At 43.8% G+C, this 72,089-nt stretch overlaps 2 protein-coding genes across 3 annotated transcripts; one reads left to right on the forward strand and one right to left on the reverse strand.

Moving 5' to 3' along the window:
* The first annotated feature begins 4,779 nt into the window (after nt 1–4,779).
* EMILIN3 (elastin microfibril interfacer 3) lies at nt 4,780–17,016 on the forward strand. The gene is made up of 4 exons (XM_088480572.1): nt 4,780–5,569; nt 6,160–6,282; nt 7,335–7,597; nt 10,801–17,016. The coding sequence occupies exons 1-4, from the start codon at nt 5,364–5,366 to the stop codon at nt 12,591–12,593; spliced, it is 2,385 nt and encodes a 794-aa protein (XP_088336698.1). The 5' UTR covers nt 4,780–5,363; the 3' UTR covers nt 12,594–17,016.
* On the reverse strand, nt 16,219–49,501 carry LPIN3 (lipin 3). Of its 2 annotated transcripts, XM_088480573.1 has the most exons (20): nt 49,394–49,501; nt 42,287–42,481; nt 41,374–41,469; nt 39,009–39,232; nt 30,472–30,579; nt 30,170–30,272; nt 29,915–30,071; nt 29,573–29,657; nt 29,260–29,399; nt 28,974–29,067; nt 28,674–28,743; nt 28,503–28,595; nt 27,935–27,990; nt 27,723–27,819; nt 24,040–24,188; nt 20,872–20,958; nt 20,312–20,464; nt 19,998–20,109; nt 18,926–19,029; nt 16,219–17,333 (listed from the first exon to the last, which is right to left on the reverse strand). In XM_088480573.1, the coding sequence occupies exons 2-20, from the start codon at nt 42,476–42,478 to the stop codon at nt 17,180–17,182; spliced, it is 2,274 nt and encodes a 757-aa protein (XP_088336699.1). In that variant the 5' UTR covers nt 42,479–42,481; nt 49,394–49,501; the 3' UTR covers nt 16,219–17,179. The 2 variants fall into 2 exon arrangements, with proteins under 2 accessions (XP_088336699.1, XP_088336700.1); XM_088480574.1 differs by lacking the exons at nt 27,723–27,819; nt 27,935–27,990.
* Between the last annotated feature and the right edge of the window lie 22,588 nt (nt 49,502–72,089).

Consider the following 72,089-nt stretch of genomic DNA (forward strand, 5'->3'; position numbering starts at 1 on the left):
GATTTATTATACCTTTTGCAGTGAAATCTATTAAATATCCCTGAAAATAAATATTATTATAGAGGGAACAAATAATCATTAGACTTGTGCAGCAAGTCCATGTGGGTGGAATATTTATTCAAACTGTGGGTGGAATATTTATTCAAACTCTTCAAGTAGTTATTATACAAATTGTTATATTAACAAACTATAGCACAATCTATGGGGGTGTAAAATTGATGATACTTCATATACTATACCCAAACAAAAATAAGTGACTATTATTATTAATATTCTAAATATTTGGATACAATTGATTTATCATAATATTGAAGCGCATGAAGACAATAATTAAATATATTAAAATAAGGCACAAATAAAACAGTGAACCAGTTTTTAAAACACATTATTTTTCTAAGCACTGTGGACCTCATTCAGTCGGTCGTAAGCGGCCGCTCGGTCATACGCCTAACGATCGAGAATCAGAAAAAAAAACAATCACACGGCCGGGCGATCGCAACCAAAGGGACGCCCATACATGAACAAAGCACCTCCTCTAGCTAGCGAGTGATAGCAGTTAGCGATCGAGTCAATCGTTGTCAGTCGCTGTATGTTAATTTTCTTCTGATGGTTGCGGCCGCTTGTGTTGGGTGCAAATTACACCAAAAATTAACAAAAAATGCATAGAATAAGCCATCGCCATGAAATTTATTTATTCTTATTATTCGCTAATGCTAACGCAACTGAATCAATTACAAGCCAATTAGCAGTGTTATTAGCTTCAACAATCGATTATTAGCTGCTTGCATTGTGTGGCACAAAATAGAAACATCAAACATAACATCAGTCACATTCGATAGTATCGATTGTACTCTGGGGCTTGAGAGAGCACATACCCAACCTCAAGCTGTACGATCAGCCAGGCCTCTAACCTGCTCGCAGAGTGACGTTTTACTACTTCCGGCCTTCTATGTCGGTCGTAGCAGTAAATTTACGTACGCCCCTGAAACGTCCTGCAAACGGTGGGGAACGCCTGCATTTTTAGACCACCACCCCCGTCAACACCCACAAACGGCCTTTCATGTCAATCAACTCTCGGAAGCCACTTCCTGCTCATAAGCCGTACGATCGACAGCATTTTGGATCGCAAGGTCTCGTACGCACATGCGCACAACTAACCGTACGCATGCGTGGTTTGGAAACATCAGATGCGTACGACCGAGCGGCCGCTTACAACTGACTCTGAATGAGGTCCTGTGTCTATTTTATTTTTATTTCGATTATTTCTCATATGCGATATATACTTTTGAATTTAATGTTTTAGCAAATATTCTAATAAAAGTTAAGTTTTAGGTAAATTTAATTCCTCTTGTTTCCTGAGTGCATCAATTAAAAGACTTCTTTCTCCTTCTTCCCCATTCTCTTCTATGAGGTACGGATCAAGGATTTACCAGATCTCAATAATTTCCTAGTAATGTCTATTGTTTTAGTCTATTGATCTGAAGGGGAGTCATAGAGGTCAATTCAATTAGGTGCAAGGGGGGTGATTTGTTGTTGTAACAGTGTTGAAATGCTGCCAACAGACCTGCAAGCCACCCCTCACGAGTTGATCTTGCCCTGGACCCATGGATATTTGTACAGAGCCCTATGGGGCTGTAAACAAAAATCTGTGAGTCCAGTGGTACTGTAAGTGCGGCATATAGCCGCACTTACTTGCAGACATGACTATTTGCGCCTAATTGAATTAACCCCTTAGATTGTAGTAGATTGCCCTGGGTTTCCAGACCTTACAAAATGTTTTAGAATTACTATTGCTGCATGCAATTTATTCTGTTTGTTCAATACTGCCTGGAAGAATGGTGGTGTAGACTGTTTCCAGTCAAAAGTAATGTTTATTATGAATTATTTTATTCTGATGGCGCAAGGCTGAGGATAAAATGTTTTGGAGAGAGAGGGAAAAGGGAAGTCCTTCCTTCCATCATACATGGAGGAAGGAGGCAGGCCTTACCTATTACTTCCATCTTAGGTCTCAAGCGCTCGGATAAAACTTGTGTAATCTAGTGGATACCACCTGTACAGGAGTTTATATACATTTTCCCTTGTGGGGAAATGTAATTAGAAGGTATTTACAATTTTACAAAACTGTATCATTAGAATCACATGGAACTCCTAGCTGTTTTGTTCCTTGTCACTGCCCATTCCTGACCATGCAGTGCCTCTGCCAATTCTGCCTCCTTTAGCTCTTAGAGACCTTTTTTTTTGCAGATCCCAAATTTGTCATCACATTACAAAAAATAATATCCCAAAGCTGTGTCTCCTCCCTCAATCCCAGAACTGAAAACACCCCTCACCCCTTAATAAATCAGACCTTAGATCTAAGGGGCAACCCAAACATACTACATTCTCACCCTCCCATCAGTCCATTCCAATCTTTCACTGCAGCCTGCTGAACTCTGATTGGTGAACAGCTCAAGCCATCTGCTTATCAGTGTGTGGAGACATCCCATAACTTTGGTGGATGACAAGAACCATCCACCAATCAACATTTAGCTGCTTGACATGGCCGGACATTGTGCGTGTAAGTGACCGGTGCCTGGGAGATAGAAAACGCAGCCCAACTGCTCTGATTATTGTGTTTATAACACTATTGGAACATCCGGGAAGATTCTTATGCTGGGTACACACTTCAGCGGGCAACCGGCCGTCGCACCGACCAAGTGGCTGATTTGGTAAATTATACACACTTACCAATCAACCACTTAATATGTTTGGCCAGATAACACAACTGACCAGGCATTTAAATTTGCCCATCCAGTTGTGAAGTCCATGTTGGCGATTCCTGCAGGCCAGTGTTACGGGGGGCGGTGGGTCGCCCGTACACATAGCCAGACAAACCAATATATCTGGATGATAAATCTGCATCGGCTGTTCTGCAGGGCATGGCGTGATAATGCTGTGAACATATCGGTTGTACACATTCACCGACTCACTTGGGATACATCAACAAGTGTGTACCCAGCTGCATGTTTCTTGGACACCAGCATGTGAATGCAGCATGAGGCTGCACCCAGCCAGGGGCCTGAAGAACTGAATATATATGGGCCCAGGCCCACACTGCTAGGCCTCCTACTTGGGTGGCATGTTTCAGTTAGGCCAGGGGTCTTCAAACTTGGCCCTCCAGATGCTGTGGAACTACACATCCCAGCATGCACTGCACATAGTTTTAGCATGCTGTTATATCAAAAAGGTGGCAGTGCATGCCGGGATGTGTAGTTCCACAGCAGCTGGAGGGCCAAGTTTGAAGACCCCTGAGTTAGGCTATGCTTTTTACAATAGTTTACTTTGATTTTACCCTTTATTACCCCCCGTACCCACAGCCCTGGGGTTTCGGGAAAGGTGGGACCCCTTTTTTGGGGGGTCCCCACCTTCTCTGAGATCCCTGGCTTGGCCTGACCAGCTTGGGGTGATAATGCTTTGGCCCTGGAAACCCGGTAATAGGGTCTCCTGGCTGTGGCATTACACCCAGGTTGGTTTGGGTCCGGTGCTGGTTTTAAATATAGGGGGACCCCAATGCAATTTCCCCCCCCCCCTATATTTAAAACCATGACTGGCCCTGCAGCTTGTTGCTGATACCTAAATTACGGTGGAGCCCTACTCATTTTGATCCCGGTCATTTTAGGAAGCAGGACTTGCTGACAAGTCCGGGGCTGGTTATGCTTTTGGGGGGGGACACTATGTAATTTTTTAAAATTATATTTAACTCATTTTTTACAAGTACAAGACAACAGCCTTCGGGAAACAGTCGGGAAGCTGGCGGACGCAATGCCGACCACCGGCTTCCTGACTACTGAATCCCGGCAAGGGTTAAATGACAGGCGTTGAAATCTGACGCCTGTCATTTTACCTACACCAGGAGACCGTGCAGCCAGCAGTAAATCATACTGATTCCGCAGCCTTCATATATTTCTCTGATATGTGCAGGCTGCTTGTTCGGGTGAGTTTGGCAGAGAGAAAACACTGCAATATCGGGTGAGTAATCTCATCTAAACTCGCAACTAGAGGAAGAAATCTCGATCTACTTCGCGATTCGAAAACTCACTTTCAGCTAAACTTACTTCTTAGTAAATTTGCGAGTTGAAAAACAGAAAACTCACCCGAGTTACAGCGAAGTAAAAGTGTTTTTTAAAAAAAACCTTGACCAAATTCGATTCCTAGTAAATTTACCCCGTTATCACAAAAGAGCATTTACACTGCTGTTTTTATAATTACCCTCAAAGATGAAAAACTCAATAATGACTTATAAATAGCTTTTGTAAATCCATCTCCCTATGAATTTATATATGTAGATCTGTTAAGGTACTATTACCACATATTCTTAAAGTGTTACATATAAAAACCCAGTACAGGGTACATATTTAGCTGCTGTTGCGTATAATACTTTATTGTCTGCAACACAAGTTCCTGCACAGCATAAATCTTCTACATGTGTCAGGATGAGGTGGCAGCCCTAGTGGATGTGACTAAATTGTTTAACATTTCAAGCAAGAGTGTGGAATTTTGCAGTGTACATGCTAGCTGTGCAGCCTTCCTGTATTTGCAGTGTGGGACATACAGTGCCAGCCTTTAGTCTCATGTTGCTGCTGGCAGAGGTAACACTGCTCCAGGAAAGGGGTAGGGGGGTATATTATTCTAATCCCACAGTCTCCTCCTCTCACTCCACCCTAGTCACCCCCTCCCCTCCAACAGGTCCGGGGTATAGAGGGAGCTGTGAGGAGCTGACAGGGACGGGGGAGAGGGGAACAGTGGAAAAGACAGAAAGTCAGAGAGTGGATAAAAGCTGAGGCACTGAGGCTGGACAGGAATAAAGAGAACTATCTATTAAACAGGAGCAGAAAAAGATGTGATGTACTTTGTAAGGGCGAACAGAAAGGAGAGAAGGCAAAATACATAATTTTGAAAGTAATAGTGCTAATAAATTATCACAGGAGGAAGTGAGGAATAGAAAAGAGAGAAGATTGGAAGCAGCGTCTGGATGAGCCAGCCACCTTATCTCGTCCCACTCAGTGATACACTGACAGGAGAACGTGACAGAAGAGAACAGTTCTCAGATGCTGGGGTGCTGACTTGCTGCCAGTCTTCTTGTCTGTGCCTAGGACAAAGCCTGTGTGTTGCTGCGCTGTGTGCACCTGGAAGTGGCTGCACAGGTTGGCAGAAGCTACTCGGGAAGCATCAGACAGAAGAGTCTGCGAGAAGTCCCCTCTAATTGTCAGATATCCCTGGAATGTGCGACGGAGTAAAGAGACCCCTATAGAAAGGACACGATATATCGTCACTGGTCCCGACTGTCACCTATATCTACAGCCTCATATACTACTCAGTGACCAATGTGCGGACTCTCACTGTGTGGCAGAATGCAGGACAGGCTGCTCAGGACCTTGCTTTTATTTTCCCTCTCTGCATTGCTATGTGGGATACTCAGCCTAGTGGATGCCAAGGGGACATACTACTCACCCCCTGCCACAGGAAGGTTCATTCACAGCTTGTATACCTCTCATCCCCAGGCCTATGGCAAACCCATCAGCAAGCACAGGTAAGTGTTACAGAGAGCAATACACTATCATGTTTTATCTGCAGACAGATGTACTTGCTGGTAGGTGTAGTTACACAGCCGAGGAGGTTCGCCTATGTGTGCTGCTTGCAGTAGCAATTTTACACTTCAGCAAATTTGTAGCATTATCTTGATTACTTAGGTCACAGCATGTATTTTGTAAGATTGCGGATTTATATCACTGAAACATGTTATTAATTAGTGTAACAATATGTAACATCATTATACAGAACTTAAATAACTACCCTTTGACTGGGAGTCCTTGTTCCTACTTGTTTCTGGCACTCTGCCTGGTATAATGTAGCAAAATGGTATCCCAGTGCCCAGCACACTACATGGGTTTCTACTTTATTAATATAGATACAGCCTCTAAAGAAACTGTGTTTAGTAATTAACAACATCCTTCTTGTGATAGATAGATGTGTATATATAGAAATATATATACACCGTATATATATTTATATATATATATATATATGTGCGCACACAGGTTTTCACTGGGTGTTCAACTAATGTATACTCTCTGCCTTTCCCCATCTTGCTGTCCTCTCCACCACCTCTTTCTCCTGCAGGAATTACTGTGTGTATGTTGTTGAGAAGAATGTGACCTGCACACAGCAGGATGGCACGGAACCATATATCAAGGCTGAGTATCTCAAGTGCAGCTGGGGACCCAAATGCCCAGGAACAGTTGTGTAAGTGCAGAAGAACAAGCAACTTGCATATATATATATACATATATATATACACACACATGTATATATAGGATTCCATTCAGAGTAGGAATGCATGTCTGTATTGCAGATGGATCATGCGATTTTCAGCATTTCTCCACTCCATTTACAGACAAATGGACATAACTGAGTGGTAAAAGGGCATTTGCACATATGCTGATTTGAGTGGGGGGTCATGGGCATAGAGGCGGAATTACAATATATGTAAATTTGGAATGGATCTCCTGCACCAGGTATAGGACTGGTACAAGTGTGAGCTGATAATGATGACAAGCAGATCCCTATGGGTGGTGTCGCTGCATGGATGCGTAGAACGCTGCATACACATGAGATCTGCACTTTCTGCATGCAGTTGAAGTACGGCCAGCTTTCTTGTAACTGAGGCAGCCCCATAGTGTTTAGTGTTTGTTAGTCTGCAGAATATGGCATTATCAATATAATGTGTCATAATTGGGATCATTTAATAACAGTGGTAGTTGCAGTATGTAGTAAACCATAGCTACTATACTGTTTTCTAAAATGCACTAGTAAAATGTCAGTATGATCTGGTAGTTGTGGTCACAGCACGTGTGCACATTATGCCAAGCTAATAAATAATACACGTGTGCATATTTATTCTTCGTTCTTAAAATTATTTTGTATCTTGTGGTTTTTTTTAAATGCAAATGTAAAGCATTTTGTGTCATAATTATTGCAAACAGAAGACACATCTTCTTACCTAAGAATTGCTAAGAATTAGAAATAAGCGGTTCGGTTCTACTCGGTTCTTTGAGCCACATTTCCGCAAGTTTGGATTTATTGTATTGGCTATCCAAAACAGGCGAGAGCCGGATATCCAATAAGATGCCATTTTTCAGATCTGAAAGTAACATAGTAGAACCGAACTGCTCATCTCTACGAAGAACAGGTAGCAGTCCTGTAAAGCTTGTTACCACTGAACTTGATAGACCCTGAAGATCCATGGACCCTGCAGTCATGTTCCGGTCTCATTATTTGTCTTTATCTCATTTTAGGTACAGAACACTCTACCGACCCAAGTACAAGATTGGATACAAGGTAGTGACAGAATTGCAGTGGCGCTGCTGTCCTGGACTTTCCGGGGACTCCTGCCAAGATGGACCTGCTGTCCAGCCAGGTTACTTTCCACCTCACATGGGACCCAAAGCTTCTCTAGGGCAGAAGCTTTTCCCTCCACCAAAGACTCCCCCTACCCATCCAAAACTGCAAACAGAGACTCTCCCTGACCCTCCTGTATCACCCAAGAAAAATGGCTTTGGTAAGAAAAATTGCCATTCTCATACATATGGTCAAGTTTTACACCAGAATTTGCCAGCTTTTACCATGTATTGCCGTTATACAGTTTATGAGCTTACTAAGTGCTTTGCTTGCCATTTGCCAACAATTATTCACACATTTATTAGTTGTTTCCCATTGAATTAATCTCTACTACATAAAATGTCACTAATTATTCCAAGCAGTGGTTCAACCCCTTTCCTGAAATGCACAGAGAAGTGTTTACTCCCCATGACAAGACTCACTGACTCAATTCTCTCCAATCCAGTAAAACATGAAGGTAAAAGATCAGGGAACACAGATAAAATAACCCATTTATAATAATAATAATCTATTATCCACAGTGGAGGATAAGTATGAGTCTGAGGCCTCTACAGTACTAAATAACAGGAACTGTGAAACATACATGTGTGTATTGCTTCAGTCGCATTTCCGTACCTGGAGAGGAAGAGCGTCCATTTTACCTTCATTCTCATCTTCTATTTCATGATATATTGGATAATGTTCCCTCTATTGTGGATCATGAGGCTGTCAGAAGTCATGGAGGAGTTCTGTGACCGTAAAATATACACAAGGCCACAGGTGACTTCTACTATTCATTATAACTAAAGTAGGGGATTACATTATTCAATTTATTATAATAGTATATAGTAATGAATAATAATCCACTGTCATTGACAGCCACATGTTATTTAATATTTAGACATTAATGTTACAAATGCGTAAAAACACACAACAAAACTGTCACAAATACATAGAGATGCTGATAGTACATACATGGATACACACATACTATATACAGAAGATATTTATGAGATGTGGGTTAGGAGATTGCACTTTTAGCACTGTTCAGCCTTGCCCTGCTGGGAGGTAATCATTAATATAGGAGTTGTATCTTTGCACATTCTCAAGGTAGAACATGACAAAGATAAGTGTATGGTTATAGTGGTATCTTATAAGATCACCGCAATTCATTGTAATTCAGCTTTGTACCATCCCATTGTAGATATGAAGCACATAATACAGCTGTCTGCATGGGAATCCAGGCCATTTTTATCAATTACATGTCAATAGACAGCTCCCCTTGTTATTTTGAATCATTTCACTGCAGGCTAGTGTCACATTCTTAAACAGTTTTTTACCCACAGAGCAGCAGAAAAGCTGATATGTTTAAATTAGGGATGTGCAGGCTCGGATAGGTTCGAGTTTGCACGTGGAGTTCGGATTTTTCCCTCCAAAAAAACGGAACTCAGAACGAGGCAAAACGTCATCTTACATGGACGAACATCATCATTCCTGGACAAAAGACCAGGAATGATGATGTTCGTCCATGTAAGATGACGTTTTGCCTCGTTCTGAGTTCCGTTTTTTTGGAGGGAAAAATCCGAACTCCACGTGCAAACTCGAACCTATCCGAGCCTGCACATCCCTAGTTTAAATGTGATATTTTCAGAACAGACTTAGACATTTAATAATAATTATTTTCAAATTATTAACTAGGAAACATGCGCTTAATGAAAATGGATGTAGATCCCTCCTATAGCTTTATGATCAGATAAGTCATTACCCAATTATCTAAAGTAGCAATGACATAAACTGATGCAACTACATGGAAGAATACTATGATAATAACTTTCATGTATCATCAAAGTATAAATGTTCTATTTCTGTTTTTTTCCTGTGTCTTTAGTTATAATAATTAAAACTACTATAGAAAAATGAATAGTAGGTTATACTTCCCTAAACACCAACATGCTCACATAAACCAAGGGGCTGAATGAAATAGAGTAAGGTTTAATTTATGAGCATATTATCATTAAAACATCTATACAATTTTCCAGGCTGTACGGTGCTATACTCTGTATACTATATATTTTCACCAGTCAAAGTGGGATAACACACGGTGCATGGATTGGCCAATTTGGTAGACGATGAACTCATCAGCACAAGTATGGCCTGTTTTACTTTGATGCTCTACTGAAACATATTGGTTTAACCATAAAGTGAAAGCAAGAGAGAATTGTCTTTTGACATTTTCTTAAATACACATATACATTATTCAATTGAAGAAGTGCTTCCCATATTTTTCCACTGGTGATCCCAACAATGGGACATTTGTTATTCTAATAAACATATGTGTAGTATATTTTTAAAATTGTTGGCTATGACAAAGTTTTTTTTCATTTTCTGTTACTATATTTATTATAGTATATATTATACTGTACATGTTTTAATTTTTATCCAATTTGTCTGTAGTAACCTTAACAGAGCTTCTAACAGATCTAGATGTATACAATTGTTGAAGATGTTATCCAATATTGTTCCATTAGCACATTTTGCAGCAATAATAACCACATCAGCTGGCACATTCAGTGTGGAGGGATGTTCGCTCGTTTCCATTTCAAAAACTATGAATGAGACCATTTTTGCATTTCAGCAGAGAAGCACATTTCTGAGTATTTACTCCCTGGGTACACCCTGACCAAAACCTCCCATGCACAAAATTGCCACCCAGACCTATGTGCTGCCCATAAAATAGGCACATTGTATCTAATTTCACAAATGAGCTATTTAAAAATGAATTTTATATATGTAACAATGGCACCAAAAGAAATGGATATCTGTTATAGAAAAAACAACATATAATTCACTTGTACACTGTATCAAATATAAAAGCTATTGTCTAATCTAAGCAAAACATAGTAAATAATTGTCTGGTTAAAGAATAAACTCATACCTCTGGTCATAATGTGTTATGTAACATCCTATTTACTTCATGTTGACTTGTATGTACTGTATTAAATGCATCACAACCCCTCATCTTCAATCACAGTCAAATCTAGCATTCCCAAATCTTCAAAGTAAAGGTACCTCTGCACACTCACATTACCTATACACAATAGCATTACCTAATCAGCTACAAATTGATAAACATCTGATTGGGATTGCTGTGATTTTGTGGTGTATTGATTGCTGTGTTGCCAGGGATGGCTGGTAATCCCAGTCTTAGAGGGCAGTTTCTGACAGTGTATACGTTGATTGTCTGACAGTGCTAAGAATGCTCTGTATGGTCAGATGCATATATGGGCAAATCTGATATAGATTTGGTTGCTTGGCAATCATTCCAAATACTTATATTTACTGCTCTACTGACTCTAGCACTAACACATTTGCTCTTTCTTACAGGAAGAAAACTGTCACCCATGTTTGGAGAACGTTTAGATCGCGTGGAAGAAGAGGTCAGACGGCTATCTCAGTCCTATGACAGCTTACACGGTGTGGTAAGCGGTCTGGGAGACTCTCTGCGCCTTGCAATCCAAGAGGATACCAGCAAGATGATTGGTTCATTAGTAAGCGGCCCAGGTTCTTCTTCACAGTCCTCTGTGGGATTTGGAGTAATCCCAGATGCTTTGGCTGAGGCACCACATGTTACCGGTGACTTGTCTGGGAAAGTGGCTGAGGTGAGTGAGATCCTACGGTCAAAAACAGAGCTTCTGGAGGAGGTAAATGGGATGGTGATGGGCCATGAAGCACAACTCCAGCACTTACTGGAGGCTGCAAGACCTTCTCCACTTACCTCCACTGAAATCCTAGAGCAGTATTTAGAGGGAAAACTCGCTGAGTCCCAGGCAAAACTGCTCGATGGAATAGAGGCACGACTGCAGAAGATCCAAGGGAATTGTGATGTCAAAGTTCAGGCAGTGCAGAAGCAATGCCAAGATGTTGAGCAGACAGCAAGTCAAAGAATGCAGCAGGAAATGGATGGACGTGAGGTCACAATGCGGAGAGAAATGTCCATGTTAGGTGCCAAAGTGCAGGGATTAAGTGCACCTGAAGGCTGCTGTGGGCGTTTGGAGGACCTCAGTAGACGTGTAGAAGAACTGGAACGTAGTATGCGTCAGTTAACTGAGGAGCACCACACCCTAAGCCAGAGGGTGGATGTAGAACTGACCCGGCTTATTTTGGAACCTCAGTTTGGAGTGAGGTTGGATGAAGTGGAGGGCAGACTAAACCTCACTGAGGAAGGTGTTAGGAGATGTTGCCAGGATGGAGGAGAAACAGGCCACTTGTTAGCTGAGCTGGATGGTGTAAGAGCCTCTGTAGATGACAAGGTTAGAGTCTTGGAAGAGAGGCTGTTAACAGCTGTGGGAGAGCTCACCAATGCCTCAGCTCCACTGGCTTTGGATGGAGCAGTGATGCCATTGTTGGATGCACATTTGTCTGTGTTTCGAAGAGAGGGCCTTGAGAACTTGGAAGGCATGCAGAGCCGACTTGCCGCTGTAGAGGAGTTGTGTGCTGCTGGATGTTCCGCACCTGGTGGAGAATCTCTAATAGAATTTCACACTGAGCTTTCAAAGTGTCAAACACAGAACCAGGATGTTCAAAACCAAATAGGGTACCTTAACAATACTATTTTGGGCATGAAGAAGCAATTTGAAAGGCAAAAGGAGGAAGCAATGCAAGGTGAGATTACTCTACTTCAAGTTAACCTGAGGAGCGTTGGACGTTCCCTGCATGGTTTGGAGGAGACTGTAACTAGATTTACTGATACAGTGGTCCAAGTCAACTCGAGTGCAGAGGAGCTCGGGAGTCGGCTGACTGACGAACTGGTTTCTGTCCAAGGCCAGGTAGCTGGACAGGGTTCTGAAATCCGCTCTAGCCGCTCACAGCTACTAGGCTTGCGTGGGGACATGGAAAGGATGAAAGCACGTCTCACAGGACAAATGGGAAGTTGTCAAATTTTGTCTCGTGAACTTCAAAAAGAGATGGCTGGGTTTGAGCATAGGGTAACCCAGATGGAAGGGGCTTGTGGGGCTCAGGAAACAGGTATACTGGGCTACTTGGCGCAAGTCAACAGCACACTAACTTCCCATGAGCATGGACTGGAAACTCTTAGACATGAGCTGAGTAGAATCAACGAAAAGGCACCGAGATTGGCATTACCTCCCACCCACCAAGACAGTCCTGAAGGAAAATAACTAGTGAATGGAAGTGTGAAAAACTTCCTAAAAAACAGTGGGCATTCCATAATCTGGAAAGCAAAATGCCCAAGTGGCAATACAGGAGTGGACCTAACAAAAAAAAACTTTAGTCCTCTGTTTTGGGGCAGCTAAGTCACTTTGGGAGGATATATTCATTATGTCACCTTGTCAGTATGAGATAATGTGGCAATCCCGGGATTAATATGGTGCTAGGGCATTATTAATATACAAAAGACTGGATTTGTGATAACTTTCAATCTCTTCCTGTATGCCACCTGTGATGCGTGGTTGACACCTGTCTCATCTCCGTACCTATCTGAAGCTAGCCTTATTCTTTAATGCACTATTGACCCTGCTGTTAAACCCCAGTTTATGTGCTATTGTGACTAGTGAGAGGACCTGTGTACAATGCAAACTAGCAACAAAATGCTACAGTATATCTATAATTGCAAGTGAAAATTAATAGTACAGGGTTAATAATTAGCAAACTCAAAATGTCAAACCCCTAATTCCTCATATTTACAGATAAATGTGACTAGTGAGGCTTGCACTGGTGTATGAGTCTGCATCCCTAATACATTGCACCTGAGTAAGGATACCACGCATCAACAGCACTGACAGCTGTGACACAAAATAATTTAATAATCGAAAGTAAAAAAAAAACAGTTCTCACATTTGATCAGATTGACCTACACTTATATTATGCAGATTACACCCTTCAGCTAATTGTTTGCGATGTGCAGGGAATAACTATTCAATTAATTAGCCTTTTTCCTACGTGGTAAACCAATTAACGTGCGCTAACCCATAAATCCACAAAAAAATGCATAGTCGTCATACAGTAGGGCACATACTTATTGACTAGCTGCATTGTTCCATTGTGCACACACTCCTCCTACTGGATGTTTTAGGAACTACATGTCCATGTTAACTCTTTCAGTACAGCAACTGTTTATTCTTTTTCCATGAAAAGACCACTAACGTTAAAGAGCTAATTACCTTATAAATGAATCTGCATATAACATTGGCAAATATGTAGATGATCATGTTTTTCAGACAACGTATATGCCAACCTATTGGATAACTGCTTTCTACTATGTAAAATACTAAAAGGGGCCTAGATGACAATTACACTAGTGTGCCGCATATACAATTGTGTTTTAAACGTTATACCACTGGAGCTAATTTTTTGCATTTTACTAGCATTTTTAACACACATTAAATCAACATAAACAGGGGTGACAGTATAAGCCATTGTGTCTGGTGTCACTGTACCCACTACCGCTTTTACTAGCATTTACATAATTGCAGATGTGCTACGTTTGCTTTTCGGAACTTGTGTTTGCCATAGGTAAATGCTATGTGGAACTCCAAGTGAGCTGAAACTGTGTTAGCAAATATCTGTGAAATATGAGTGCAGTCTCTTAATTCCAAGATACTCTGAATATCGCATTTCAACAGTTTGAAATGCACAATAATTATTCTGGACAGTTGTACATGAAGCATACATTGCAAATCTGCCTTTCCTGACTAAATTTCCTTTTTAATTGTACAACTGATTTATTGCTGTTGGATAAACTGTTAAATATTTAAATTTAATTCTCTCCCTTTTTACTTAGTAGCAATATCTGTATTTATGCAATCTCACTGCCTTTCAACTCCTTTCAAATATCTGCATTAAGCATTAACTGTTTTAGATCTATCCAGAGAGAACACCCCATTTGCAGATGTCAAGGTCTAGAGCTGGAAAATATGAACTGCAGTATTTACTTTCACAATTTATGTGTTCATCTGCCTATAGATCATGACATGACATATGAAGTTTATGGCTACAGTAGCATGCAGCCATCTATTACAACACTATAAGCCCCTTAGAGCCTCGTGGGTTTGTATGAAATGACAGCTTAGCTTACCAACATGTAGAGTTGTGAGTAAGCTGTGATTCTCCAGTTGCTATTAGCTACAAATCTCAGCGGGTTCAGTATATTAGGTTGACAGTGAACATTTCGACATTCATTATGTCGACATGCGAATGTCAACATGGTGATTATACCAACAATCTATTTCTGCTGTATCCTAACCCTTACAATAACAAAAACCCTGACCCCTAAATCTAACCATAACACTAATGTCGACATTTTCCTTTTGTTGACATTTTGACCAGGCCGACATTTTCCAAGTGCCAACATTTATGATGTTGACATTTAAACCAAGTTGACATCATAACATTCAGTGACCATCAACTAGATGACTGCATGTATATAATGTATTGGAGTTTGGAGCACATACCAGGAGTTCTACCTTTCCCGGAACACAACGTGTGACAGTGATGTACTTTCTAGTATCATGCTAGTTTCTTTTCCATTGATAAGCCATCCTAATATAGTGAGCACTCACAATTAACCTAGATAGGTATTATATCCAGCCTGAGCCAGGCTTAAACAACAGCACTGCCACACCAGCGGGGTTAATAGTAGACACTAGCAGGTAACAAAAGCACATATCTGCAACCCTTGTTTTAATTTGTATAAAAAAGATAAGTTCCACTTGTAGAACATGTGAAGTATCACAGACAGGATTAAGTGCTAAGATCACTCACTTGACCTATGTGCTTTTATTATCTCCTTGTCTAGATTGTGTTCTAGTGCCACTTACAAAGTGAATGCTCACCAGGAACATAATGGGGATATTTCTGAAAACTGTTGCCCATAGTAACCGATCAGTGTATGTCACTCTTTCTGGTGTTTCCAATAGTCACCTAATCATGTACTGTAACTTGTGTCTGAGCTGGTGATACATGCACCACAGGAGTACCTCAGGCTGACACAGCTTAACCAGGTTAAACTTACTTCCAAATAACTATTCGCTTCATAATTAGAGAATAAAATATGAATAGATAAAATAAATGGGAACATTTATAAATCAATTAGGGAGAACTTGATTAAAAAAAAGTACAGTACATATTTGGTAAAATGAAGAAACACTTGCAAATAATAACCAGACACACACTAGCCTCTTGCTGTGCTGAAGAGTTTGTTGCCATTTCCAAATTGAGCTATTGCACCCACATTCCTGAAACATGATCTTGTTGGTTTGCTTCTATCAGAAATTTGTTTTTGTTTTTCTATCAAAATAACTTTTTGTTATTACGTCATGTGGCTTAAACTGCAGTCATATATTATGAGTAAAGTAAAAGTCCTAAACCTCCATGACAGGTATAATATTATTTCAATAAAAACAGCTGTTTATGAAAAATTACTTTTGGAAGATATATTTAAAATAAACCGTGTATATAAGCTTAGCTTATCGGAGCTTGACCCCACTAGCTATCGCCATCTTTAGCTGACGTTAGTTATTGTCATTGTAGTCTATGAGCTACATTTTTGAAGAGGAATTGGGCTGCTTCAGTTGCTCAGACAAGTCCGAAACTAAGTGATTATGTAAGCGATCACTTTCATTTTTAGCCACTGGAACAGGCTCTTTTTGGAGCCCATATCCCAGTGTCTGACTAATGATAAATAGCCCTGAAAGTACATTCCAAATCACCAGGATATGCTGGCACCTGGCAGTAAGGATACTTTTTGGGGTTGGACACAATTGTTCATCAATAGGCCCCTATATATTTTCACCTTCCTGTATTCAGGGCATCTTATCCCTACACACAGTGGAAGCAGACATGTTGTCTGCTCAGCCAATATTAATGAGCACACAGCCTATAAGAACACTAATAACCTGTGACATCATCACTGAGAAATGAGCCACCATTGGCTAACTACTTTGTTTAGGTGATGGGTGCACTTTAGAATAAAACTGAAGACTTTCAGGCAAAAAGCTCTGAAGGAATAGAGACTGGAATTTTTATCAATGATCATTATTTCTGTCAAACATCCAAGTGTCACCTAGCTGTATACATGATGGCAAGGACGGCCCCTGTTATTTTGCTCCACTGACTCCTAAATCAGAGCCATGATTACTAGCACCCTCAAGGGTTGCTGACAGGACATTATGGCGCTGGCATTCTCTGGTTGTCAGCAGCTCATAACACCCCTAATGTAAACATTTCCTCTAAGTTACATTCCAAGTAGCTGCCTCCACAAATAGTTCATAACCTCAAGGAAGGCGAATAGCTACAACATTCATTTGACGGCATTATTCCGGTGTGTATCTGAGGGTTTGTGGGGTTTTTATTAAGATGTATAATATTATTTTTCAGAACAATCTAAAGAAAACAGTAAAATAAGAGACATTTCAGGCTTTTTTGTATTTTAGTTGTTACTGGTTCTGATTATTATAAGGTTTTATTATTATTATTATTATTGTTATTATTATAAGGTTTTATGGATTTCCATTGAAATATGTTGTGGGATTGGAGTGAGGAGAAAGTCATTTATTGGTGATGTAATAAAGCTCTCTGAATCTGTGTAGGAGTCTTGTGTCCATGTTTGCTGTGAATGACTTGCTGAGATGAGATGTATGTGTCATTATGTCTGTGGATTCAGTAGAGGGAACTGGTGCAGTGTGTCTTCTGATGTCTTTATTCAGCTGTTGGATACACATAGAAATGGGAATGTGGAGTCTAGTCTTTAGGAAATGAGTGCAAGTTCTTCTTCACCAAGATTGGTCAGTGGATCCCTCCAAAAGGAGAAGTCACTAAACTCCTGAGAGATCAGAGCTGAGACCGAGTGAGATGATGGAGGAGGGAACATGAAATTCACCAAATCACTCAGAGCAGAGTACCTGAAGTGAGAGGGAAATATGGTAAGCAGGGCAGGGAAAGGGGATTATAAAGACATATTGGTTAAATAAGGTGAGCCTCATATATAATGCTGGGTACACACTACACTATGTGTGGTGATGTGGTCGGCATCCTGTCACACACAATGCACCAGAATCCCGGCACTGGAATCCCAACAGGATGTAGAATCCTAGTGGCTGCGATCCCAACGGTGAGTACTAGGGTTAGGCATTAGGGGAAGGAATAGGCAGCAAGAGGGGAGGGTTAGTGTTAGGCTGCGGGAGGGGAGGGTTAGAGTTAGGCTGCGGCAGGGGAGGTTTAGGCTGCGGGAGGAGAGGGTTAGGCTGTGGGAGGGGAGGGTTAGGCTGCTGGACAGGTGGGTTAGGGTTAGGCTGTGGGAGGGGAGGTTTAGGCTGCGGGAGGAGCGGGTTAGGCTGCGGGAGGGGAGGGTTAGGCTGCTGGACAGGTGGGTTAGGCTGTGGGAGGGGAGGGTTAGGGTGTGGGAGGGGAGGGCTAGAGTTAGGCTGCGGGAGGGGAGGTTTAGGCTGCGGGAGGAGAGGGTTAGGCTGTGGGAGGGGAGGGTTAGGCTGCTGGACAGGTGGGTTAGGCTGTGGGAGGGAAGGGTTAGAGTTAGGCTGTGGGATGGTAGGGTTAGGCTGTGGGTGGGGAGGGTTAGGGTTAGGCTGCGGGAAAGGTGGGTTAGGGTTAGGCTGCGGGAAGGGAGGATTAGGCTGCGGGAAAGGTGGGTTAGGGTTAGATAACTTACCTGCACGTGTCGGTATTACCACCGTCGGGATTCCGCTGCCGGGATTATGACCGCTGGCATTGTATGTGCCGGGATCACGTACCCAACCCGGTGTGTGTACCCAGCGACGGCACGATACATTGCGATATACGTACACACTGCAAGATGCAGTGGGCGACGGTGCGATGTGTAGTTCCATGCTGCATTTAGCAGCATGGCATCGTTCATGGTATTGTCCCATCTGCTGTGCTGAACAGCAGAAGGGACGATGCGATGTACGACCCGCAGGCACGTGCGATTGGGCGTACACACTATGCCAGGGGTAGCCAACCTCGGTCCTCAAGAGCTACCAACAGTTCATGTTTTCCAGACCACCTAGATGGTGCACAGGTGTATTCATTACTCACTAACACATTTGAAAAGATCCACAGGTGGAGATAATTATTACACTTGTGATTCTATGAGGAGACCTGGACAACAGCTCTCCAGTAGCTCTCCAGTAGCAGCGTTGGCTACCGATGCACTATGCGAACCGCCTGAAATATCATTCCGATCTGTGCTGGAACAATATCTCATGCAATAAATTGCGTAGTGTGTAAAGGGGTTATTGTGTTAACTGGTCCTGTATATTATTTCCTGATGTTAGATAACTATTGTGGATGCAGCATATATACACAGTACATACATATAGATGAACCACATAATAGTTTCTTGCTTTGGACTATGCACAGATGAAAAAAGAGAGGGAAAGACACACATAAGAAATAGATGGGAATAAAAAAGGATAACTTATGGCTGTGGCATTATACAGCCTCCTCCTCCCTTCATATTGTTATAACATAAACTCACGAGGATTTAAAGCTTGAGTTCAGGTCCTGCGTCAGTTCTCCTCTTGGGTTCACAGTGAAGATCCGTGACTCTGGAACCCCTACTTCCCTGTAGGCTAGGACATCCTGCGATGAGTGGGTAATTGGCACAAGTACAAAAGAGCGGGTAGGAGGGTGTGGTGATTGGAGACAAACAAGGAAATGGCAAGAGGGAAACAGGAGAGAACATTACTTATTTTTCAGAATATGTTCTCACACGTACATTTACACAGTCCAAACCCTGTTCTCTCATCATATAGTATTTCAGCACCCCCTGTCTAATTGAGTCCCAGCTCTCCATCCTGAACTTATTTTTCCTGCCCTGTTCATCTTTCACTATTACACACAGATAGATGGCAGTACAAGTTTCAGTAGGCCTTAAGGAAAAAGTTACTTATTTTCTTCTATTGTCTTAAAATCATTCATAAGCCCATCAATATAGTATATGATGATGTATATACTAGCTGTTGCACACGGCTTCGCCCACGATGACATCGCTTCTTCAAAATTTTTTTTATTTGAGGTGTTCTAGTTGTATTGCTTTGCATATAGGCCATATCACGGGAGTGGTCCACAGAACCAGCAGCGCTATACAGACTGATGACAGCAGTGCCTTCACCCACCACTCACTCCAATGTCACTGTGTGTCCTGTGCACAGACTGCTATGTAGCTTATCATATCCAAGTGAACGCCGGCCCAAAGCACCTCTCCCCCACCCCTTACCTGCTGCGTAAATGGTGTCACACCTATCTCTTACATTGATGATGTCAATAAAGTTTGTTTTTGTTATTGGTTTGATGATGGTCCCCAACACACATGCATGAACACACACACACTGTGCTTATATATATATATTCATTATTTTCATTCCATATGTTTAGTAGTGTATGTCAACTCTGCCTACCAAGCTATCGGTGACCAATAACTCAGAATATGAAATGCCTGGCAGGCCATGCTAAAGGAACTGTGGTTCAACAACATCTGAGGTCATCTGCAATTGATCAAACAAAGTCATTGTATATTATATTCTCAATGCATCGATGTATCCCCTTACATTGGGTCTGTTACCAAAGGCAGCATGAAAAGGATGGGGGTCTGTGAAGAGCTGGCAGATGTCGGAGAGACAAGCAATCTTAAAGTGTTCTGGGGTCTTCTCTATAACCTCCCTGAAAGAAAGATTTACTGATTAGTAATTGAAGGTGTGCTGAATCTGGTGCAAAATGATAACTACAGCTGATGTAGTAATTATGATAGCTGTTGTAGTATATTACCCTGTGCTAGTGTTGAATTGAAGCACAGAAGCATCATGGGATGAAGAAAATGGTCTAGAGAGGCAGGATACACTGCAGTCACACTTGTGTTACTCACCTGTGAAGGGCTGCAAAGAGACTGCTTGGAGATAGGAGGAGAGGTCCTGGAGGAAGAGTGTAGCCACCTTCACGCACCCCTTTGAGGTAAGTCTTAGTAATTTCAGCCAGACCCACAGAGCGTGCAGAGCAGTACAAGAACTTGTAATCATTCCTGTGGAGACAAAGTAATATAGAGAATCATTAGAAAAGAGGAGACATAACGATAGTTTTAGAATTTACTTGTTAAATCCAGGCATAATACTAGAGATCTAGAAAACAGATAGCATAGACATAAAAGAAATTAAGACATTCGCATGGATTAAGACAAGCTGATAGAGCCCAATCTCAGTCCTCAAGGCACACTAACAGTCCAGGTTTTAAGGATATCCATGCATGAGCACAGATGGTTCAATCAAAATAACCTGTGCTCAAGTATGGCTATCCTTAAAACCTATATTGTTAGTGTGCCTTGGGGACAGAGGTTGGGAAACACTGCGATAAAGGATATGGAGAAAGCAAAGGGTTCAGGCCAGCTACATGAGCAGGAGGTAGTGACTGTTGTATGGATATGATACTGACATGTAGATGGCGTTATAGAGCTGCACAATTCCTGGCTGAGTCCAGTCTTTTCCAAGTTGTGGTAAAATGTGACCAAGGGCGTCGGATCTGAGGAGGGAAAGATGAATGATGGCTGAGAGGATAAAACTCAAAGTCATGCCAGGGGTACAACAACTAGGCCCCTGAGCAAAATTTGGGAGGTACACCTCACTCCAAGTTCCTTAACTAATGTCACACCAATGCAGCGATATCTATTACCATACCTAACAACCCAAAACTGTATTATTTATTTATTAATAATTATTTATATAGTATACACATTCTGCAGTACTTTACAGATCATATTTAGTCATTTACATCAGTCCCTGCTCCAGTGGAGGCTACAATCCAAATTCCTTTTTTGGCCAGAAACCAGGTAAATTACCAGTATGTTTTTGGATAGCAGGAGGAAACCAGAGCACCCAGAGGAAACTCACACAAACATGGGAACATACAAACCCCATACAGATATGGCCTTGGTGGGAATTGAAACAAGGACCTTAGCAGTGTGAGGTAGCAAGCTAATCAATGCTCCACTGTCCCAGGACACTGAGGACTAACTGAAAAGTGGTATTAGATTTTGAAAATACAGTATATCATCATCTTATATGTGTATAAATGTATCATTATAGCAGGTTTATAAATGACTTTTGCAATCAGCAGCTGATGAATTAATTTACTGACAGAGTCAGGCTTAGAGACACTTGTCTTTTCCTGGGACACCCGAATCTAATAGATGCTACATAGGCTATAGAAGGGAGGGCACTGACTATAAGCAGGTGTGAGTACAAGAAAAGATGGAAAGGACAGCGAGGTGAAACATGAGGCTATGTGGAAATATGAGGAACATAGTGGATGTATCATGATGTAAATAAGGTAATTTTTTTTTATATCAACATGTTCAAGTCAACAGTGCAAATAAATAATATGGTTGTTATAAGCTCCATAGGATGAAAGACCTCTGCCAGCATTATAACCAGGGATTACTGATCGCAACAGGGGCAGATTATAGTGGTGACATGCCACCCACCTTCTGCATTAGGTATAGCAGAGTAGGACAGACAGACAGCTGTTGTGAGGCCTAATAACACACACTTTTTTATTTACTGACACGCCAGTCAAACGCTTTCTAGTAACATATGCCCACTCTGATTTAGCCACTGCTTATACCTAAGGATTAACATAATACATTAATGACAGGGGAGCCCCAATGTTAAGCAATCTAAACCCTGTGACCCTGAGCAGCCTCATGGACTCGACTGCTTATAGCTGCTGTTTGCTCAAGACCACGTACAGTATTTATTATGTAATCTAAATTATGGGTTCTTCCTGCTCATGGAATATATTCACTTTACTGGCATTGTGGTGTTGACATGGTTACTGACGACAATCTGACTGGATATGACTTTGGGTATGGCTTGAATTGTCGACAGTTATTATGTCGACAGTCATCAAGTCCACATGACAATGTGGTTGAACAGTCGACAAACCGTCCCTGGTGGTCTAGTGGTGTATTACTTTCTCTTGGCGGCTGCAGCTGCTCCAGCGTCTTCTTCAGGGTCCCAACGGTCACATGTGGTGAATTTACGGCGGCGACGTCTATGCAGCGGCGTTCCGGGGAGTATTGTTCCCCTAGTCCCAAACTCAGTCCTCAAGGCACTCTAACAGTCCAAGTTTTAAGGATATCCATGCTTGACCACAAGTATTACCTCGTCAATTTGATTTAATCACCTGTGCTCAAAAATGGATATCTCTAAAACCTGAACTGTTGGGAGTGCCTTGAGGACCGTGTTTGGGAACTTCTGCCTTAGGGCCTGATTCAGAGCTGAACGCTCTGACCAGAGCGCTCGCTCTGAATCAGGGCCCTCCTACCTGTTTGAGGAGCGTCCTCATGGACGCTCGCATAGCTGTGGGTTACCACCCACAGCTTATGTGAGCGTCCATGATGATGGTCGCGAGGGTCAAGACCATCGCGACCATCGGGCTTGCGACGGAGACCCTGTGGTAGGGTCTCGGTGCCGCAAGCCCTGGAGTGATTTTGGCTCTATCAGAGCCAAAATCACTCCCACTGACATCACTAGTGATGTCAGTGGGGCCGGCTTGAGACGGTAGGCATTCCCATGGGAACGCCTCCGTCTGGCAGCCACGCCCCCGGCACGCCCACCAAAGGGGGCGTGCTGTCAATCAACATCGACAGCACGCCCCCTTTGGTGCGAGACCCGGAGCGATGGAGAGCCCGTAGCTCTCCGGGTCTCGCGCATGCGCACGACGGAGCTCCCTCCGTCGTGCGCATGCGCAGAGGGGGACATCGATCCGCTTGCGAGCGTACTGCCGCTCACGAGCGGGTCTGAATGACCACCCTAATCCCTAAACTTTTCTACTAGTGCCTAACCCTCCCCCAAGAATCCTAATCCTAACATCCCCCCCGCAGCCTAACCCTAACATCTCACTGCAGCCTAACTGTAACCCTCCCAGTGGTGCCTATCCCTAACTGCCTGCATCCTGCCTGCAACATTTCACATGGAGACAGTTCAGATGTCGACATTTTGAAACTGTCAACATTCAGAGGATGTTACATGGTGCCTGTCGACAGTTTGATTATGTTTTCTTTTAACATGGTTACTATTGACCACCTGACTGGATACCACTTTAATGTGGTTAGGTCTGACCCAAAACATGCTTTTTCCAGGTAGTCCGCATAATGGTAACAGGCGTGATAGTAAAAAGAAAAATGTAGTTTTAAATTAAAATATGTCGAGTTTTCACATGTAAACCAAGGATTCTCCTATTTCTGACAGCAGTTCTCTCAAAAACTAATTATACTGAATATATACATATTCACGAACATCTTGTGTTCTGATATGAATAACTGGTCAGAAATCCATATAGTGTGTTAGGAATGCAGGGCAGCTTTATGTTTAATTTATAATAACTTTCATACGAGAGACACTGTAACATACATGTGGCTATCAGGTGAACAATGCTTATGATTATATATCCAACATCAGGTGAGAAAAGGAAAGTAAGCAAATAATAACGATGATTCAATAAGATTCTTGTCTAGATCAGTGTCGTGCTAATAAAAGCATATAACTGCTTGGTTTAAGTTCCATTAATATCAATAATATGTATGGGTCTCTTGTCTCTGACCTGGTCACTGTTCCATCAATGTCACTCACAATGACACGATCTGTGCTATTCCATAGGTATATCTGTGCTCGAGTCCGACACGTGCCTTGAAATTTAGTGCAGACGCTGAACACAACCTCATTAGCTCCGTTGTCTAAGTTTAAACTTCTCTGTTGGGAAAGGACAGATTAGAATGCAGTACAACAGGCAGCAATGTTACCTAGGGTAGTAGAAAACAACTTGCAGATTTCCAGCTATCACTAGAACAAAATGGAGGAAAGATTTCCAGCTATAACTGGTTGGTCAAGATCAGCGTTGTGGTTCAATTTAAGAACCAAAGAATGCCTACAGTGGAGATAGCCCCCATCCTGCAATACATTATCATTCTTTATTTATGGGTACTAATATAGATGTTAGGATTTTAAGAGCAAATGTAAGTCAGTTGTATTTAATTCTCGATTGAAGCTATGTTTCTGGAGGGCAGCTTGGCAAGCTACCTTGACGTGCTGAGTGTCAGATTATTTTCACCCTGCTGAGGATGTGGCTTGATTATTAATCATTTATGAACAGACTGGGAGATGTATGACAAGCTCCAATGGATGCAATTCATAAGTGAAAAACTGCATATCAATATACACTGGTGGCCAAAATTGCGGACACATTTTGAAATTTGAACGTTTATCAACTTCCAATGCTTATAAAAACTGTTTCACTTCACGCAGTGCAATGATTCATATATCAAATGAAAGGAAATTTAATGCTGAATTCAACACAATAAACAGAGGTCAAATATTTGCATTACAAGGGAAGTTATGCCGTGAAAACAACACTTAGGGTGAAAATCCCTGTGCACTTATGATGTTACTGTCCTATCAGTATTTTGTTGGGTATCCTTTATTTTTCAAGACCGCAGCACAGGACGTGATCCAGGATTATGGTGTTAAGTGAAAATGGTCTTTCGTATGCAGCAATTGCGAGAGAAATTGGTGGGAATGTGACAACATCAGGAGTACGAAAGTTTTGTTTACGCTATCAGGGAACACAATCTATACAAAACAAAGAAGGAAAAGGCCGGAAAAAGTGCATAACAGCTGTTGATGATAGGAGCAGGGCCGGTTCTCCTGTTACGCATGGTACGCAGCTACGCAGCCACATAGTGAAGGGCGCCTCAGCTCCGTACCATGCGGGCCGCGGTGCAGACTGTGTCTCTGTGACACAGCTGCACCGCGTGTGTAGCGCAGTCCGGACGGAGTTCGGTCAGCGCTACACAGCACAACCACACAGCCGCCGGCGCCGGCAGCTGTGTGTTTGCTTTAGCAGCTGATGAGAGTCAGACAGACTCTCATCGGCTGCTGCTCCCACTGCCGGAGCCAGACATCTTCCGGCTCCCGCAGTGGGTAATGGGAGTGACGTCATGACGTGACGTCACTCCCATAATGCAAAGCGGCGGACGGAGGAGCTGGTATCGGCGGCGGGACTAGGACCAGGAGCGGGTTTCAGGTAAGTGTGTTATTTTTAATTTTCATTACGTCTCTACTGCGGGGGCACTACAAGGGGGGATTACTAGGGGGGGGAATACTACTTATGACACTACAGGGGGTAATAATAATGGGGGGCGCTACAAGGGGGATTACTAGGGGGGGAATACTACTTATGACACTACAGGGGGTAATACTACTGGGGGGCGCTACAAGGGGGGATTACTAGGGGGGGAATACTACTTATGACACTACAGGGGGTAATACTACTGGGGGGCGCTACAAGGAGGGATTACTAGGGGGGGAATACTACTGGGGACACTACAGGGGGAAATACCTACTGGGGGGCACTACAAGGGGGGATTACTAGGGGGGTAATACTACTGGGGGCACTACAGGGGAGGAATACTACTGGGGCACTACAAGGGGGGGGATTACTACTGGGGGCACTACAAGGGGGGATTACTACTGGGGGCACTACAAGGGGGGGATTACTACTGGGGGCACTACAAGGGGGGGATTACTACTGAGGGCACTACAAGGGGGGGACTACTAATGGGGGCACTACAAGGGGAGATTACTACTGGGAGCACTACAAGGGGGGAGGAATACTACTGGGGGCACTACAAGGGGGGGATTACTACTAGGGGCACTACAAGGGGGGAGACCACTACTGGGGCCACTATATAAAGGGCACTGCATAGTGGGTACCACTACTGGGGGCACTGCATAGGGGGGGAGTACTACTGGGGCACTATATAAGGGGAATACTACTGGGGGCACAAGGGGCACTGCACAGGGGGGACCACTACCGGGGGCACTGTAAAAGGGGCACTGCATAGGGGGTACCACTACTGGGGGCACTGCATAGGGGGGGAGTATTACTGGGGCACTATATAAGGGGAATACTACTGGGGGCACAAGGGGCACTGCACAGGGGGGACCACTACCGGGGGCACTGTAAAAGGGGCACTGCATAGCGGGTACCACTACTGGGGGCACTGCATAGGGGGACTACTACTGGGGGCACTATATAAGGGGAATACTACTGGGGGCACAAGAGGCACTGCACAGGGGGGACCACTACCAGTGGCACTGTAAAAGGGGCACTGCATAGGGGGGCACCAAAAAATATACTTGCTTACCAAAAAATTTGGGCTAGGGCCGGCCCTGGATAGGAGAATAAAACGAATTTGCGTCAGGGACAGATGGATGTTATCTGCGGCCATTAGCAGTGAACTGAGTGCAACTGGTGTTTTTGTCAGTGCAAGAACGGAACGGAGAAGACTAACGGAGGCTGGCCTAAAAGGTAGGATTCCCCGAAAAAAGACATTGCTGAATAAAAAGCAGCAGCAGAAACTAATTCAGTGGGCAAAAGAACACATTTCATGGACAGAAGGTCAGTGGAAACAAGTGATATGGAGTGACAAAACTAAGATATCGATATTTGGTAGTGATGGGAGAAAATGTGTGAGACGTTGCATCGGGGAAGAGGTACATCCAGATTTTATTCAAGCCACAACAAAGAATCCTACAATTGTTATGATCTGGGCATGTATGACAGCAGGTGCTGTATCTATGTCATAGATGGCACACTGAACAGCAGAAAGTACATTGACACCATCCTACAACCAAAACTTTTACCTTCTATCAGGGATCTTTTTCCAGATAATGCCCCATTTTTTTTCCAGCAGGATTCAGCTCCCTGCCACACTGCACGGATATACAAACAGTGGAGAATGACATACAGGTGCTGGGATGGCCAGGAAACAGCCCAGACCTGAACCTCATAGAACATTTGTGGTTCTGTTTGAAAAAAACTGGTACATCTGAGGCGTCCATCCAATACAACACAATTAATTAAGGCTATAATTGTCTCATGGCACCACATAAAAAGAAGGAAGAGCTCCAAACATTGATTGGCTCAATGACACATCGCTGTGCTGCGGTCTTGAACAGGACAGTAACATCATAAGTACACAGGGATTTTCACCCTAAGTGTTGATTTCACGGCATAACTTCCCTTGTAATGCAAATTATGACCTCTGTTTATTGTGTTGAATTCAGCATTAAATTTCCTTTCATTTGATATATGAATCATTGCATTGCGTGAAGTGTAACAGTTTTTATAAGCATTCGAAGTTGAAAAACATTCAAATTTCAGAAAGTGTCACAGCAGACTCGATAGCAATGTGTTACATAGGCGGTAATACAGATTTCCCTTACTATCTGCTCAGATGTCAATCGTAGGGATTTCAAATATGGGGAAGGCTGTACTGGAATTTCTGAAGGTGTTTTGCTGTTTTCTATCTTCTCTGTTAACCTGAGAATAAAGAGGAGACATGGGTGTGTGTGAGTGAGTGAGTGAGCTAAAGGCTGAGAGGGAAAGAAGATTGGACACAGAGATGAAGAATCCGGTGATAATAAGACACACTCACCTGCTTGGACTTGAATCTTCCATCATGTCCACATATTCCATAGCATTTGGTACAGACTGTGCAAGGAGAGGAGTGATGGAGAAAACGTGTGGTATGAGTGAGCTGGGGAAAAGTAATGGGGCGGGCAGCGTGAAGTAGAGAGAATATGTGAAAACTAAGGAGAAATTAGGATTATAAAGAAAATAATAAACAAAAGGATAAGGTTGCAGTCATAAAGAACAGAGTAAATTAGCATTACGGATTAAGGATAAGGGATGGGAAGTCAGAGTACTAGGAGGTAGCAGATAAAGACCTATAACATGACTAATAGAACAGAAGGATGCAAAGGCCAAAGATAGAGGTACTGTAATGTCCAGGGGAGAAGACAACCAAGGAGTAGGGGAGAGTCAGACAGGCTAGTGGGTACATGAAGCTGGTCAAGTGAAGAATAGAGGCTTGAAAAAGAAGTAGCCGTGTGCTGGGATTGGAGAAGAGGAATAAAAGAAGGGAAGACTGTAAGGGTATTGCATATATCATCATAAATTAGATATATTTTGCAATGCAGAGGCCAAGTCCTTAGCTTTCTCACCGCTTGGTTGGGCAAACTCCTCCTGCGCCAAGAAAACCACCATCCTCGACTCCGAGGGGGCATCTTTTGTTGAATAAGCTGTTCAATCACACTCTAAAGTTAAGATATAAGATAGTATAATAAAGGAAATAAACTGTGAATCTGATATTAGCCAGATGAAACCTATATTACCTGAGGCAGCTCCTGGTTGAATGCTTGCATGGACAGCACGATAGGGGCAGCAGTTGTCCAGTTATAGAACCTGTGCACAGAAGAGGAAGTAGAGAAGACAAGATGGAGAAAGCAGTAATTAGTATGGAGAAACTATTAATGGTGGAATAAAAAGCAAAAACAGTGGTGGGATAAGCATTAAGCTAGACATGTGTGACACCGGAGAAGACGCTGACAGAGACACAGGTGCTACAGAGGAGACACACAAAAGGTGACATGACGAGAAAAGTGTATAAATATAGATAAGAAAAAGGGTCCCACTTGTTGTGTATCCGCAGCACCAGCCTTGGATTCTCTATGAGCGAAGGATTTTGGCAGAAATCAGAGTATGAGATCTTGTACTTCAGGAACCTTTCTGTGTAGGAAGGGAGGACAGTTACATTGTAGGAGAAGATACACAGTTGTGCAGAGGTAAGCAATCATGGCCTACACAAGGCGAAAAGAATAAGGTAAAGCATATCAAAATTAAAAAAAAAAAAGTCTATGCTTTGATCAACCTTATTAGTCACCTGACAGATTCTATGGCATCTTGTATTTGTCAACCTACCCTCAGGAATGTTCCAGGTGTCTGTGAGGCCTCCACAAAGTGACATGTCCACACAAGACATATATGGTTCCATGTTGTCCTCAGACACTTGCTCTGAATCCTCCTTGTAGTGAGTAGGTGGGGGTGGCGGATGAGGATCACTGCAAAGGAAGATCTTCTTACTGTAATTCTAAAGGACTTAAAACCTCTTACAGTTTTTATATCTAAGCAATTATTGTAGACCATTACATTTAGCTGTATCCCATAGTACTTTCTGGACATTTATGTTGTTGCTATAAAAAATAGTAAGTATCAAAGAATTCCCAGCACTGACCTGTTAGGAAAGTAGAGAGAAACTTCTTGTGAGTCAGGCGACAAAGCATCATCAGGATTCAATGCTGTACATTCACTGTGTGCATCTATAAGATATGGAATGGGATTTAAGTCCTGTGTCCATCAAGATTTAGACAAGACAAATACTGCACGAAAGAGCTGGAGAGTAGCAGGACAACAGGATGTCAGAGAAAGGAGAAGAGTTGAAAATACACCAATATATACTGCAAGAGTAATGAGATAAGAATAAAAAGAATAAAAAAAACAATATAGAAAAACCTGGTTAAAATATGTGCAGAAAAGACTGGACTGTGGTTTTCTTGCCCTGTACTCCAGTGCTCACCTTTATGGACCTGGACCTCAGTGGTGTCCTCAGTGGTGTCCACTATTGTATGAAGCTGCCCGGGATCTGGTGAGTCGGTGGAACATGACTGAAGCTCCCTGGTTGGACTGGATGGAGCAGACTGAGATACTTGGGGACCCAAATCCAGTCGAGAAACCTGTCAGAGAAATAGAAGTCATTGGCACTGACAGTGCAGTGTTTTGATACTATCGTGGAGAGTGCGGAACAGCTATCGGGAGAAGATTGTTTCCTTACCTGTGGGAGTTTTCCCCAGTCCCACTCCATGCAGTTCTCAGAGCAAGGTGAGCTAGGGACTCTCAATTCCAGTTCAGAGTCACTTTTAGGGGAGGGTGATCGACTAGATGAAACGGGGATAGTGTAAGTTGGACTATTTTATGCTAGCATTTTGTACGTCACACACAACATTACACTTATTTACAGTCACTGACAAAATGACAGGCTTCACTCTATAGTGTCAGCATAATGTGAGTCCATTCCGCCATATCTTTGATCTCACACATAAACATGTGTATATACGTCCTGCACACATGTGTTACCTTGTAGATGACTGCAAGGACTCCTCCTCTGTGTAAATGAGATAATCCTTACACTGTGATGGGGAGCAATCATCAGGAGCCTCGGAGAAGGAGAAATATAAGGAGTCACTAGATTGGGTGAGAGAGAGCAGAGACAGCTGGTCAGACTGGCCCAATACACAGTAAGGAGGCTAAAATAACAGCTGCTTTTATTAATATACATGCAAATAAGTGCAACCTTATAAGAACTGTATAGTATGAAATTTTAGGTAAGAGCACAACAAATACTTGCTTGCACTTAGCCACAATATGAACATGTAGAGCACTGCCCAACACACCTCAGGGTGTACACCTGCTCTTCACTTTCAGGTTTCTCCAGAACCTAGACGTGTGTCTGGGGGGTCTACTTACCACTGGTGGCAGTGGGCAGACATTAACATTCAGTATGTATCACTACATATCTCAGCAATTCATAATGATGGGGCTTATTTTCTATCCTTTGATCTACCTGCCCTCATAATAACTATAACATTCCCACTAATAATGTCACAGTTTCTATTGTCACAACACTCCGTTCACTAGCACTCTCCTTTTCTCTCTCCCAATGGCTGATTTATTTTTTATCTTCACTAAAACTACTAAACTGGGAGGTCTGATACAATTCCAACTCACGGAATGAGTACTGATTAGATGTAGATAGACCAGTATCTGGGACGTTGGCTGAGACCCAAGTCAGAGATGCAGAATCTAAACGCCGGTGGTTTTCACCAGTGACCCCCGCAAGAGGATTTGGGCTTAGCTGTGCCCGACGTGCAGGTCGCGGTCCCGCTTGGGTTTCCCTATACTGGTAGGTGACTGGCACAATGGGGAACACTCTGGATAGGGATGACTCTGCCAGGACCAGATAGGATTCACCGGAGTGGAACCAGGCAGAGTTCACCGGAATGGAACCGGACAGGATTCACCGAAATGGGACTGGATTAACCGGAATGGGACCAGACAGCATACTCCGGTATGGAACCGGATAGGATTCACCGGAATGGGACCATATAGGATTACTGGAATAGCACTGTACAGGATACACCAGGATGGATCCAGATAGCAACTGGATCCAGTGGTGCAGCGAGATGGGAATCTGCACTGAGTAACAGAGAATTCTGCAGGGATTGGGTAGTGGAGTCAGGTGACGGCAGATTGGGATTCCAATGGCTGTGAGTTAGTCACCTGATTGGAAACAACATGGTGCGCCCAGCAAGTAGAGCCGGCGGGAAAGAACCCCCGTGTGATGCCACAGAAACTGTGACATGGCTGCAGTGAAGTGGAGAGTGGTGAGCAGCGCCGGTGAGTCAGAACAGCGGCACCTGCTGTGGATGATGAATGGGGATGCCGAGCTCACCCGGCACGCCAGCACATCCTCCTAACAGGCAAGTGGCGGGGTCTGATACTAGGGACTCTGAAAAGGATTGATCCTGAAGGCACCGGAGTTGTTGCATCCATTCAGCAGAGTGCCAATCCGTGTGGTATTTTATATATATATAAAGAGCATAGAGGCCTGCACTCCTTGCCTATTAATAGTGCTTGCGCCCGGTGCCTTCCATTTACCTGGTAAACGGAAGGCACCGGGCGCAGGCACTATTAATAGGCAAGGAGTGCAGGCCTCTATGCTCTTTATTGTAACATTTTAACATTCACAGATATCAGTTCTCTCAGGTGCTTTATTAGTACTCTGTCTACAACAGAGTCACTTTTTCTTCTTTTTTAGAATAATCTTTTTTGGCGTTTTTCAATATTGAGTGTTGATTTGACGTGGAGCAGCAGTTTATCAAGTCAGGGAGAGATCCAAGACTTTCTTGGCTCTGCATAAACATTCACAGTGAGCAATCATGGAAGAACTACAGGAAGCGTTTAATTGTGTCAAATTACAACAAGGAGAGGTATTAAGCTTTACGGAACAACAGGCCTCTAACATCCTTTTAACACAAACCCTGACTGACCAAGAGGAAGATTTGAATGAAGATCATTTTAGAGAACTGCTCAAATTAAGAAAGAGGGAAACCGATTATTTATATCACGGCATCAGGGCTGCCATCAGAAACTGTGGGGCCCGGGTCTATCAAAGTAAGAAGGGCCCCTCCTGCCCCCAACACCCGCCCCCCAACACCCCCCCCCTCCTTGCCCCGCCATTCAAACTTCTGAACGTGTATATTAGATTACAAATATTGGTCAGGCTGTCAGTCAGTTTTAGCCAATGTTAATCGGCAGCGATGGGCTGCGTCCTCTGCCACAGATCCTCTCTATTTATGATGATCAACTGGTAAGTACTTTGCGATTTATTTGATATTCAATTTTTGCACTATTGCACTTGTTGTTCTTTGGACTGATGGTAGATGGAATGCATATGTTTATCAATGATTTAGAAATAAAAAATTTTGCATGCTACCAAGGAGTGCTGACTGCCTATTTGGACTTTGGGACTATTCCATGATCTTTAAAGTATGCAGACTTGTGACTATATATATATATATATATATATATATATAAAATACACATACACACACCTGTATATTATATATATATATATATATATATACACACACACACATACACACACCTATATATATATATATGTATACACATACAAACACCTATATATATATACATATATAACACACACACACCTATATATATATACATATATAACACACACACACCTATATATATATATATATATATATATACATACATGCATACACACTTACCTGATAGCTCAGTTAGGCAGTGTCCCATCTTCTCTCCGTCAGGGTTCAGGGTCAGCTGTCACAGTGGATCTTTCTCCCAGCACAAGCTGGGTGCAGGCTACACACTCTGCAGCGTCCCCTTGCTCCTGTGCTTTGCCTTTTGTTCCTCCTCCTCGGCTCTTCTCAGTCTCCTCTACACATGCAGCCGCAGGCACACAATTGAGCATGCACGGAATGACGTCATTACGCCTTGCACGCATTGAAATGCCGTGACTAGAGGCAGGGGAGATGGAGCTCTAGAGATTCTCCTTGTAACAGCTAGTCCTCCTCGTAGTTACCGAGCAGACAGGCGGCCGCGGAGCGGAGCAGACCGGAGGGTTAGTAGAATACATTTTTGGCCAGCTGGCTAATGGGTGGTTCGGTGCACTCCCAGACCACCCCTTAGTTTAGCCTATGTAGTGGACGGGCCCCGGCGGGCCCCCTCCCCTTTCTACCAGTGGACGGGCCCGGGACTCCAGTCCCGACAGTCCCCCCCTGATGGCGGCCCTGCACGGCATCACTCTTTCTGATTATTACAGAAGCAAGATGATTCCTCGTGGTTTTAGAATCAAAGACGTCTCCAGTATCGGACGCCATGACACCAGTTTTTGTAGAAAATGGGTGGCGATTCTAAACAAGTGCAGTTTCGACTTAATTTTACTTGTTATAGAAGAAGACACCAAAAAACTGAATTCCACCCGAGAAGCCATTAAAAAACTGGAATCTATTAGTAAACCATTACTGGAAGCAGATGTAGCAATGAACTGGTTATAGAAGCTGAACACACAGTTGGATCAGTATACCAAGGATCTAATACGCTTCAAAAAGAAAAATTATCTAAGGTCCAAATGGACTACAATAAGCAATTTGTATATAGCTGGCTAACAGGGACCAGAAGTAGCGAAAGACCCTGGACTAAACTGAGACGTTCCTATAAATTTGCCCTGCAAACAGACTCTTCAGCAGACTAAAATCACTCAGTAAGTGATCAAGAAACTGCGGCCACTCCTTCTACATCAAGGAGTTTCCCTTTAGGAGTTGCTACAAGGGCGCTGACACCAGGCCAAAGAGATGCTTTACACGCAGATTGGGGCAGAATAAAAGGCAGAGGCAGAGCCAACAACAGACGACCAGCATTCCAGCGAACATAGTATTCAATCTCTCCAGTAGACAGCTTTCCACTGATGAATTGAAAGTTCTTAACCGTGGGCTGTCTTATATTCCTACAACTTACTTCAATCCATTTCAGTGGCAGATAGAAGCTTCAAGCTCAATAGATCATTGAGACTGAAAGAATTCTTTCAAAAGAACCCCAGCAATATCCAGCATCCTTTGGTAATTCCAGAGAAATTACTAGCCATTCAGGCTAGCTCCAAATTTGATCCTCCATCAGCCAGTCACTCTATAAAAACCTTTTCCAGATTGGTCAAAGATTCAGTACAGTCAGAGATCAAAGGGGCTAAAATTAGATCCCCGAATCTTTCAAGTGAAGAAAGACGAGCGCTTAAAGACTTAACCAGCTACGAAGACATTGTAATTCGTCCATCGGACAAAGGGGGCTCGATTACCATCCTTAATAAAAGTGATTACATCACAGAGATAGACCATCAATTATCTGATCCGGCGATATATCTTAAATTGCAAGGTGATCCTACCATCATATTTAAGAAGGAGTTGGATACCTTGCTGGAACATGCTGTGGATGAAGGATTAATATCCTCTACAATCAAGATGGCTCTTAGTACGGATTTTCCTATAACTTCCCTCTTGTACACTGTGCCTAAGGTGCACAAGTCATTGGTTAACCCCCCGGGCAGGCTTATTATATCTGCCCGGGGTTCGTTATACCAGCCGGTTGCCATATACTTAGATCACTTCTTGCAGTCCTGTGTTCAAAAAGAAAAAACTTATCTTAAGGACACGACCTCTCTCTCTTAAATGCCTTAACAACATTATCCCCAGAGACATTTTTGTGTACTATAGACGTAAAGAATCTATATACCTGCATTCCCCAGCAGGCAGTGTTAGCAGCAGATCGTCTCCTACGAATAACCCAGGGTATTCAGGACCTGACATCAATTTGTTTATTTCTTTATTGGAATTAACCTTGAAGAAGAATTACCTCTATTTCAATGGAGAATATTACCTCCAGCTAACTGGGTGTGCCATGGGCTCAGTGGTGGCCTCCTCCCTGGCCAACAGTTACATGTTCAGTGTAGAGAATGATTTATTTTTCTCTGACATTAATATTTCAAAATATATTAATGTATTTGTTCGTTATATAGACGATCTTTTGATTGTTTGGTCAGGTCCACGTGACGATTTAATTACCTTGTTGGACGGGCATAACAATTCTACACATCCAGTCAAATTTACATTTGAGATTAGCCAGGATTCTATACATTACTTAGATGTACTAATATCTAAAAATGGCTCTGCACTTAGTACCATGGTTTATTCAAAACCCACTGATCGGAACAACATCTTGCATAGCAATAGTTTCCATCCACCCAGTTTGAAGAAAAGTCTCCCCTGTTCTCAATTTTTCCGTTGCTGCAGAATAGTAATGCCACAGTAGCCAGCACACAGATTGATCTCATGATCTCTAAATTTGAGAAACGGGGTTATAATTATCAGACTCTTCAAAAACAAAAAATTAAAGCCCTTTCACAACCACGGGCGACTTTACTGGAAACTAGCAGCAAAACCAGAAAACAGGGACGTATCCCATGGGTTACTAGATTTAACACAGGCAGTGCAGTGATTAAACAACAGGTCCGACATTTTTGGCCCATAATATCTACAGATATAGAATTACCGGCATTGGGCCAACAATCTATTTTACATTGTCACACACGTGGTAAAAACCTTAAAGACCTGTTGGTTAAATCCTACATAACCCTACGTAGTCATGTCAACCTTAAACATTGCATCAGACCACTTAAACAAATGTTGTTTTAAATGCGTCAACTGTATGACCTGTAGGCACATGATCAGTGAGGACAGTTTTCATCATCCTCAAACTGGCAAAAAGATCTTCATTAGGCATTTTGTGACGTGTACCACGTATGGTATACATGATCATATGCCAGTGTAGTAAATGTTACATCGGGAAAACCGATAGAATGTTTAAAGAACGCATGGCACTACACAGGAGTGCCATACGGTTGGCACTTGAGAAAGGACATGCAGAACAGCCTGTCGCCAAACATTTTGTTGAAGCCAAGCATAGTCTGGCCTCCCTCAAATATAGAATAATTGATCATGTACCCCCTTTAATTAGGGTAGGCGACAGATCTTTGCGTCTGCTGCAGACTGAGTGTCAGTGGATATACAAACTAGATACACTGACCCCGAAAGGGCTAAATGAACAATCATGTATCCATTGTTTTATATAGTCAAATCTAGTTTCACTCAAATGAACAATCAGGTATCTATTGTTGTATATAGTCAAATCCAGTATAATTGTTGCTATAATGTTTATTCTCTCATTTACCTTTGTTCCCTGTGGACTGTTTTTAAGCATTGTTATGCTTCTGATTGCAGCATAGCACTATGTATCTTGTTAGAGTGCCAAAGCATTATAGTCTTTGCATTTTATCTAATTTTGATACCTGATATGTATGATATGTGTCTGTCCTGATGAAGGGGTAGCAGTCCCCGAAATGTCGATATATTAAACTGACATCTTTTTTGCACTATTGAAAAGTCTCGGAGTGCCGCCTTCTGTCTGTGCTATGGTAGGGTTTAGCCACCCGTGCTGGAAGGCACCTGAGCAGAATATGAGGCATACAGCAGCTTTTGAGTGCCGGATACATTGATATTGTATATATATATATATATATATATATATATATATATATATACATATATATATATATATACATACATACATATATATATACATATATACACACATAAACTTGGACAGATACATATATACATTACTGCTTTCTGTTGAAACTTCAGAGGAAGCAGCAGCAGAAGGGGCTGAGCAAAATGTCGGGAGGGGCGGGGCTTAATCGCAGGCCGCGGCTCCATTAAAAGAAAAGAAAAAAATAAGTTCTTCTTGGGGATGGGGCTGGGGACAGTGTCCGGGACGACCACCCCTGTCGCCCTCCCTATAATCCGGCCCTGACACCATCCCTTCAGACATCTCCAACCTAATTTCAAATTACTCTCCCTCACTCCCTCCTAGATCTGCCTCTGACCTGTGCCTTGCGCATACGTACCTACTCTCACGGAAAATCCAGGAGACTCATGATTTTTCGGGTAGTCCTCCGGAAGAGTGAGTGGATCTCCCACATCCTACTCACTTTCTAATGAAGTGGGCAGGATGGAGAGATAATACTGAGAATCACAGGTTTGTATGGGGAGGCGGCGGGGCCAATATGATACAATTCTATAAGACATTAAGCTCTCAGAGTGATCATCTGCATCTCCTCTCTGGGAATCTTCAGAAGAGCAGAAATGAAAAGTCGGCAAATATGGTCTTGCGTTGTCTCTGATAACACATTGTAACCCACAAGACATCTTCGATGCCGCTTCCCAATTATGAGCTGCTCTTCTCTTGTGTCAGATGTGCTCTTCTCTCACCAGAGGGCAGGTCCTCTCATTAACAGCCCCCTCCCCAGTCCTCCATATTCATGACTGCATTTATTTTGTTTACCTTATACAGTATATCCCAATTCTGTCACCACTCCCCAATGCTGCACAACACTGTGGAACATTACAAATCAATGACAATCAGAATAATATTGTAAAACGTGCATTTTTTGCATTGTAAGGCAAAAACTTAACTGTTGCTGCCGCAGCTGCGAATTTATACGCAGCTGCTATGTGAAAATATGCAAAAGTCTCAGCCGCCGGCAGATGTATTGAGACGCCCACCTGCGGCTTTACAAATCCAAGCATCTGCGCAAAATGTTGCATTATCTGCCAAGAAATACACAGCATTGGTCACAGATCATTGGATTGTCGCAGTCCTGAGTGAATCTATGGTCGCACAGAATGGCCCTGGGAAGTGAGACGTCAGAGCCATATTCCTTACATACGGGATCGTATTCGCAGGGTGAGATGCCCCCAAAACAGTTGAAACACTCCCCGTTACCTACCCCAAGTGCTCCCTGCCTGTCAATCACACTGCGAATAAATAGTCGCTGCGAGTGACTACAGTAATGGTCCTTGATGCATGCGCATTGCGACTTAGACTTAGATTGTCTAATAACAATCACTCAATTCCATAAACATCGGAATATCGTACAACCATGAATCAGGCCCCATTAGAAGAAATCACACTATTTGAATTCACTTATTATTCATATAACAAAACATTTTTTTCCTTCAAAGAAATTAAGTTTAGTTTCTACAAGATAGATTTTATTTTATGTCTCCTAAACAACACTGGTTCAATTCATTTACTTTGCATAACAGTTGGGCGAGAGGTAGTATAGATTCAGTATTATAGATTCAGCATTCAGCACCTCCAAACGCATTTAAATGCTCCTAAAATGTTCTAGATAAAGATAAATTTTTAACATGACATGTTCTGCTTGGATAGAAGAGAGATTGACGCCTTCAATAAAATCTACCATAAATGCAGGTAGCATACCTCAATAGTACCTCAATAAGACAGTTGCTGTGCAACCTGATCATATAAAAAATACAGGCGATTATCCTAACAGGCTTCTAACACTGGATCTCAAATAGCAGTCAACCAATGGTCACAGATGTATTTATTACCATGTCACAAGTCACAAAACATATACCTGTATCACTTACCATGTAGGCAATGTTTTGTTTGCCTTTTTGTCAGATCCTCCAGGTGTCTCATCCCCTCTATTCTTTGTTACCCTTTTCCCCCAGCGTTGCCGCCTGGTGGGAGTGTCTAAGGGAGAGAGAGGGGAATGTGGAGCAGGGGGAGCCTCCTCAGGTAAAGCATCACTGGCATGAAGTAGTAAGTTGTTTTGAGGATGGTGAGGGGAAGAGATGGATTGATGAGACACCTTTAAAGTAAAGACAAAGGGAAATATTCATTTATTGACTTATTTAGGTGTAAAAACACATTGGGCCGAATTCAATTCAGTGCGATGATGAACAGCCGCGGAAGGGAGCTCCAGCAGCCATTCAATACAATGCGCTGTTTGCCTGGTCGGGAATTGGTTAAGTCAGAGGGCTCGATTCAATTGAACACGAATTAAATAGTGTCAGAAGGGAGCTCCCGGAGCTATTCAATTCTGCGCGCTGCAGAAATCGTCAAAAGTACAGGCGCGATGCTGTTTTCTGCCCTTAGCGCAGCGGAAACAGCATCACGCTGGATAGTTTAGTCAGAGAATGCCTGTTCTCGCTACTAAACACCCTGTTTAAGGCGCGAGGGACGGAAGAACTGGCATTCTCCGATCTAACAGCGCACAGAATTGAATAGCTCCGGGAGCTTCCTCCCGGCGCTATTTAATTCGCGTTCAATTAAATCAAGCCCAAAGAAAACCGGTTCTCGCGACTTAACCTGGGTGTTAAGGCGCGGTAACCCGCATTCTCTGACTAAGGTGCGCCGCCCGGGAATTTTGTCGGATTTCTCCTCGCATCCCCAGGGGATTGCGAGAAGAAATCCTTTAGCCACTCAAACGGCGCAGTGTATTGAATAGCTTCGGGAGGTCTTTCCCGCGGCTTTTCATCATCGCACTGAATTGAATTCGGCCCATAGACATGGTTTATTGATAACTGATTAACGTGACTAAGTTGTCCGACCTGCAGTTATAAGGAATGATATGAATAGTTTGACTCATAAAGGGATCACAAGACTCTGGAAAGTGTTCCCACTACAGTAAACAATATAGACAAACATATTCCTGATGTTTTCAAAAAATGAAAACTTTACTAAATATTATTATAAGAATTGGGTGCATTTTCCATAGACACCTATCTCTTTTTGCTGAAACACGATTTATTGAGTTTTCACAATAAAATCAAAAGTTTACAACAGTAGATAAAGTACATAAAAACATTGGCCCTCATTCAGAGCCGGACGCTATGAGCAAAGCGCACGCTCTGAATGAGGGCCGTCCTCCATAACTATGGAGCGTCCTCCTGGACGCTCGTATAGCTGTGGGTCACCACCCACAGCCTATACGAGTGTGCAGTTTGATGGCCGCGATGGTCTTGACCATCGCGACCATCGAAACTGCGAGCCGGAGCCTGCGGTTGAGGTTTTCAACCGCAAGGCCCGAAGTGATTTTGGCTCTATCAGAGCCAAAATCACTCCCACTGATATCACTAGTGATGTCAGTGGGCCGGCTTCTGACGGTAGGCGTTCCCTTAGGACCGCCCCCGTCAGGGAGGCATGCCCCCGGCACGCCCACCAAAGGGGGCGTGCTGTCAATCAACATCAACAGCACGCCCCCTTTGATCAGACACAACGAGCGAAGGAAAGTCCTTCGCTCGTCGCGTCTGGCGCATGCACACGACAGAGCTCCCTCCGTCGTGCGCATGCTCAGTGCAGAACATCGACCCACTTGCGAGCGGACAGCCGCTCGCGAGTGGGTCTGAATCAGGCCCATTGTTGCTACCAAGTGACATTCACAAAAATATCAGAAAGCAAACAGCTGATTGGTAACAAAATGCTGTTGTAACACATCAAAATTTGAGATATTGTAACAAATCAAAATTTGAGTGACATCAGATATTACATAACTTATACATAATAAAACACATAAATAGTCACTACAAAGAACAACAAAAGAAACAAACAAAAACAACAACAGAAAGATACCTAAAATGGGGAGAAGAAGGGAGGACATGGAGAGGGGAAGACAGGACAAAACATCATATATAGGTAATGATGTGTCATAGGAGACCTAGGCTTCAGATGCAATACGACAAAGAAGAAACCAATTTGTTGATTCAAACAACTTCTGGATATATAATCGGGTAGCAGTATCTAGATGTTCAATATATATGCCCCATTTTATATAAAATCGAGCTACGCCTTTCTCAACGTCGGCAATGTGGCCTTTCTCTCAAAATCAAGAACATTTCTGAGTACGAAAATTGTGGGTGAAGCCTTGCTTACCCAATTAGACACCTATCTCTTACTTATTTCTCTATTATTATGAGGGAATTTCAAGGCTCCCACCCATCTTTCACTTACCTCATTCTCCTCCACATCTTGGATGAAGAAAGCTTCTCCATTTTCTCCAAGTCTCATCTGTAGATCCACAGGTTCTCCGTTCACTTCTATATCCACCTGAAAGGAAAGGTTTAGATACATCCAAAAGCTGAAGTGCATGTACCTTCCGTAAGCTGCACTGGAATGCATGACAAATATATGGTGCATTTACCAGAGCTAAGTTTCATGTTCATCATGTTTCACTTAAAATGTGCGACAATACTAGCAATTCTGTAGCTGCCAATCGGTTCAATAAGTATTGTTGGACCTGAAGGCAGAGGTTGCAATATTCTGTCAGCTATATTAACTACTTGCCTCTCTTGTCCTCAACTATGAAGAGAGCTATTAAAAGAAATGAGACATGCTTACTACTATAGGCTTGGATTATAGTTGATTAAAGGTGACCAATCATATGTACTGAAAAAAAGTCCTGTCAATTAACCTAATTGACCATTACTTCCTGAAGGAGATCATTAGGATTTTTGTATGGGATGGACCGGCTGGTATAATTGGTTACCACAGCTGACTGTCTGTGCAGTTATTTTTCTACTACTCTATTTGCTTCCATGATCTGGTCTGAGAGTATGTACCACTGGTAAGGATAAAAGGCAGGAGACAACCTTAAGACTAAGGAACAGCCCAGCCATACAAAACAGTGCAATCCAAAAAAATCTTAAAAACAGAGCTGTGAGGTAGGTATGTAGTCCATTTTAATAAAACTTTGGGAGCAACTAATACTCTCAGATATACAAGTTCTTTTGGCACTGGCCAAAGTTGATATAGCATTTGACATAATTTGGAGGATCTGTTCTTGAGATCTCACATATCTGGGAGTCACACTGCACAAAATAACAGGTACATTCTGGTTCCACATGTTAATGATCTACAGACTCACCGCCATCTCAGCTGAGTGTAGTATGCCCAGTTTCCCAAATCGCACATGGAAGGGAGAAGATCGAAATGAACCATCAGGCTGTCTGATCACTATTACGTCAATGGAACCAGACAAAGTTGCTGGATTGACACCATTATATAGCTCACGTACTCGGCCAAGTACAGAACCGGCTAGCTGCCCCACGTAATTCATCTTCTGATTAGGGAGAAGGGAGAATGGGAAATGTCAAGGTGGTTACTACCAGCCTCCAAACAAAGGCAATATTTACCCAGAAAAATATGATTAAATAAAGTTGAAGATCAAGTTTAGCTATGACGTAGAAAAACATATAAAAACAGCAGCCTAAAAAATAAAAAATGTGAATTAAATCAGATCATATGTGTATGTCTCAATTGATCGTAATAAGACCAGCTAAAAATTAGTTGAAGCTCTTTGAAGTTTGAGTATGTGTTATGTGGAAAATTATTATTCTGTCTCAAGACAATCAGTTTTTTAAAATGTTTTGAAAGCAGCGGCGGTAATATACAAATGCTATTTCAGCTTTCCCCTTGTGCACTAGCGTGCGCTGGACACTGCGAGTCCTGAGACGCCTACTTTCACTGCCTGTGGACAGTGCAAATCCGCCGGTGGTTCCAAACACTCCACCACTGGTGTACCATTGCATCCACCATCGACACTTGTACCAGCCTATGGCTGGTGCAGTGTTGCCTTCTCAACTCTGGCTAAACATGACTTCTGTGGCTGCATCTTTGCTTTTGGAAACACAGGCGTGTTCACTGACATGCCCGTGACACTTTCATAACACGCCATTAACATGCCCTTTTTGCGCACACTTAAGGTCACCTCCCAGACAATACCCAGGAATGTCCATGGTTTTGCCCCGCCGGTTCTAATGCCAGTGACCCCAAACGCAATAGCGGATTCCGCATACACCCACAAGTACGCATGTGCCGCCGGTGTTTTCGGGATAATAATCGCTCAACTGCGCAAACACCAACATTACATCCACCTCTGATTCAGGCCCACAAATGTTTTCTACAAGTATTTGAAAATGATCATAGATATATATGCTGCTGGACGACGTCTATCTACATTATAATGTATTTGTATCCAACACCACCAATTTTACCCAACATTACACCACTTTGTCATTACACACCATTACACCACTTTGTCATTACCCACCATTACACCACTTTGTCATTACTCAACATTACACCACTTTGTCATTACATACTATTACACCACTTTGTCATTACCCACCATTACACCACTTTGTCATTACCCACCATTACACCACTTTTTCATTACCCAATATTACACCACTTTGTTATTACCCGCCATTACAACCACTTTGTCATTACCCAACATTACAACCACTTTGTCATTACCCACCATTACAACCACTTTGTTATTACCCACCATTACACCACTTTGTCATTACCCAACATTACAACCACTTTGTCATTACCCAAAATTACAACCACTTTGTCATTACCCAACATTACCCAACTTTGTCATTATCCAACATTACACAACTTTGTCATTACCCACCATTACACCACTTTGTCATTACCCAACATTACACCACTTTGTCATTACCCAATATTACACCACATTGTCATTACCCAACATTACCCAACTTTGTCATTACCCAACATTACACCACTTTGTCATTACCCACCATTACAACCACTTTGTCATTACCCAACATTACACTACTTTGTCATTACCCACCATTACACCACTTTGTCATTACCCAACATTACACAACTTGTCATTACCCACCATTACACCACTTTGTCATTACCCGCCATTACACCACTTTGTCATTACCCACCATTACAATCACTTTGTCATTATCCACCATTACAACCACTTTGTCATTACCCAACATTACACCCACTTTGTCATTGCCCAACATTACACCACTCTGTTATTACTCAACATTACACCCACTTTGTCTTTACCCACCATTACACCTCTTTGTCATTACCCACTATTACACCACTTTGTCATTACCCACCATTACAATCACTTTGTAATTACCCACCATTACACCACTTGTCATTACCCACCATTACACCACTTTGTCATTACCCGACATTACACCACTTTGTCATTACCCACCATTACAACCACTTTGTCATTACCCAACATTACACCACTTTGTCATTACACTACATTACACCACTTTGTCATTACCCAACATTACACCACTTTGTTAGTACCCACCTTTACAACCACTATGACATTACCTAACATTACACCACTTTGTCATTACCCACCATTACACCACTCTGTCATTACCCACCATTACACCACTTTGTCATTACCCACCATTACAATCACTTTGTCATTACCCAACATTACACCCACTTTGTCATTACCCACCATTACACCACTCTGTCATTACACCCACTTTGTCATTACCCACCATTACAATCACTTTGTCATTACCCACCATTACACCACTTTGTCATTACCCACCATTACACCACTTTGTCATTACCCACCATTACAACCACTTTGTCATTACCCAACATTACACCACTTTGTCATTACACTACATTACACCACTTTGTCATTACCCAACATTACACCACTTTGTTAGTACCCACCTTTACAACCACTATGACATTACCTAACATTACACCACTTTGTCATTACCCACCATTACACCACTCTGTCATTACCCACCATTACACCACTCTCTCATTACCCACCATTACACCACTTTGTCATTACCCACCATTACAATCACTTTGTCATTACCCAACATTACACCCACTTTGTCATTACCCACCATTACACCACTCTGTCATTACACCCACTTTGTCATTACCCACCATTACAATCACTTTGTCATTACCCACCATTACACCACTTTGTCATTACCCACCATTACACCACTTTGTCATTACCCAACATTACACCACTTTGTCATTACCCAACATTACACCACTTTGTCATTACCCACCATTACACCACTTGTCATTACCCACAATTACACTACTTGTCATTACCCACCATTACACCACTTTGTCATTACCCACTATTACAACCACTTTGTCATTACCCACAATTACACTACTTGTCATTACCCACCATTACAACCACTTTGTCATTACCCACCATTACAACCACTTTGTCATTACCCAACATTACACCACTTTGTCATTACCCAACATTACAACCACTTTGTCATTACCCAACATTACACCACTTTGTCATTACCCAACATTATATCACTCTGTCATTACCCACCATTACACCACTTTGTCATTACCCAACATTGCACCACTTTATCATTACCCACCACTACAATCACTTTGTCATTACCCACCATTACACCACTTTGTCATTACCCACCATTACAATCACTTTGTCATTACCCACCATTACACCACTTTGTCAACAAGACATTTATTTTACTATTAAAGGGACAATTAACTATATATATATATATATTACTTTCACTTTATATTTGTCTAACATAAACATTAAGGTATAAAAGTATAAAAGTATTCTTGTTATACAACTTGACCTAGTTTCTATGATGGAGTAAGTCTGCTAGCAGAGCCCTCCATTTACTACAGTTATATTATTTGTTTTCTTTCTCATATAATTCATGAATCTCCTAATAGAACTTTCCCGTAGGCGTGAGGCGTGATAATCCTTTGACAATACAATATTTAGGGGCTTGGCCTATTGGTAAGCAATACATGTGACATCACAAAGGCAAGTCTTACCTTTTTGTATGTCTTTTACGTATGTCTTTTATGTATGTATGTCTTTTACAACCCAGTAAAATGTTAATGTTCATTCAAATTGTAAAGCGCAACGGAATTTGCTGCGCTATATAAGAAACTGTTAATAAATAAATAAATAAGTATGAAGGTATTAAAGGCAAGTCCAGGTTAAGAAAGATTACACAATGGGTCTGATTCAGATTTGGGAATAGAGTAAAATAGAGCAAGTAACTGCATCTTGGTAAAACCATGCTGCAAAAAAAGGGGTGCAGATACATACATATTTTTGCTTGGAGGGTAAACACTGGCTGCTTTTGCATGTAGCCCACAAATGCTGGACAGCTTTATTTTTACACTGCAATTTAGATTTCAGTTTGGACACCCCTCTAAAATCAAATTCTCTCTGCACATTTTCTGCCATAGGGATGGCCATCGGAGGGGTGCCCATCGATGGTTACCATCGATGGGTCCATCAGTGGTTACCATTGATGGTACAAAAAAACATCTATGGTGAACCATCGATGGTTTGCACCCCTCGATGCCCACCGCTGCGGTGGGGAACGGCGTACCTCGGGCCAATAAAAACAGGTGCGGGGCTGCCTCCGGGGGGGCTAAGCTCCATCCCTTTCAGAAAAAATAAATAAAAACGGTGAAGAATCATTGGCTCTTTAATCAATGATGGTCGATGGATGTCCCTAATCTGCCCCACCTGCAGTGCAGCATGGTTTTACCAAGATGCACAGGTACTTGCTTTTTCTTATGGTGCCCATACAACGGGGCAATTTGTATCCGATCTCGCATAAGATTCCCTTGAAAATTCTTCCCTTGACATTCTGTACGATTTGAGTTTAGAAAAGGTACGATTGTAAAAAACGACCATACGATCCGATGTATTAAGATATGTCACAACGTACTGTTCAGTCGAAATTCTTCTTCAAAACCATCTGATCTACGATGCCGATACACGACGCCGGGGACGCGCATCGCATCGTATGAATACACTACTTTTCAGACGAAAACGGTCATATCGTATGAAAAATCGCCCGTATATGGGCACCTTTTCTCTATTCCCAAACCTGAATTAGGCCGAATGTTATAAGTCTGTAGCAGACAAAACCTCTGAAATCCCTTATAGCCCACTCACAGGAATATAAAACTATGGGCCTGATTCAGACCCACTCGCGAGCGGCTGTCCGCTCGCAAGTGGGTCGATGTTCTGGACTGAGCATGCGCACGACGGAGGGAGCTCCGTCGTGCGCATGCGCCAGACGCGACGAGCGAAGGAAAGTCCTTCGCTCGTTGTGTCCGATCAAAGGGGGCGTGCTGTCAATGTTGATTGACGGGAACGCCTCCCGTCAAAAGCCGGCCCACTGACATCACTAGTGATGTCAGTGGGAGTGATTTTGGCTCTGATAGAGCCAAAATCACTCCGAAGCTTGCGGTTGAAAACCTCAACCGCAGGCTCCGGCTCGCAATTTCGATAAATGCACGCTCGTATAGCCTGTGGGTGGTGATCCACAGCTATACGAGCGTCCAGAAGGACGCTCCATTTTCATGGAGGCCGGCCCTCATTCAGAGCGTGCGCTCTGCTCAGAGCGTACGGCTCTGAATGAGGGCCTATGTCTCGTATTCAATTAGCGACGAAAAGTCGGAATCCACAAAAAAGTATCACGGATGACGTCATTTCGCCAGGCGGAAAATTTTAGCTGTATTCAATTGCAAAGAATTTTCGGGTACGCGGAAAGTCAATGCAATGTAATAAGCGAAAAAGTTTCACCTATGACTAGAAGGCGGAAAAAAGTGCAGAATTGCGGTTTTGGGGTGCAAAGGTGCGGAAACCACTTTGCACCCTTGGGACAGCCCCCAAAAGGATAACTGCATCACTCACATCTCTTTAAAAAAAGTGAGGAACACCCCAAAAAATGACTTTGAAAAAGGCGGTGAAAAAGTACAAAGCGGGGGTACACACATAAAAAGCAGCGAAATAGACATTTTGGGAGGTCTGCAAGTATGGGGGAAGTGTTTTTTTGAGTGCAGGTGCTTGCTGAGAGTGCGTTTTTTTGCCTTACTTAAAACTTAATTGTAGCTAATTTAAACCATGCTTGCACCCATTTTCAAGTACCCCAAATTTGGCAGGACTACTTTTTCCCGTGAACTGCTTAATGCTATTTTTCACCACTTGTGCAAAGACGCTATATAGAGGCGATTGACAGCACTTAAGTACCTCAAATAGCGCCACGGGGGCTAATCGGTTACATCTATACTGATCCCCGATGTTAGTGCATCTTTTGGGGGGTGTCAGCTGTGGGGGGTGTCAGCTGATTTCCCCATTTTTTACAGCACTTTTCGCCTATTTGAGTTTCGCCAGGATGCGTTTTCGCATCCTTTTGAATTTAATACGGCGAACAGCGGGGACGTGCACGATAAGTTTCCGCAGCCAAAACACGCCATTTAGGCAAAAAGTCCGGCAGGCGGAAAAGTATCGCGGGTGCGAAACTAATTGAATACGGCCCTAAGTCTAGAATATAGATTTCTCTAGGACAGGAATAATAAAGCACATATACTTTTTTAAGTTAGTGTCCCTTTCTTTAGTTTTCACTGGCATGCTGAGTCACTGGGTCATTGGCTGGACTACCAAAAGTGTCTTTGTAGACCCTATTTCAGTGACAGCATTAATGCAAATGTACCTGTGACTTAATTTAATACATAGTTTCTGACTTTTCAGTGGTCTCCCTTGAGAACCCTCCCGAAGGAAGTCCAGTTTGGAGTTGCGGGGGTCGTGGTGTCATGAATCGTGTCATTTACTGCCTTGATACTGCTGTGCATTGCTGCAATTTGTAGTGAACCACGCCATCAAGCCACCAGACCGGGAGGCTGTCCTATTCTCGCAGGAGTGTGGGGGAACTCCAAAGCCTCCAGTACATTCTCAGAAAGTAGGCAAGTAATACTTAGAATATATGTAACAATACTTACATAAGCACTATATATTATATTCTTATAAATGGTCATTCTTCTAGTCACAGAATTTCTTAATGACTTTAATAGCAACATAGGTTACTCTAAAGTTTACTTACTTCTATTACTATACTTATTGACCTCATATAATATGTCTAAACTAAAGCAAGGCCCTGTTGAATGTCTATCATTAAATGACAAGACCAACCCTTGGAATTCATCATTATTATTCACCAGAGCACTAATTGTAGAGACCTTGCCTGCTGTACTGAGTATTACTGTCATCTCTGAAAAGATCATATTTCATCAGATTCGTGAACAAAAGCTGTTTTCAAAGATCAAACTAATGCATGCATGCAGCAAGCAAAATAGGATCACACTACAGCATTGTGAAACTCACATTTGTGCAAAACCGTTCATCAGCCTGTCAGTCACTAGGAAGTAGGAACCCTTGGCATTCCAAATGTTGCAGAAATATGATTCCCAGAATCCTGCAGTAACTGTTGAAGAATGCTGGGACTCGTAGTTTGTAAACAGCTGGAGTACTGTACTGTTAGGAACCTGGCTTCCTGGTGAGAGTGCCATCAATGTTAATATCTAGTGTTGCATCACATTTATGCTTCTTAAAATAAATTAGCAGCTGAGCAGGGTGTGACTGCTGAAATGTTTGTTTCCGTGTACAAGAGTAGAAGTAGACAGTGTCAGATTATAATAGGGACATATGGGGCCCAGAGAAATAGGATTGTCCATAGTTCTGGTATTATACCGGTATTATTTATAGTATTACTGTGGTAATACAAAATGACAGTAAGTGCTAATGCTATTTTTATCACCACAGTGCTGTTGTTACTGCTTATTTTAATGTCATATGGGGCCTATTCATCAACACTAAAATAACGTTTTTAAGGACATTTTCCTTAAATAACGTTATTTTGGTATTCATGAACAGACTTAGCACAGGCGATATCACAGATATCTCCTTGCTAAGTCCCCCTGCGTTAATTTCCACACTCCCCATACATTAGTATACATTAGTATGGGGATGTGGAAATTGTGGTATTCATCAAATTACGAAAATTATCAATTTTCGGAATTTGATGCAGTTACTATTCGCCACTGTGAGGTGGCGAATAGCAGAATCGACTTACCTGTATCCACGTGTGCAGGTCCCCCGACGAGTCCCTCCGGCGCTCTGCTCCGTCCTCAGGCTCCGTCCTGCTGGTCTGTCATGTGTGCTCCCCAGCAGAGCACAAGAAAGTTTAGAAAAAGAAAAAAAAATGTTTTTTTTTTTTCTAATCTGTCATGTGGTCTGCAGGGAAACCACATGACAGACCAGCAGGACGGAGCCGGAGGCTGCTGCGCGCACAGGTAAGTCGGGGGGAGGTGAGCGGAGGTGGGAAGGGTGGTGGTACACTACCTTAACGCATCTGTAGACAGTGCTGCGCATGCGCTGGTTTTACAGAAGTAACAGCGCATGCGCAGCACTGTTTCCAGATGCGATAAGGTAGTGTAGGCAGGGAAAAGTATCTATTTCCCGAAAAGCTGTCATCGCAAAAATGACAGCTTTTCGGAATAGATACTTATGGAGAGGTGGAATGATGAATTCCACCTATAATTAGCTAGAACTCCATGCGAGTTCTAAACCTAATTATCTCCATCAAATTTTTAGGTTTAATGAATAGGCCCCATAGTCACAATGCCATAACACTACTTTACAGAGGAATAGCTGTTTATGGGCATATCCTACCTCTATGTCTGTCTGTTATTACCCAGTTTTGTTCTTTTAATGTTTCCAATTGTGAAGCGTAACGGAATATGTTGCGCTATATAAGTGTTAATGAATACATATTTACTAATATCAGGTCCTTATTTCATTATATTATATAATTTGCAGCAATAAGAAATTGTTTAACCGCTGGATGTATCACAGTTCACATGTAGAGACATGGGATCCAAAATAGAGTTGCGGATAGATCCCCTAAGATCCTGACATCATCAGTAAAGATCCACGTGGACATAGAGTGGGAATAGTAACCTGTGGCAAGCGAAGTTAGCCCACAAGGGTACACATTTCTACTAATGGTGGCCAGATACTATAGTGGACACAAAATAATGGTGCTGTCAGGGCATGGAACCGCACTTCCGCCCTCAATCCATGTCACATCCGGTACATTCACTGAAGGAGATCTATACACAACCGATCCGATACAGACGGTGTAATGGTTAGCATTACTGCCTCACAGCACTGAGGTCATGGGTTTGATTCCCACCACGGCCCTACCTGTGCGCGGTTTGTATATTCTCCCTGTGCTTGCGTGGGTACTCCGGTTTCCTCCCACACTCCAAAATTATGCTGGTAGGTTAATTGTGTATGTGTGTGCGCATGTGATAGGGAATATAGAGTGTAAGCTCCACTGCCACTGGGGCAGGGCAGGGACTGATGTGGATTGCAAAATTTTTTCTGTAAAGCGCTGTGGAATATGTGTGCGCTATATAAATAACTGGTAATAAATATGGCCAGAACTGCTTGCATTCTAACATCGCGCATTGAACTCAGACTGATTACCATGCCCAGTGTCCAGCGTGCTCCTGTTGCTCCCGACACTGCTGATGTACTCCCCAACAGAACCTGCACTGCTTTAGCAGCAATAACTTTATTACTGTGGCCACATGACTCGATGTATCATCAGCTCCGCGCCCTAGTCTCCCCTGAAGACTAATTAAATCACTCTGTGCATCACACTGGTTCCAGAATTTTAGTCTTTGATAGTTCAGCTCACACTGACCTATTTTGTCTCCCTGCTGTTTGAGTCCAGCTCTTCATACTGGCTTCTTCTGCAGTTATCCCGATTCTGTTTTTTTGTCTCCTCGCTCCATCTGTGTGCTTCATTCTTCATTCCATCCCTGCTGGTGGTATCTTCTGTGCCTTGTGCCTCATCAATCCATCTTTGGTGCCTCATGCCTGTCTTACATCTGTCCATTTTATAACTGTTATTTGTGGTCCTCAAATCGGAGGCCACACCTGCTTGGAGTTAACAACTAAATCCTTGTGGGCATCACTGAGTCACATTTGACTCCGCGCTTCCATAGTGAGTATTGTCAAACTGGACTGGCCATATTGGACCTGTTATATCTTCTTGACACCCCATGACACCATGAATTCCTGACACCCCATGATATGTTTGTTAAATTGGATGGAATATGTGTTCTAATGATAAATAAACCCCATCGTTTTGAATGGGTTTAGTAGCCCTTTTATGTAAGGCACAATGTATTTTTGGTTTAGTAAACCTGTCATAGACATTGTAGTGTGTTTTTTGTGCCATTACACACTATAGAAGTAAACCTTGTTGTAGTTAACACTCACTGGCATCCCACCTCCAATCTGTCCTTATCATAACACATAAAATATGTGCCTAGCACTGTGTTTTTTTCCGGTAATAATTCCTTCCAACATTGCAGCCATTTCTTACATTCCAGCTGCTACAAAAGCACAGACAGCCAGCGACAACAAGAAGTCAGAGAAAATAACCTCTATACACATGTCTATCATTCTTTATATAGCCAATAAAGTATATCAAGGCTTATTTACATCCATGTAAGAGTGGAATCTGCAACAGAAATGCACTTTTGTACCACTACACACTAACCTTTGTGAAGCTTGCCTATTTGCAAGGATATGTGTGCCATAATGGTTATATCTGTGTGGTATAAGGGCCTGATTCAGAGCCGGACGCTCTGACCAGAGCACTCGCTCTGAATCAGGGCCCTCCTCCATTAAAATGGAGCGGCCTCCTGGACGCTCGTATAGCTGTGGGTGACCACCCACAGCATATACGAGCGTCCAAAAAGATGGTCGTGATGGTCTTGACCATCGCGACCATCGGACCCGACGGAGACCCTGCGGTAGGGTCTCCCTACCACAAGCCCTGGAGTGATTTTGGCTCTATCAGAGCCAAAATCACTCCCACTGACATCACTAGTGATGTCAGTGGGGCCGGCTTCAGACGGTAGGCGTTCCCATGGGAACGCCTCCGTCTGGCAAGCATGCCCCCTGCATGCCCACCAAAGGGGGCGTGCTGTCAGTCACCATCGACAGCACGCCCCCTTTGGTGCGAGACCCGGAGCAACAGCTTGGCTGTCACTGTCCGGGTCTCGCGCATGCGCACGACGGAGCTCCCTCCGTCGTGCGCAAGCGCAGTGGGGAACATCGACCCACTTGCGAGCGTACTGCCGCTTGCGAGTGGGTCTGAATGACCCCCTAAGTCTTTAGTGGATTAGGGTATTATTAACTAAATACAGATTAGTGGTCTGATACAGAGTTCACAAGTCGGTCACAAATGCGGCCGCATTTCCTGTTTGGAAAATAAATGCAGATCTTCATACGTGTTTCATGTTGGCCGTGTCTATGCGGTTGTAGCGCCCTCATCCACATACCTGCCAACATCCTGCAGTGGGGAGTTGGGACATGCCCTTGCCACACAAGATCGTGTCTGTAAGTCACACTCCCATTGTTCATCCCTCTAGGTGCATGCCCCGTGTTCCTCCAGATACTAGTCTGCCCCTCAGACTGTAAGATGCTGAATGCCCCCCAACATCTTCCCCTGCAGGGCACTGCAGTCCACAGGTGGGGAAGAGTGAAACGTTCCTGAGAAGCAGAACTATCCCACCAAAATCTGGAAGTTTGGGGGAAGTTTGTGTCCATCCCATATTTGCCTACTCTCCCGGAAGCCACGGGAAGCTCCCAATTTTTTGGATAGCTGCTCCCACACCCCCAAAAGAGTAGGCACCTCCCGCATCCCGTCCAATTCCTAGTGAAGTGGGCAAAATTGGGAGAATATTACCCAGAATCCACAGTCCGAGAGAAGGAAGCGGGGCCTAATCACATAGCTCCAGTGGCGTAACTATAGAGGGTGCTGGGGGTGCACTTGCTATGGGGCGGGGTAGCTTAGGGGGCCCGCCAGCCCAGCAAGCATCCCCCTGCACCCTCTGTAGCATGGCCAGTCAAGTTGCTGATGCAACTGGGAACGATTACTTCAGAGGCCAGTGTTCCCAGTGATGCAGTGCGTGGGTGACGTCATGACATCACCCTCGTCACCTGCGATTAGAGGAACCAGCATCTGCTGCTGGATCTAGTTAGATCAAGTCAGCGTCTACGCGGGAGAGCTGACAGCGTGGACTTGAGCGTGTAGAGAGGTAAGTTCTGCACAGGGGAGGGGGGGGTCACAGCATAAGGGGCAGTACTAGGGGCATTACTGAGGGCACAGCATGAGGGGCACTACTTGGGGAACTACTGGGGGTACTGCATACGGGGTACTACTGGGGGCACTGCATAATGGGCTTCAATATAGAGGGCATTGCATAAGGGGTTCTACTACAGGGGGCATTGCATAATGGGCACAACTACAGGGGCATTGCATAATGGCCACAACTACAGGGGGTACTGCATAATGGGCACAACTACAGGGGGCATTGTATAATGGGCACTGCATAAGAGGCACAAATACAGGGGAGCCCCGAGGACATTTTGCTATGGGGCCCCCATACCCCATATATGCACGGTGTGCAGCATTTTGCCACAAGAGGACGGAGCCTACGAAACGTACTCCTATCACTGCCCCTATCTTCACCCACCTGTATCTCTTCTCTTGGCTTCTCCAGGAGATGAAACCTCAAAAATAGGTAAATATGGTCCATCCACTAGTGAAAGTAACCTTCATCACCATCATTGTTCATTTCCACCATCCTTATACCTGATGCAAGAGATCTGCCTAAAATCAGATGAATCTCTGTATACACATTCTGCAATTCTGCCAGCACGACTATGACACGCCCTTACCACAGCCTATGTGCAAACTCCCAGTTGCCACCCTGTTAAACCTTCTCAGCAGCAAGTCAAGGTATGGCTGAGATTTATACAACTCTAATGCTGGGTACACACTATACAGATATATCTGCAGACGATGGTCGTTCATACACACTGAACGGCCATCATCTGCTTCTAGCCACGGGTCCCGGTGCCCCCCCTTCCCGCGTCCTCTGCTGCATGTGTATGGGTGGTCAGTAGACCACATGGACACACTGGTTGATGGCCAGATATATCTGGTGACACAGCAGACGCAATATGTCTGTGAACGACATTGTTCACAGACATATCGCTGGTACATGTCACATTTGGGCTCTGGAGATCTTCCACTGAAGGTTTAGAAGTTGTGGCCTTAGGTTGGGGAAAGAACCGAAGGCGAGGGGCCTGGATATATGTTTTCCTCATCCACAAGTACTGGATGTTGGCTAGACCTGACCAAAGGTGAGGAGTCTAACCTGCTGGGAGGTGTTCACCACTGACCCCTAAAATTGGGATTTGGGTTTAAGCTGCACCCAGCAAGCAGGTCACGGCCCTTTAGTCAGGTATCCGGTACAAGTGGGAAACGGAAGAACACAAACGCAGGGAAAGTGCAGGAAGAGAATAGGAGAATGGCTCTAGGAGTGCTGAGTACACATGCTGGTGATCGAAATGCAGGACTGGTACAGGAGAATGGCTCTAAGAGTCAGTACTCAAATGCCATACTGAGTACACACACTGGTGATCCAGACGCAGGACTGGTACAGGAAAATGGCACTAGGAGTCAGTACTCGGATGCCATACTGAGTACATACGCTGGTGATCCAGACACAGGACTGGTGGAGGAGAATGGCACTAGGAGATAGTACTCGAGTGACGTACTGAGTACACGCACTGGTGAATGACACTAGGAATATTTCACTAGTAGAAAGGAACGTGGAACCTGGAACGCTGCAACAGCAAGTTATCACTGGAAGTAGCAAAGTTGTTCAGGCAACTTCCTGTTGCCCAGAGCCCGGCTAAAAACCCTTAGGTAGCGATCCATTAGAGGATGGTGTCAGCTGACAGCAAACCATGCTATCATTGAATGAAGGCTAATCAGGTGATGTAGACTGTTATGGCTGCATCCATGACGGTAACCGCAGGAACCAAATCACGGAGCAACACATGGATGGGGAGGTCAGGGGAAGCCGGCACTGAGGTGTAATGGCGCGTATACACTGGGCGATTAAAGTGGACGACTGAACGATAACGATATCGTTACCGTTCAGTCGTCCACTTTATCGTCCGTTTTTAACACAAAAACGATGAACGATAACGACGACGCTCATTCCCGTGGTTTGTTCGTCATCATCGTTCATCGGGTTAACATGCAGGTCAACCTGACGATGTCGTCAGGTTGCTGCATGTTGGGGAATGGGGGAGAGAGCCCGGCGCTGAACGATATCGTTAATGATATAATTCAGCGGGTGTGCTCAATGTCATGAACGACATTGAGCACTCCCGGCCGGAGAAACACTAGACGATATCGCTCAGGGAGCGTACCGTCTAGTATGTACGCACCATAACAGCCGATCCTTGGAGGTCATTCAGACCCGCTCGCGAGCGGCAGTACGCTCGCAAGCGGGTCAATGTTCCCCACTGCGCATGCGCACGACGGAGGGAGCTCCGTCGTGCGCATGCGTGAGACCCGGAGAGCGACGGGCTTTCCATCGCTCCAGGTCTCGCACCAAAGGGGGCGTGCTGTCGATGTTGACTGACAGCACGCCCCCTTTGGTGGGCGTGCCGGGGGCGTGCCTGCCAGACGGAGGCGTTCCCATGGGAACGCCTACCGTCTCAAGCCGGCCCAGTGACATCACTAGTGATGTCAGTGGGAGTGATTTTGGCTCTGATAGAGCCAAAATCACTCCAGGGCTTGAGGCAGCGAGACCCTACCGCAGGGTCTCCGTCGCAAGCCCGATGGTCGCGATGGTCAAGACCATCGCGACCATCATCATGGACGCTCGCTATAGCTGTGGGTGGTCACCCACAGCTATACGAGCGTCCAGGAGGCCGCTCCATTTTCATGGAGGAGGGCCCTGATTCAGAGCGAGCGCTCTGGTCAGAGCGTTCAGCTCTGAATCAGGCCCCTAGGCCACAACCTGACAGTACACACTGGCCGACAGGCAGCAGATATTTTGGCCGATCAATTGATCGCAAAATATATCTGTCAGTGTGTTGTGTACCCAACTTTAATCACCTATAATTTCTCAAAGTTCCCAGATATGCTTTCAGCTGCCGGCATATACAGCAACACATGTCCCTGTGGCTAGCCTTTTTATCAGTCCACAATTTTCACCAGATTCTACTTATCATTTATCTAGCACCTTCTAGAAGATAATAGCTAGAATCTGATTGGTTGCTATGGGCAACATCTCCACTTTTAAAAACCTGCAAGTAAATATACCCATTAGTTTGCAATCTCAGGGTTTATGTCCTACTTGTGACACTTCAAACGTCTGATCTTAAACTTTTTATGCTTTGTATTCTAGGACAATAGAACAGAATTGAAACTGCAATAACTTTGTAGTACTTGACTCTAATGCCACTACCAAGAAGTCGTCATAGCAATCTCTTCATCATCAATTGTGACGCCAACTGGCATTAGCTGCTGAGAGATGGATAACATTCTATTTGTGTACTCATTTTGTTTATTATTCTCCTTAGGACGCTTCAGGCGTGCCCTTACAGCATCCAAGCATTGCTCTGATTACCGGAAATTGTGGCCCACCTCCTCCTTGAGACATCATGCGGAGGTGGCGTGGCACTGGTAAATCTAGTTATGGCGCAGCCCGTGGATAATAGAATATATATGTTATTCCACTGCTAGACCAATTGTCCCCATTGCTCTGTCTACATTTTCAAGACTTGGATTGTCATGGGGATACTAATGACCTTCCACAACTTCTCCCACTTTAACTGCATCTTCATGTAGAGTAGTTCTCAGCACCTGTCAGCTTTTCAAAAGTGCTCCCTGCACTGTACATTTCTATCATACACATGAATAAGGGTCTGACCGTACTCACTCAGATCCTGTTATTCTGTGTCATTTGCAGCTTTGTTGATCTTGTATCAGTGTGTACCACACCAATATTATCTGGACTTTTGGCAGCCGAATTTGTGCATGATGACTGCCTTGGTACAGATCCCACTTGTGTTAGCCTAGTGATTAGAGAGATGTTTAATCTGCGGATGATGGTGTCTGCTAGCACGTGGTTACTGGGTCCTTAACTTACTCGTAGAGTAATATGCAGAGCATTCTGGTGTTGATATATAATGTAAGCAGAATGTCTTGGGAACAGTAGTTCTCCAGATTAGTTGGTGAACCAGGGTATAGTACATCTAGCCAGAGTGTGTCACAGTGTGCCAGACACCGGCTGTCACTTACTGGGTCCGGCAACATTGGCGCTCTGGTCAGCGGCAGGCAGAGGACGGGGAGTCCCCGGCGCCCGCTACCGGGGTCCCTGCTTTCGGCTCCTTTCTTTGGCTATGCTGCGGCTGCAGAGTGCCGGCGGCCGCGGCTCCCCTAGGGGTGCATGTGCCGACATGCAGGGTCGCTTGGCGCGAGATTCAAACTCCTCCCTATAAGAGGGAGTCTCTGGCCACTAAACAAATGCCAGAGTATTGGCTCCATTACCTAGCTCCATTGTCCTTGTTCCTTCTGGTTCTCTTCAGCTCGTTACTGACCTTGGTTTTGTTTCTGACCTGATATTGTCTGATCCCAGGCACCATCTTGTCCGTTTGGTTCTGACCCGGCTTGTTAACTACGCCTTCAAAGTACTCCTCTCCACTCCAGAGTTCACTGTACTAGGGAGTCTAGGCTGAGGGCCACGACCTGCGTGTCCAAAACTCCTTGCCTCCTTGTCCCTGGTGATAACAGACGGCACGTTAGACTCCGCCCCTCAGTACTGGATCTCGTCAATCCCGTACAGGCTAGCATCCACTAGCCACCTGTGAGTTTGCGACAGAGTGTAAGTTATGTTGATTAAGTGTATAACGCAGTAGTTGGTGCTGGTGGCGATTTGTCCACACGTAGTATGCTTAACCATTCCTAGATTTATTACATCAAGTAGAATAACAGGTAACATATGACATAGGGAATATCACAAGTGTAACAGAGGTAGGTATAATAATATACTGTTTGTGGCAGCCTGGAGCTAAGGATATTGCTAGGTGTTATAGTGCGCTGGGCGTGATCGCGGCATTAGCACCGGTGGATAGTAGCACTAGTGGTCTATTTACCTGTGGGCACACAGCGAGCACTGCAGACTCTTAGGTGGTGGTCCAACCTGTACTCATGGATGCTAGGGAGTAGGGAGTAAGTTGTGCGGACATGCTGTGCATATCCTACCTGTACAGTGCTGGAAAAAGACTGAGCAGGTGCGCTCTCCTTTCAAAAAAATAATTTGCATGCAACTCTGAATCAGACCATAAGTGCAAATGTTTGCCTTATTTTGCATTGAGTTAAAATAAGATTTTGCTTTGCAGAATGGGATTTTTGCATACCAAGGCATAAACATATGCCTTCATCGTCCTGATTTAATCTGGGCAACGCTTGGAACAGCAAACTAAAGCTGGTTCCCTTGAAATGGAAACCAGATATACTCTAATGCAATCGCAGCTGCAATCTCTTAGGGACCGCAATGGTGAAAATATGTTAATGTCTCCAAAACCTTACCCGAGCATCGGGATGCCTACTGCTGCCTTCTCAAATCCGTCCGTCCATACACAGCAGCGTAAACATCGGTATCATCGACTCAGATTGTGCAGTCTCGCAGATTGTAAATCTAGTCTGAATGGCCTCAAACACTGTGGTTCTCCTGTGGCTAATTTATGCACGCCTATGAAACGGCATTTAAACAGTCAGACATGTCTGCGTTTTTCTAACCACCCACCTGTTACCTCCCCCAAACGCTAACTACCTGTCACTCACTGTGTGAGTAAATCCTATATACCAGTGTAATCGCAATACAACTGCTGCTCACGTGTGGTGTTCACACATGCACAATGGCTAACAATCACTCAATCTGCATAAAAATCGGCACCGCGTAAATCTCTGAATCAGGCCTATAGTTCCATTTGGAACCTTATGAAGACGAATGATTGTTTCCCACTTTTCCACTAAAGGAAGGCTTGGTAAGGAAGGAGAGCAGCAGTGTCTAGTAAGAACCACATAAACTCTCAGGACCTGGCCCTAGTGATGGAACATGTGTCAGATTTTGGGCAGGGTAAAATTACTCTGTGGACTTCCTATTGGTCCACTCTCTAACTCTTGCTTGCAGTACCATCGTATCCCATATTCTCTGCAACAAGAAGCCTGAGGTGGGGAAAGCCAGAAGCGCTCATACAAGGGCCAAGTTACCTGTTGGTGGCTCTGGGCCTGATTCAGACCTGCTCGCGAGCGCTGAGCACTCGCAAGCGGGTCGATGTTGGCCAAGTGCGCATGTGCACGAGGGAGCCGGCTTCGTCGTGCGCATGCGCGAGACCCGCATAGCGACGGGCAAGCCGTCGCTATGGGTCTCGCTACAAAGGTGGCGTGCTGTTGATGTTGAGTGAGAGCACGCTCCCTTTGGTGGGCGTGCCGGGGGGGGGTGGCTGCCCAGATGGAGGCGTTCCCATGTGATGTCAGTGGGAGTGCTTTTGGCTCTGATAGAGCCAAAAGCACTCCAGGGCTTGCGGCAGACGAGACCCTACCACAAGGGTCTCGTCGCAAGCCTGATGGTCGTGATGGTCTTGACCATCGCGACCATTTTTTTGGCCGCTCGCTATAGCTGTGGGTGACCACCCACAGCTATGCGAACGGCCAAGAGACCGCTCTAAAAAAAGAGAGGGAGGGCACTGTCAAATAAGATAAAACAGATAAAGAAAGCTATCCCTTTTTATACTCTTAAATGTGTGAGTAAAGTGAAAATGTGCATTTTCACCTGCTTTTGTGAAAATTAAGTGGTGATGAATAGGCCCCTGAAACATTAGAATAAGGAGTGTCTTAAAGATTTCCAAAGGAGAAAGAGGGTTGTTGCTTAAAAGTTGGGACAAACAAATAGCAGATTGACATAAATAAACTAACAGAACACCAGCCATGAATGCCAAAACATGTTCAACATAATATAACAAGTAACTACCCCCATTCCCCCCACCCCTTCCCAGTGCAGGAGGTCTGCGCAGAACTATGTCACTACAGGGGACCGAAGGCAACACCAGTATGGGCAACAGCTGGACCCAGATGACAGTCATCAGGGGAGGCCAGACAACGATAACGGAGCCGCAAAGATGGCATCCCGGGGTCCAGAGCAGGAGAAAGCCCCAAACACACATAAACCAGAGCTCAACAAAATCATCCCCAGGGCGTCAGGGGATGTAAAAGGAGTCCTCTGGAAGCCAAAGGATATTTTAAAATAAGGAGTAACAAGCTGGAGAGCAGTAAGACTCACATCCTACTTCATGCTTGTCCAGGTCACTCCCCTCATAACTGCCAAGTTAAAATAAAAACAACCCTGGAGATTCCCAGAAGGGGTCACCCATGTTGGAGGGGTGGGGCATGGTGTTGAGATCTTGTCATAGTGCCGCTGCCCCCCACTGTTTTAAGCCATGATTTGTGGCATCGTACAGTGGGGGTTGGGGCTTTATGATGTGAGTTGCATCATCAAATCCCTCGGACGCACACTTCGCTTACAATGTGGGCAGTATGCATGATAAGTCACTTTTAAGAGTGAGGAAAATGGGAACAAATGGCGCAGAGCAAGGTATTGTTGGAGATGGAAAGAGCTCCTAATCCCTTAGAAAGTGTACAGAGATAGCTGCATGTTTATCAGACAACCTTACCGGGAAGGCTGCCAGTGTTGCAAAAAGATATGCCAATCTATCAGGAATTTACTGAAGAAAGTTGCCAGAAGTGACTGCTAGTTCCAAGGGGTAGTCTCTCCAATGCCTTAGCTTAAGCTGCAAGAGGTCCAAGGAGAGTCTGTAATTGTTCCAGTTTTTCACAGGTATCCTATTAACTATCCATTGTTCCGTGTTATTGATATTTACTGATAGTACAACTACAGTACCATCAATACAGGAGAATCATTGCAGTACCATCCAGGCATTTAATTTGTGTTTAAAGCACTGTAACGGTGTCCAGTACTGGTTAGTGTCCGCAATAAGCAGGAGAAACCCTCCATATACTGCATAACACCATATATGGACCTAATTGCCAGTACTGCAGAAGCTTAAGCTGGGTACACACTGGAGCGATGTCGGAGTCTATATGCAGTTTCGTAATGACACATCGCCTACATCGCTCAGTATGTACGAATGATTGTGCGTTTCCGCAGTTGCTAGCGACAGCCGCCAGGTTTGATCTGCTGCACATCAAACCTAGTGATATCACTAGCGGCCAGTGCATTGTTAATGAATTATGTAACGTGATGGTTCTGTCGTTCATTACAGTCATCCAATGTGGACGCACAATCACTTTTCACAGGCATTTGTTCCGATGTCGGAATGAATGCCCGTCGCTCTAGTGTGTACCCAGCCTTAGCCTTGGTGTTATTGCATTACCCAGTATTACATATACCATGAATATTATCTACATTATCAGATTATCTTCATCCTCATACTAGTCGTTTATGGGACCACTCCTCCTTAAATTATCATCACAGTGAGAAATGTTTTCATCCTAGTTCTTAGTAATAAGAAACATGTCATTATTCTTCAGTGTTATTCAGTTTTGTAAAGATGTCCAACAATCTCTGTTTCTACTGCCACTTTTTTCAAACTCAGAGGGGTCAATTCAAATAGATGACAGCATACAGAATCAAACATACATCACAGCAATACGCGCACCAACAAAATACGAGATTCAATTAGAAATGCCAATTTGATGCGCTAGCAGGGATGCTGCATTACTTTTCTCCAAAAATCAAACTAGCAGAAGTACTTGAAAAAGTGGAGAAATAATCCCGGACCCCAAAAAGTTGTTACTAAGCCTAATTCAGTACAGATCGCAACTGCGATTGCAATAGCGATTCCGCACGCAGTCTCACTGCGAAGTTATGCTAATCTCTGCTATCGCTATGCCGTTGCAGCACAACATAAGGACACCCACTGTAATACTTTGCAAGACTGCAAAACCATCAGTAACATTGAGTACAAACGCAGCCTCACGTACCAGCTCTGACCTTACTCAGGAATTGCTAACCTCATCACACGCAGTGAAAAGTCAAGCTGCATATGGCATTGCAGTGGCTAATTTATGGACGCTCCTGCAACGATGTTCAAATGCACTGGCATGTCTGCGTTTCGCCGGCCACCCCCCGTCACCTCCCCCAAACGGTATTTCCTGTCAATCACTCTGCGATGGGTCTGCGTAGACATTGAGATCACAGTCCCAATCGCAGTGAAGTGTTCGCACACGCGCACTGCGGTGCATACGCATGCGCAGAATGCAACAATCGGCCAATTGCGTGGGTAATCGCAGTTGCGATCGCTGTTGAATCAGGCCCTAAGATAGCAGGACAGTATACAAAGCTGTTCGTGGCCATAAGGAAAGTATTGGAAGTTCTTAACAGGTGTCAAATGGCTGATTCATGCATTTTTTTAATACGGGTGGAAAAATAATATCCATCAAGTAATTCTTTTTAGTAAATTAAATTATTTACAGCAGTCAAGGATACAGAAAAAAGGTCCGAAAAGTGATTTTTCATTGCTTTTATACAACTTTGTAAAAATATGGAAAAAAACACTTTTTAGCTTCCATCTGCAAGTTCTAAAACCCCTTTCCCATCAATGCAACTCCTCACCATACCCATCCCACATAATAGTATCCCATTATTGTGCTTTTTAGAGAAATGCTCCTGAAAACTGACGTCAGTGCTGGAACTAGGGGTGTGTGACCATTGCCGTCGCACAGAGCGCAGAGTTCTGTGGGCAGCACTATTGCTTCCCTACGGCCTTTGCTTCTGGAATGGCCCCCTGCAGCCAGGATCGTTGTTGCAGTGCCACCACACAGGCACCCTGCAGTCTGTGCAAGTGCTCGGAGCATCCTCAGTGCGGAATGGGTATGAAATACCGCCGGCTGCATGGCCGGCGGTTCGATTCCCGTCAGCGGCAGCCCGACAGGAGCAGAGTGCGATGCAGCGGAAGCCCGACAGCGCTGGAAATCCCGATCGTGGATAGGTAAGTATCCACTAACCTAACCCCCCTAACCCTCCTTAGGGGTGCCTAACCCTAACTTCCCCCCAAGTGCCTAACCCTAATCCCCCCTCTAAGTGCCTAACCCTAACCACCCCCTTCCCCGCTACCTAAACCCCCCCCGGGGGTGCCTAACCCTCCCTCCCCCTAGCCTAACCCTAACCCTCCCAGGGGAGTGCCTAACCCTAAGTCCCCCCCGGGAGCCATAAACCTAACCCTCCCCCCCGCGGCTGTCCGCTCGCTGCGCCCGGCATCACTACGATCGTGATGCCGGGCGCCGGCTACATCTAGACGCACGGCCTTTCACCAATGCCGGGATAAGACAGTGGGAAAGCCGGCGGCCGGTATATAGGCAGTCAGCTTCCCGATTGCTTCCCCTCAGTGCTGCACTTCCCAATGCTGGTGGCTCCACCCCCTCTGCAGGATATCAAGCGCTCAGGGGGCGGGGCCAGCACAGGACGCTATATAGCCCTGTTACAGCACTGACTGACATGTCTTTATTGGCCAAATAATACCTATTTAAACCCCTACATATGTGTGATCATTCATTGGGAAGGGTGTTCCCTACCTTCTCACTTGCTCAAGGGGATGTGCACAAAGTAAGTATTTGCTGGAAAAAAGCAATAAAAGGTTGGAATTTCATTTTAAATGCTATTCACATAGCGAATTTGCTGTGACATCTCACACAAGCCAACTCACTTCTAATTGACGTGAACCCAGAGAGTGAGTTATTTCCACAACTTATACTCACATTTCTAAATGACACCTCTTAAGCCCATGTTAGCCCATGATCTTGGCATAACTTTTGACTGTATGATACACAGCCACATACTAGAAGCCTAGAATCCATTTCTTTTCATAACTGAGTATCATTCAAGGGTATTTTCAACCAACTACTGTTATTATTATTATTATTATCATTTATTTATATGGCGCCACAAGTATTCCGCAGTGCCTTAAATAGTAAATAAACAATTAGGTAACCAGTGACTTACAGTACAATACAATACAATACAGGACAAGGGCATGGATAATATACATTGCTACATTAGCAACCACAACACCCACATAAGCAGCAGAGCATAAGCAACCAAGTGTTAGGTGCCCTAGTGGGGAGTAAGAAGTAGATGAAAGTGAAGTAGGGAGAAGCACAAGAGGGTAGAAGGCCTTGCACGTAAGAGCTTACATTCTAAAAGGGAGGGGCAGTCAAACAGGTTTGACACAGATGGGGTAGACGGGGAGGAAGGAACATGTAGCAGCAAGTTAGGATGAGAGCTGGAAGGCTTTAATGAAGTAGTGGGTCTTGAGAGCCCGTTTCAATGATTGTAGAGAGGTGGAGAGTCTGATGGGGAGAGGGAGAGCGTTCCAAAGGTACAGGCAAAATCTTAGAGGCGGGAGTGGGAGGAAGTAATCAGTTGGCATGAAAAGCGGTGTGCATTAGTTGAACAATTAATTAATCAGTCGAAGAGTGCAGATAGGAGAGTGAAGGGAAATGAGATCAGAGATGTAAAGGGGAGAGGATTGGGTGAGGGCTAAGTGAGCATGAGAACCTTGAATTGGGTTCTGAAAGGGAAGGGGAGCCAGTGGATGGCTTGTAGGAGAGGGGAGGCAGATGTAGAGCATTTGGAGAGGAAGATGAGCCTAGCAACAGCACTGAGGACAGACTGAAGAGGAGAGAGATAGGATTTGGGGAGGCCAGATAGGAGGAGGTTACAGTAGTCCAATCTGGAGATGACGGGTAAATTTACTAAAATGAGTTCTATTTAGAAGTGATGTTACCCATAGCAACCAATCAGATTCTATTTCTCATTTATCTAGCACCTTCTAGAAGATAATACCTGGAATCTGATTGGTTGATATGGGCAACATCACTTCTTAATAGAACTCCCATGTTAGTAAATTTACCCCGACCAGTGAGCTTATGAGGGTTTTAGTAGCATCCTGGGCGAGATAGGGTCTGATCTTGGAAATACTGTTAATATAGTTCTTTTTATAAAGTGTTACTATTCCATATTGTCGTTATCCATTGCCACGGCTCAGTTTACCTTTTTATAAAAATTTTATATTATCATTGCAAATGTATGCTTATTAATTTCACATTACATTGATCTCAAATGCTATATTTTCTAATCCAGATTAAAATGGTTATACGTTACCCTTTACTTATCAGGTTACAAGCCTTTAAGTTAACAGTCTTTTAATTTTAAAAATGCCAAGAAGTTATCCCCTTTTTCTGTTGTGTATGTAAGTTGATTGTTACAAGTAATTTTATGAAAGCTGGGCAGGTAATTCTTTAGTCAACCTCTATCAGACATTGAAATATCTATAGAGAAAACATGACTCGGATGGAGACACTGCATTTGAGAAAGAAGCACCAGTTGCTTTTATGTACCCAGCGACGCAGATGCTAAACATAAATTAGAAACTGTTTTATATATGAAGAAAGCATCAAAAGTATTTCAATTAATTTATTGTGTTTAGCATCTCTCCACAGGCACTCTGCTATAGCACGTCACCGAAATGGCATGACTGGCATCTGGCATGTCGCCATGAACTTAGGTCACCATGATGTGCCAGTGCCTGTGGACTATGGAGAGATGGCAGGCACCGTCATCAGCCAGTAAGAAGAGATGGAGATATGGAGATAGGGGGTATGGTTGCACAAAGAACCCCTTGCTCCAGGGTCCAAAGCATCCGCAAACATATGGGTCACTGAGGTTCTCACTTTGTTAGAAAATTATTTTGACTAATGTTTATTTAGATCCAGACGGATAATAAGTTGTGTTATTTTGTGTATTTTGTTTGCATGATACTTCCAGTAAATAAAACTGTCAGCAATCAGTTACATCAAATCTGCAGTTACTGTGTGCCCCCTCTACACCAGTCCTAATGATATAATTAGGACTGACAAAGCATCTCCCAGTCATTGGACTTTGTAAACTAAACATCCTAAAACAAGTCCCCCTTAAGGCACTAGCATACCATGCTGGTTACTCTGGCAACTGTAATACCTGCTGATGCTGACATTTCAAAGTCATTATGAAAAGCATCTTTAGGGATGTACTCCTTGCAACATTAACGCATATTACGCCTGCTTATGTGATTTAACCAGTCACCCTTTTCCGTGACCTTCCAGCCACTGATACAACAGTAAATCCATGAAAAATATTTAGGAGCACATCCCCATCTTTATGTGATCGCTATTTAAGTAGTAGAATACTACAAGTGACTACTAATGAACTGTACCCAGAGAGAGCAAATCACTATTACAGCCATAAATAACCCTGTTCATCCTGTCATGATGACATTCTGCTTGTTTCTTATAGTGTTCCTTACTCATGAGAGTATATTTAGAGGATGGAAACTTGCACAGTGTGAGAATACATAGTGGGATTAATCTGTTTTCCGTTTAGTGTCCAATTTTTATAGACTTCAATTAAATTCATGTGTTTTACAGTAAGTGCAGCCAGCTGTTGAAACACTATTATTGCTGTTGCTATTACAGTGGTGGAACATACTCACTGAAATTGTTTTGGATACTTGTAATGACTGCAGAATCCCCGTAAACACACAAAGGTGACTTTCTGTGCACAGTAAGTGCAAAAGTTAATATATGCCAAACTGAATTGCAGGTGCAATGGGGGTCAGGTGCAAAGGGGTCAGACAGATTTTGGGAGATACTCAGATCATATGGTATATGGGAAGGACATAAAGTTTTGTATGTTAATCTACTCCCCAAATTCCTTGAAGATATGTGAAACATCACAGACATTAATCCTATACCAAAGACCCCTCCAGCCATGACAAAATTCCATGATGATCCTTGATGATCCCTACATAATTAATGTATCTACATCTCCTGTCTATGGACCTCATTCATAGCCGCTCGCAAAATGCGAGCACTCGCTCTGAATGAGGGCGGCCGCTTCACATTTAAAATCCGGCCTCCTGGCCGCTCGCCAAGCTGCGGGTGACCACCCACAGCTTTAGCGAGTGACCAGGTTGATGTTTGCGATGGTCGAGACCATCACGACCATCAGGGCTTGCGACGAGACCCTTGTGGTGGGGTCTCGTCTGCCGCAAGCCCCAGTGAGCTTTCGGCTCTAATAGAGCCGGAAGCTCACCAATGACATCACGAGTGATGTCAGTGGGGCGCCCCCAAACGGCAGGCGTTCCTTTGGGAGCGCCTCCGTTTGGCCAGCCACCTCCCCACCCGGCCTACAAAATGGTGCGAGCTGTCGATCACCATCGACAGCCGCCCCTTTTGTAGTGAGCCCCGGAGCGAGAGAATTTCTCTCTCGCTCCAGGGCTTGCGCACGCACAGTGCGGCCGCTGCGAGTGCGCATGGCCTCAACATCGACCCCCTTGCGAGCGCTCAGCGAGTGGGTCTGAATGAGACCCTATGTCTTGGTAATTAAATGGTGTATTATTTCAAATCCCATATTCTCCTCCTCTGATGTACCCCTGCGGACATATCAGGTGCTTTAACTTTTCTCACTTTAGACAGTTGGTTTAAGCATGCTGTGGACAGAGGGACATCAAAGCTAATTAGTATCTACATATGCCAATGTGTCAGCAGAAGGAGGCTGTGTGGCAGCCCAGGTAGGAATAAAATATCGTGTAGAACTCTGAAACTTTGACTCTAAAATATTGAGCCATAAATAATCCTTTTGGTTCTAACTATTCACACAGGGAAATGCTTGCGGAATGAATTGAGAGTAGGCCACAGAAGTACAAATTGGTTTCAACCTTAACTGTAGGAATGATATCCTGGCTTTATGCAGATATTAGTAATATGTGCAGATAACCACCCTGTAATAAACACATATTATTGCACATTACTGTAATGAGCTGCGCCCAGAATTAACCCACAATTACATTCTCTTGTCCTCATGTTCCACACTCCATAACACATGTACTTATTTCAGTATTCTTTACTTGTGCAGCTTGTTAACATTCACAACAGTACAAGCATGTTCACATCAAGCAGGGCGTGAGACTACATAATGGGATTATTCTGCTTTGAGTTTTGTGTCCAGAAGTCTTCAATTAGATTCATGTGCTTTAATGTAAGCCCAGTCAGCTGTTGTGAAATAGCTATTAGCTACTAATGGATGGGTGGGTTGGGTACGGGATCCCAGTGATCGGGATGCCGGCAGTCACAATACCAACAGCAGCATCCCGACAGCCAGAATCCCCCGATACCTGAAGGTAAGTAGCCTAACCCTAACCCACCCTAACCCTCCTCCCTGCAGCCGAACCCTAATCCCACCCCCACCCCGCAGCCTAATCCCAGTCGTCCCCTTAGTGCCTAACCCCTAAACCTAAAGCTAATACTTACCGTCAGGATACCAGCGTCGGGATTCTGGACCTGAGATTCCGACTGCTGTTGGGATTGGTGACTACATCCCGGATAAGTAAATGATGTTAGGCAATCGGAAGACAGACAGATTGGTACAAGGCATAAGGTAAAGAGTTTGAATAACTAACAGGAAAGAAGAGAGGCTTAGGGGTGCACAAAGTGTGAGAGGGTGTTCTGGGCATTGAAAGTCCCATGGACAGATATGTGATTGTGAACACAATTTCTATTGGTACGTAACCAAAAGATGCTCTGGTAGAGAGACAGGTACTGATGCAATGAATGAGTTTGAGAAGGAGATCATAAGAAGAAGTACGGTAATCTTGAGAAAGTGGCTTTATCTGTACCTTAATTGCAAAAGTCGAGAGAGCCACGCAGGGTATAGTGGAAGCGACTGATAGACCTATCATTTGAGTGTCAGCTCTTCATCCAAGAGTTTAGAGTACTGAGTTGATAATGTAATTATACTGTAATAAAGGTTATGGACATTACAAGTGTGTGATGCAAGGACAAAATACTGAAAATAAATAATATCATTAATGGTCCACCAGAGATAGCACTCATTCTGTCTCTTCTACAGTTACCCAACCTTCATTTGCAGGCATATCTACTGTATTAGCTAACAGTATTCAGCACAGACAGGTCATAGGTTTAATTCCCACAAGTCCTAATTGTGTGGAGTTTGTATATTCTCACGGTGCTTGGGTGGAATTCCTATGGGTACTCCTGTTTCCTCCCACAATCCAATAATTATACTGGCAGTTTAATTGACTACCAACAAAAATTAGACCTAGTGTGTGTGTGTGTGTGTGTGTGTGTGTACATGTGGTAGAGAATATAGACTGTATGCAGGGTCGCCGAGAGGAGGGGGGAGCGGGTACAGATTACCGGGGCCTGGGCTTCCTGAGGGGCCCGGCGGCGCTCCCCCTACCTCACAGCAGCCCAGCACACAGCGTGTGCTGAGCTGCAGTGGAGACTGCTCGTGGCTGCTGAGCAACAGCCACAGCAGTCTCCTATGCCTGTGGGGGGGGAGCGATCACACTGATCGCGCCCCCCCTGGCTTTGAGCAGGGCTGAGGGGGCCCAGAGCGTCCCCCTCCCCAGCGCTCAGCTTCGCAGCGCTGCAAATCTTTTTTCCGGGAAGGGGGTGTGGCCACGCTTCCCGCGATTAGGCCACGCCCCCATTACCCGGGCAAGTAAAACTTCAAAATAAAAATGTAAAACACTTCATACAATCTGGAGAGTGCCATTTTGCTACAGAAGTGGAGTGCAACATATGTGTGGGACATCCCTTGGAGAGCCCTGAAGAGCACCCCAGTAGCTGGGACAAACAAAGATGAGAGTGCAGAACACTCCCACTATATATAGTGCAGAGCAGAAGTCCGGTAACCGGGGGAGACCTTGAATATTATCACAGGGCTTCCCCCGGTATTTTTTCACAATATATTTTTAGTAAATTCCAGGCAGATCACATTTCCCATTACAATTATGGGAAATGCGATCTGATTACTAAAACTTTGTGATAATTAGGGCTTAGAGTAGAATATTACGAATTCTACTCCAATTGCCCTTTAGTAAATATAGGTGATACTTAACTAATGTGAAAAGGGTGTGAAAACACCCTTTTTCACTTTATTTTAATAAAAAAATTTTTAATAAATAGAGCCCTTAGCATTATGGGCCAAATATAATTTAGAACATCGTGAGCAGTAAATATAGGGCCTAATTCACTACCGATCGCATTTTACATCATGTTTTATGTTCTGCACTACATTAGATTGCTCCATGGAAGTAATATTATATACTATAAATGTGATTAAGCCTAAGGTATGATCGCTATAATAATAGATGGATCACCTTTTCAATATTAATATGTAACCTTTATATATCTAGAATGAGTGCTGGAACGCAAGGGAGCATCATTATATATGGACATAGGACTTCCAGGGGAAGTCTGCTAAGCCTGGTCCCTAGATTTTTGGAGAGCAGTATAAAGTCCGTCACTTACAGACAGGACAGTATCTCTGACTCATAGGGAGATGCGTGCGTTCCACAACAAACGGGGGGTGGAACGCATGAGTGCTCCTATTGAATATCCGACGGACCACCTCCAACAGGAACCGGAAGTCGATGCGTTCCACGTCTACTATGAGGTGGAACACAGATGACGTAAACCGGAGGAGTCCGGCCATTGTACTAGTGAGAGCCTGTCACCTACAATTAGGACGGCAACTCTGGCCCACGTGGAGGCGCGTGCATTCCACTGCGATAGAAGGTGGAACGCATAAGCCCCCCTTAGAGATTTTATATGAACTTCCGCAAACAGGAACCTGAAGTTGATGCGTTCCACTGGTACAATAGAGTGGAACGCAAACGATACAATATACATTCAGATTATTTATAAATTAACTGATTCCATATGGCTTTGATTACAGTATATGATGTAAGTTTATTTCATATGTTTTATGTTTATATATGTAAGTGCTTCACCTCAATTATCTCCTAATTACAATGAACCAATGAATGAGGAGGGAGGGGGATTTAAAGAATACAGACAGTCTAGCCCTACACACCTTGACAAAGGCTTTCTAAAGCAGAAACACGTTGGTGGACTTGTGGAGGGGCGGCCATCCAGGCTAGAACGGAGCAGGTAGATTCTTGGTCCCAGGAGGTACCTGATTAA

Source organism: Taudactylus pleione, unplaced genomic scaffold (assembly GCF_031769625.1).
Source record: "Taudactylus pleione unplaced genomic scaffold, aTauple2 ptg000256l, whole genome shotgun sequence".
NCBI classification, from domain to species: Eukaryota; Metazoa; Chordata; class Amphibia; order Anura; family Myobatrachidae; genus Taudactylus; species Taudactylus pleione.

What these genes read in the sequence shown, in the direction of transcription:
- EMILIN3 (XM_088480572.1), top strand. Translation starts at nt 5,364, where the DNA reads ATGTGCGGACTCTCACTGTGTGGCAGAATGCAGGACAGGCTGCTCAGG. An exon ending in AAATGCCCAGGAACAGTTGT is followed by an intron (nt 6,283 to 7,334) that starts GTAAGTGCAGAA and finishes ATCTCATTTTAG; the next exon opens with GTACAGAACACTCTACCGAC. An exon ending in ACCCAAGAAAAATGGCTTTG is followed by an intron (nt 7,598 to 10,800) that starts GTAAGAAAAATT and finishes TCTTTCTTACAG; the next exon opens with GAAGAAAACTGTCACCCATG.
- LPIN3 (XM_088480573.1), bottom strand. Translation starts at nt 42,478, where the DNA reads ATGAATTACGTGGGGCAGCTAGCCGGTTCTGTACTTGGCCGAGTACGT. An exon ending in AACAAAACATTGCCTACATG is followed by an intron (nt 30,580 to 39,008) that starts GTAAGTGATACA and finishes CACCCAATCTAG; the next exon opens with TGACTCCTTATATTTCTCCT. An exon ending in TGAGGTCCAGGTCCATAAAG is followed by an intron (nt 29,658 to 29,914) that starts GTGAGCACTGGA and finishes CATATCTTATAG; the next exon opens with ATGCACACAGTGAATGTACA.